The 62013-nt window shown below is 45.6% G+C and overlaps 3 protein-coding genes and 1 long non-coding RNA gene across 6 annotated transcripts; 3 read left to right on the forward strand and 1 right to left on the reverse strand.

Moving 5' to 3' along the window:
* The first annotated feature begins 18521 nt into the window (after positions 1-18521).
* On the forward strand, positions 18522-20287 carry LOC107281550 (myricetin 3-O-rhamnoside 1,2-glucosyltransferase UGT709G2). Its single transcript, XM_015790325.3, has one exon. It carries the CDS (start codon positions 18673-18675, stop codon positions 20131-20133), a length of 1461 nt encoding a protein of 486 aa, XP_015645811.1. The 5' UTR covers positions 18522-18672; the 3' UTR covers positions 20134-20287.
* A 1126-nt stretch (positions 20288-21413) lies between these two features.
* Positions 21414-24870, forward strand: LOC112939593 (uncharacterized). 3 transcript variants are annotated; one of them, XM_026026847.2, is made up of 4 exons: positions 21414-21671; positions 21792-22715; positions 22792-24353; positions 24450-24870. In XM_026026847.2, exons 3-4 carry the CDS (start codon positions 22849-22851, stop codon positions 24637-24639), a joined length of 1695 nt encoding a protein of 564 aa, XP_025882632.1. In that variant the 5' UTR covers positions 21414-21671; positions 21792-22715; positions 22792-22848; the 3' UTR covers positions 24640-24870. The 3 variants fall into 3 exon arrangements, with proteins under 3 accessions (XP_025882632.1, XP_025882633.1, XP_066168917.1); XM_026026848.2 differs by having other exon boundaries at positions 22655-22715; XM_066312820.1 differs by having other exon boundaries at positions 21414-22715.
* Positions 24871-32527: 7657 nt separating this feature from the next.
* Positions 32528-36732, reverse strand: LOC107275913 (cysteine-rich receptor-like protein kinase 10). The gene is made up of 7 exons (XM_015790695.3): positions 35815-36732; positions 34904-35002; positions 34609-34787; positions 34302-34512; positions 33968-34205; positions 33214-33364; positions 32528-32946 (listed from the first exon to the last, which is right to left on the reverse strand). The coding sequence occupies exons 1-7, from the start codon at positions 36698-36700 to the stop codon at positions 32647-32649; spliced, it is 2064 nt and encodes a 687-aa protein (XP_015646181.1). The 5' UTR covers positions 36701-36732; the 3' UTR covers positions 32528-32646.
* A 20246-nt stretch (positions 36733-56978) lies between these two features.
* On the forward strand, positions 56979-57735 carry LOC136357182 (uncharacterized). Its single transcript, XR_010742357.1, has 3 exons — positions 56979-57057; positions 57137-57416; positions 57501-57735. It is a non-coding gene; the product is annotated as an uncharacterized lncRNA (long non-coding RNA).
* The last annotated feature ends 4278 nt before the right edge of the window (positions 57736-62013 follow it).

Consider the following 62013-nt stretch of genomic DNA (forward strand, 5'->3'; position numbering starts at 1 on the left):
TGGGAACACATCAGGAAATCGCTGCACTACGGGCATTCCCTTTAGGGGTAGCATGGTAAATATACCTCCGGCACGTTCGGTTAGCCTAGGATCTTGATCCATGGTTGCTCTCATATCCGATCCCCAGGGTGTGGTCAGGGTAACTTCTCTACGTCTACAGTCAATTATCCCTCTATGCTTTGCTAACCAATCCATACCCAGAATGACATCAAGAGTTTGGGGTATTAGCACCATAAGATTGGAGGGAAATACCACATCCCGAAGGCGGATGGGTACGTCAATGCAAGCTGTATCCACTGCTATCTCACCCCCAGGTGAATGTACTAACATTGGTTGTCTTAGTTTAACTCTGATTAAATTGTGTTGTTGACTTGCTTTCAAAGATATAAATGAATGCGATGCTCCTGAATCGAAGAGAACTTTAACTGGAGTGGAGTTGAGTCAAAACATACCCATCAGTACGCCTTGGTCTTCCTGGGCCTCTTCAGCTCGAACGTGGTTCACTTGCCCGCGTCCAAATTCGGTAGCGGTCCTGTTAGTCTGCGGAGTCCTGAATAGACCTCGTCCAGCAGCAGGGGTAGCAGTCCCGTGAATAGCCGTTGCATTAGCTCCGGTGCGAATGGGTGTCTTGTTCGGATGAGGACATTTATTGGCGAAATGCCCATACTCTCCACAGTTGAAACAACTTCCTGGCCTTACTGATCCAGTGGCGGCCTGATTCGGTGCAGGAGCGCGGTTCTGAATGGTAACCGGCCTGTGGAAATTACTGGAGGCGGCAGGTCGACTGGTTGTCACCACTGTTGGTCTCCATGCCGAGGAGGTTGTCCCTTTAGGACGCTGGGGTGCGGTCTGAGGCGGGCGGTTCATGGCAAGCCTCCTTTTACGATTGTGCTCCACGACCTTCCGGTCGTTCTCCAACCTAACGACCTTATTGATTAAACTCTGGAAACTATCGTGGTCTTGTCCAATCATGGGCCCGCGTAACTCGTCATTCAAGCCTTCAATGAATTTGTCGATCTTTTCCTCCTCGTTGGCAAGATCTCTAGTCGCGTAGCGCGCCAGCTGAGTGAAATGGTTCAGGTACTCTTGTACTGTGGTATTCCCTTGCCGTAGTCTCCTGAACTCATTCTTCTTCATCCGCATCACTGCGGCAGGCACGAAGTTGTCACGGAAGGCTGTGGTAAATTCCTCCCAGTTTGGTTCTCCAGCATCTTCTTCTCGGGATTCTTTGTACGTGTCCCACCAGTCTCCGGCTGGTCCTTCCAATTGGTTTGCCGCAAAGATCACTTTATCGGCCTCACGTACTCGAATAAGAGTTAGCTTCTTCTCAATGATCCTTAACCAATCTTCAGCATCCATAGGTTCTTCAGCTGTGGCGAATGTGGGTGGCTTGGTCCTCATAAACTCTCCAAAGCTTGGCCCTCCGCGGTTGCCTTGGTTGTTCGCGATAGCTTGCAGAAGTTGAGTTTGGGTGGCCATAACTCCGGCCAGAGTGGCTAAGTCGGGTGTCTGAGTTTCGTCATTGCTGGTTGTTGCCCGACGTCGGCTTGCCATCTGTGCAGGTTGATTGATTGAGTAAGTATCCTAATTCTCTAGCTATCTTTTACGGCTTTATCCCATTAGGGGAGATTGTTTTGATGTGAACTTTGTTTTGCAAGCATGGTGGAATAAACTCATTTATAACACAGCAACAATAGATATCATAAATAACATCACAGAGTTTCACAAATGGCACATAAATCATGATGCAATCGACTGCATACATACGCAGTCCAAATAAGGTTCATCCAAAAGATACATCAAACTAATCATCAATCTACTCGTCAATCTAGGTAAGGGAGGGGGGTGTCTCGCATACTATCCAAAAACCATCTGATACGAGATCGAAGCTGCAAGGAGTCCGTCAGTCTAGTCCTCCAGCCATCCGCAGGATCCTGGGGCAGGTAGAGGGTGGTCGCTGGCACGCGCAAACCGGAGTCCCCACGGCTCAGAAGTAGTGGCCTCTGGATCTGGCTTGGGCCTCTTGCCCGGAGGTCGTGTGCTCTTGCGAGTAGTGCTGAGGGTGCGAGGACCTCCAAGGAAGGTGATGCGGGGAACAGGGGTCTCATCCTCTGAAGGATCAGTGATGTCTGGCTTGATCTCTGGCTCGGTGTCGGTCCCCTCTGTCTCGGAGTCGACCTAGATCGGAGTCTCCAAACTGGAACCCAGCTGCGGAGAAGGTGTAGGGATCAGTGGAGTGTGCACCATCTCCGGGACAGGTGGCTGTGCTGCTGTCGGGTCCACTATGTAAGGTGCTGACTCGGTAGCTAGCATACTAGCCTCTCCCAGAAGAGCGTGGAACGCCGGTGGGTACGGCGGGGTGAGGAAGAAGTAGCGGTCACGGCCTACTGCTGTGGAAGTAGAAGCCCCTGTGGTGCTGATCTTGGCTACTCGAAGCTGCTCCTCCAGCTGGCTGACGTGCTCCTGACTCTCTCTCAGCTGCTCCTCAAGAGTATCCATCATCCCGCGGCGATCGTTGTACTGGTCAGATAACTGCTGGAACTGGTCGCCGTGGACCTGGAGCTGTGCCTTCAGTAAGTCTATCTCACTGCCCCAAGCCTGGTGCTCCTCCTCCAACTGAAGCTGCTGCACTGAGAGGTCAGTCAACTCAGTCTCCAGCTCTCCCATACGTCTCTGGTGGTCGTCAATCTCCAACAGAGCCTCCTCGTAGTAGTCATCTACTGCCTCAGCCCATCGTGACAACCGAGTCACCATCGGGTTGTAGCAGCAGGGCGTGTCCTGAACTGTGCAAACTGAGTTGCTCTCCTCCCGGAACGGGTGATGAGCAAACTCGGTACTCACTAACTCAGCTCGGTGGATAGAGCTGAGTCGGAGGAAGGCCTCCCGGGCTGCATCCTGCATCGCGGTATCTGGCAGGTCTCGGTGGTGACGTGTCTGAAAGCTGTAGTCCAACTCGGAAGGGACTCGGGGGTGAACCTCGACCCGAGCCTCCCAAAGTGAGCCACACTGTCTCACTCGGTATGACGGGAACCCAGAGTATCGCAGACGCCTCAACATACGATGCAGCTCAATGACATACCCCTCTGATTGAGGTAAGCTCAACTCTCAGGTAGCGGGTGAATCCGAATCTGCCATCTAATTTTAAGAAAAACCCAAAGTCAATTGAGAGTAAAACTTGTTTTGTGAAGAAAATAGTTAAGAGTAAGATGAAAATTGTACCGAGTTTTGTAAATATAGCGTTTTTATTTTTGAAAGTATTACTAAATGGGAATTTCTCCCTTGGCCAACTTAGAAAAGGGGTGGGGCGCCTTTTGGTCTTTTCCTACAGTCATATGGCTCTGATACCAGCTCTGTGGACCCCCGTTTTTATAACAGGAATCAATCGTGTAAACAGTACCATTTCCCTGGATCACGTAGTCTGGTACACACGAATTCATAGCTGAAATACCAAGTGCACATACACGAGTGTCTAATACGAATTATTACATCATAAGCCCGCAGGCGTAGTCTTAAATCATCGGACCGAGCGGTCCGGAATACATCCCAAAAGCAGAAATAGATAAGGCAGCGGAATTCAGGCAGCGGCATGCCATTGCCACAGGCAACGACCGTACTAAGACCTACTGAGCGCCATCGTCTTCATCTCCCTCCTGGTAGTAGGCATAGGGATCCTCCGAGGCTTCATCTCCTGCTTCTGATTAATTTTATATTTGCAAGGGTGAGTACCAACCGTACTCAGCAAGCCACCACAGCAATGATGCACATGACAGAGGAATTCAAAGGATGGCTATGGTTCTTTTGCGCAAAGCAAGTTTTGTAATTCTTTTCTCAAGCCTAAGACCTAGCATAGACTGTTCAAGTTTTAATACCAGTGTTCATATTAAACAATGACGGTTCTATCCACCATCCATTGTGATCCCAAGGATAGCTTCCCGCCATTGAATCGTCATGGTTTTCTGAGGATGTCCACCTTCCCTCCTCTCGGGAAGTGACTCCCTCAGCATAAAATTCATCATGCAATATCCCATCCCCCACAAGTTAAGAATTTAGAGTCTAGCCAAGTGTAATACATGTCCCGGTGCTCAATAACCGCGAGCACGGCTATTCGAATAGATTTGGTTTACTCACACTGCAGTGGATGTACACTTTACCCGCACTCCGCGACTGCCCAACACATGAGCCTCGTCCCAACACATGAGACGCGTCACGGCAAAGCTTTTCGATAACCTCGCATTGGTAGTACCCGCTCCATGAACTTAAATCCTCATGCACTCTAGGCGTCCATGTTTCTAACAGTGAGAGGAGTTCTGGCGCTCCCGGGAAAGAGAAGTCTCACACACATATTAAATTATGGTTCAAGTTAAGTTCTCTCTCTCACACACTCATGGCAGTCCTACCAATGGCGACACCGATGTAGGGCACGCCTCTCGGCCCTACCTCAACGGCTGTCCCACCGTAGCGCACCTGCCTCACTCAGGGGTGAACCATCTATGCAGGGATACTGCCTCCGTTCGGCTATCTAATCCGCTAGGTCTATACCCATATGAGAAGTGCGGTTGTACGGGGGTCGTTTCATGCTTAACTTTATGGCTCGGTCCTTAATTGACCGGGGACGGTACTAGCCTTTCCCAGATACCACCCAAATCCTCCGTCCGCCCCAGTCGAAAACAATTGTTTAATTTTATTTCTCCTTTCACAAATCATGTCATCAACATCATGGCAATGTGGCGCTCATGTCTCCACATGCCGCATCTCAATTACCTTCCAGGTAATTGACCAAGCATATAGCATTTGATAAATATGAGTATGCATGATTCTAGAATGGCATTTCTAAGCAATTGTCATAATTGACTAGGGACTCATACGTAATTATGGTTACAAGGATTTTAAGGGTAAACAATAATCAAGGCATGGCATAATCATTGCATGCAATTTTATTTGTAAACAAAACAATTTTGCAATTGGGATCAACATGTTCAAGGAATAGTGATGACTTGCCTTGCTCAAAGTCTTGCGGGTCTTGGCCTTCGCTTGGATCCGCAACTCCCTCGGGCTCTATGGTTACGTGCAAAAATTGATTTGAATTCGGTTAGAATTCAAATAAAAATCCAAATAAATCCAAATGAAAGTCAAATGCGAAAGTCGATTCCTTTTTATTAACTTTACTATCTGTCAACTACGGCAAACCCAATTTCGATTTAAACTATTTTGCGGGTATAATTATTTTGTTGTCATAAGTTTTAATTTACTCTTCCCGAGCATTATATCCATATAATAGGTTAGAAATTTCTATTACGAGCTAAATATCGGACGAAATCCTAGAAATATTATACAATTTAATTCAGTCTATGACTAAACGATTAAATATAATACACGGCTAAGATTCCTAGTAATTAAATCCGAATTTCTACCGTGAACCGATGACTTATAGAGATTACCAAAAATAATCTATAATAATCTATAAGAATTCATCTAATTGTTTAGTTATTAATTATATCTAAATTACTACCAATTTTAATCTAATCTGTTTAAGAAACATATTTTTATAATTAACTCGGAATTTCGACCGAAATACTATTACGCTCGAGGAATTTCCGAAAATAATCTATGATTAACCCCGACCATTTTTATTTCCTAAATCCTCCTAATTTCTCCCCCAATTTCCCTTCTATTTTCTCCTTTTCTTCTTTTCTATTTTCCCTCTTTTTCTCTCCTCCCTTTCTTTTTCTCTCTTTTCTCTCCCTCTCTTTCTTTTTCTCTCCTTTTTCTCTCCTCTCTTTCTCTTTTCTGCCGGCCTCTCTTTTCTTTTTCTTTTTTCCTTCTCTTTTCTCCTCCCGGCTCCTTTCTTTCTTCCCTTCTCTTCCTCTATTCTCTTTCGGCTCCTTCTCCTCCTCTCTCTCGTGCTGCCTACCGCGACCGGCTGAGGAAAGGAAAAAGGCGGCGGCGGCACGGCTTACCGGCGGCGACGGCAATGGCGGCGGCGCACGGTGGCTGCGACGGCGGCGGCGCACGGCGACTGCGACGGCGGCGGGGAATGCGGCACGGCCAAGGCGCGGCGCGGCGCGGTGGCGTCGTGGCGGCGGCGCGGCAGCTCTATGCGACGACGCGGCGGCGTCGAGGCGGCGGCGTGGTGGAGTGGGTAGAGGAGAGGAGGTGAGGATGGAGGGGAAGAGTGGGAGTAGGGGGAGGATTATATAAGGGAAGGGGGGGAAGAGATAATGGGGAAGAGGGAAGAGGGGCGGCGGCCTCATGGCATCAGCGGGGTGGCGCGGCGCGGGGCTCGACGCGGCGATGTGACGACGACGCGGCGCGGCAGGGCGCGGGGCGCGAGGAGCGGCAGCGGCGACGCGACGGCCGAACGGCGACGGCGCGAGGCGATGGAACGGGCGGCGCGGCGCGGTAGCAGCGGCGGCAGCGGCGATGGGACGCGCGCGGCGACGGGACATCGATGGCGACGGCGACAGCGGTGGCGCGCGGCTCGGGGCGGGATGCGATGGGCGGCGACACGACGGCACGGCGTGACAGCAACGATGGGACGGCGCGGCGCGGGCTCGCGGCGCGGCAGCGGCAGCGGCACGGCTCGAGGCGGTGATGGAACGCGCACGCGGCGACGGGATGGCGACAGAGAGAGGGGGAAAAAAGAAGGAGCTGGGTTAGGGGACCCCGTCGAACACCTTAGGTGCAATGAACAGTGCCGATTTCTAATTAACCCGATTTTAGTGTATTTTCCATATAAATTTGATTCCACAATTCCTAATTTTGCGTATATGCATTTTACTCAATATTTGTGTTATCTTAACTAATGAATTCACCCTAGATTAATATTACTCATATTTTATTTTTATATAATTTATTTGAGTTTTAATTAGGGTTAATTCTTATTCCATCGTATTTAAATTTAATTGATCCAAATATGGTTGTGATAATATTTTATTTATTTCTATCCCCACCTAATCTTTATTTTAATTTGTATTTATTTTACCAATTTGTTTTTAAGGTTTATTCCTAATTAACTATTCTTTACTCACGATTAATAATCTTCGAGATCAAATCCAGATAAAATAGACGAATAAGATCGGCATGATGCAATTAGTTTAAAAAGTTTTTGAAAATCCGTATTTTTATAGTTTTGATTTTGTCGATCGAATTTTCAGGGTGTTACATATTCTTAACGAACAAATATGGAATTTTTGTCCCGATATGCTTTAGTCTTCACCCTTCATACATATTGATAATCAAGGGTGCCATATTCCCTTTTATTTAGGATAATATAATTAGAGCAGTTGATAGGTTGAATTTATTTAATTGCATGGTTCAGAATAACTATAAAATTAAGTTAAAATTTACCAGTATGTAATCATCAATCAAAAACCAAATATTTTTATCTATATGATGCCTTCCCACTGAATGCAAAATTATTCATAGGCACTGATTGGAAATATGAATGAAACATTGATCGATATTTTCTTCGTCACAATTCAGAGACATCTTTAATTTATTATTTACTAGAAAAAATGCCCGTAGGTTGCAATGGATAGAGCCAATTTAATTTGTACATATGTGTCGGTGGATAAATAATCATAGCCCATTGTTTCGTTTATTCATATGCTTATCCGAATTACTTATTTCTGAATAAAAGACTATTTTTGTGTAAATATTTTATATACATGTTCTTAGCGACCTAAAAGCAAATGTTGTAAAATAAAGTATGATAAAAAAAATCAAAAAAACGAATTCAAAATTAAGTTCTAAAATTTAAATTTTGGCTTATAGGAATAACATAAGCCAAAAAAATGAGGCCTTCAAACATGAGCTCGATTTGTCCTCCAGCTTTATCTCAAGTCGGATAGAAATTGAAGACGGATGGAATCAACGATTTTGAGCATCCTTTATTTCGGTTGTATGTTCTTTTCGAAAGTAAAACTGATTCTTATGGATTATTGTAGCGGTATCACTGGTAGTATGTACGAGCATGTGTAAAGACTAACTTGAAATCATGCTAACATGTCCCAGGAATTGTGTCGTGTAATACAAATAGAATCAGATGATCTGGGCAACAATGTACATCATATCCACATGGACTCTGCGAGTTTCATTCGCTTGGTATCCACATCACACAGACTCTCTATCGTAGTTCACTCGTGAGTCGTAACTTCGCAATGAATGTTATGCGTGATGGGAATTGGATACAGATAGTATACCATAGTATTGACAAAACCATCTTTAATTTTTAAATCGCAGACGAGGGCGACGCAGTCCCAATCAGGCATGCGGCAAGGGCAAATCGCATGCGCAAGGGTGTCGTGACCCAATCAGGCATGTGAAAAATTGCATGCACGAGGGCGTTGCGGGCCCAATCGCAGCGGCGCACAAAGGCATGTGTGGAAAACAAGCTCAGGGGCGGGCCCGATTGCTGCATGCAACAAGAGGCGTGTGAAAAGGTGCGGGCCCAATTAATTTGCACGCGTCTCGGATAAGAGGGACACTCTGGTGTAAGAAAAAAAAGGAAAGGATTTGACAAAAACATAAAATTAAAACCGATTCAAACACGGATAACGTACCAAAATTATAACAGAAACATCTTCTATTTTTTTAACAATCGGTAGCAATATGAACTAGGAAAGGGCACATGTGTAATAAAAAAAGCTAATAAGCGTGCTTCTCGGACGAATACTTCGGACGTGGAGCATACGAGCTGCACGGTTTCCAATTCTCATTGGATCATTCTATAGGCCCATTTTTAAAAATCTAAGCACATGCAAGCTTTTAATTATGAATATTTTTTTAACAACTCGCACCAGACAATGCAAAGTTCACATTGATAAATCAGGAAAAAAAATACATGATTACAAGTGTGGAATGTCGTAATCAGGAGAACAAAGAAAACATTACCACTACCCACACACCGACAACACCAACACAGACCCCGGAGAAGGCTAGCACCAGGCCGGCCGGCGCTAGGCCAACAAAGGACGTATAGCCGGGATCTCCCAAAACCCAACCCTTACAACCGACACAGAACCCTACTCTATCTATGTCTTTGGGATTGAGGGAGAGAAGGTGATAAAGAAGAGTGGAACCGCTTTCCCCCTAGGTCATGCAACGTGGCCTAGTAGCGTAAGCTAGGCACCGACACAAGGGGTCAAGAATCTAGAGTAAGCTTGCACCGGTTGTTTCAGAGGTTTCGGCAAGGGGGCTGCCTAGACAACGCCTCCAAGGAGATAAATGACGAAAGCACCGCCGCCGCTGTCTGTCAAGGTCTCAAAGAGAACCGAGACTGGTTTTTCACCCGGCAGCCTCACTAAAGGGCATGGGATGGCACGACAATGCCCAAAAAAAGGAGTGATGCTCTGAAAGCCATCGTTGCCGGCCTGGCTAAGGCCGGGCTAGGTTTTTACCTGCCGTTCGCAGCCTGCTTATCCATCGCTAACGCACCAATGCTCCAACCGCCGTCTAACCTCCGCCGGCGGATGGGCACCCGCGCCTCCTCGCACACACCACACCGGCCTCCGCCGCCGCCCCGCACTTCCTCGCGTGCCGTTCTCTGCCTCGGCAGTGCCGCCGCTGACCTCGACGCTGCCATTGTCGTAGCCATGAGCTCTGCCGCTGTCCGGCTCGACGGTGGCCATCTCCGCTACCGGCCACAGCTATCGTGCCTTCATTGGGCCGCCATCGCCACGGGCTTGCCGCTGTCCTCCTCAGCGTTGGCACCTCCGCCCGCTGGTCTTGCCCGTCGCTTGCCTCCTCGCACTCTTCCCCGCTGCCAAAGCTTCCTTTGACGTCATCACCGAGGGGATCCGACATCCCTTGCCGGAGATGGAAGAGGGCACCGGATCAGGCCAGTGGAGCGCCGGAGCGCTAGATCTGCCGAGGGCCGCCGCCTGCTGTCCCACGTACCATCGTCCTCTCTTGCCACCGCCTTTCCTCTACTTCTGTCACCGCCATCATCTGTCCACACCTCCACCGCCGCTAGCCACCCCGCTAGCACCTCCACGGACGCTTGCCAGTCTCTCCCTGTCCGGATCCAGCCATGCAGGCTCGGATCAATACGGCGTGGCGACTCTCCACCTCCAAAGCGCGTCTTGGTCCCTAGCCGTGCAGCGGCACCGAGGGGGGAAGAAACCCCGCCGCTGCCATCCTAGCAGGCAGCCGGCTTTGCTGACGGCCACTCAGGCAACGATAGGCGCGGGGAAGAGGAGGGAGGAAGGTGGCGGCAGCTGGTGCTAAGTGCCATATGTGTCACCCCGGGGAGAGCAACGTGGACGCGATTTTGCTCCCTTCTTTATTTATGAACTAGCTGGGTGGCCCGCACAATTTCACAGCTATCATCCATATAAAATTATCTATTTTTCATATGATTTTACTTAAATTTATTAAATAGTTATCTCGATATCTTAAGACTTTGAAAGATCAAATATTATCATCCCTGTGTTTAACTTTATTGTTTTCAAAAGTTACCTCTTATTTATTTGCTTGCTCGATCTACCACTATTTATATTCATTCTCTATGGAATCTTTAAAAATTAGATCTTATAGCTTTTAGAGTTTATTGTCTCATTGGGTTTCGTTTTTATAGTTTTTAGAAGTCTCATCAAACGCTGCCACTGTACTCCTCTATGACTCGATCGCTGCCTTATCTCTTTATTGTCGTTGGGATTTGAAAAATCGAACATAATTGTTGTTGTGGTTCATTTTTTTTACTTTCTATTAGTCCTGCCAAACAGTTAGCGGCTTTTCCACAATACTCTTCTACAGCTCGCCACTGTCTCCCCTCTTTATTGTCATTGTGATTTTAAAATCGAACATTATTATCATTGGGTTTATTTTTTATATTTTTTTAATTCCCGAACCTTTAAAAATTAGACCTTTGTAGTGTTTAGAGTTTAATATCTCGTTGTGATTCATTTTTATAATATTTTTAAAAGTCTCGTCAAGCGCTACCACTATACTCTACGGCCCGTCTGCTGCCTCCGTCTACTGCCTCCTCTCTTTATTGTCATTGGGATGGCTCGTCTGGTGGCTCCTCTCTTTATTGTCATTGGAATTTCAAAAATCAAAAATAATTATTGTTTAGGTTCATTTTTACTTTCTAGAAGTCCCGCCAAACCGTTAGCGGCTTTGCTGCTGTACTCTTCTACGGCTAGCCCGCTGCCTACCCTTTTTAGTTTATTGTCATTGAGATTTCAAAATCAAACATGGGCAAGCCTTTCTTCAAAGGCGCCCGGTGGGGTCTGGGCTCGCGTGGACGCGAGCCGTGAGAGTTCGTCGGCAATCATGTTATCCCATCTGGGCACATGCCGAAGCTCAATCCCGTCAAAATGGCGCTCCATACGCCGTACTTGGCGCACGTAGGCGTCCATCTGTGGGTCAGAGCACCGGTACTCCTTACAGACTTGGTTAACGACCAGCTGGGAGTCGCCTAACACCAGGAGGCGGCTGATCCCCAGTCCAGCTGCCACTCTGAGTCCGGCAAGGAGTCCCTCATACTCTGCCATATTATTGGTCGCTCGAAAGTCGAGGCGGACCAAATATCTGAGGACGTCTCCGCTCGGAGAGGTCAACGTGACCCCCGCACCGGCGCCCTGAAGAGACAGGGAGCCGTCGAACTGCATTACCAAGTGGGCGGTGTGAGGCAGCTGCGAGGGGTCCGTGCTGGCCTCGGGGATTGAGACGGGCTTGGGAGCCGGGGTCCACTCTGCCACAAAATCGACGAGGGCCTGGCTCTTGATAGCATGGCGTGGTTCAAAGTGCAAATCGAACTCAGAAAGTTCGATTGCCCATTTCACCACCCGTCCTGTACCCTCTCGATTATGCAAGATTTGACCGAGGGGGTAAGACGTAACCACAGTGACCCGATGCGCCTGGAAATAATGGCGCAGTTTCCTCGAGGCCATCAGAATAGCGTAAAGCATCTTCTGGGCCTGAGGGTATCGGGTTTTGGCGTCCCGGAGGGCCTCACTAACAAAGTAGACGGGCCGCTGCACCTTTCGGTGGGGCCGATCCTCTTCGCTAGGGGCCGCATCCCTGGGGCACTCTTCGTCCAAGCAGCCTCGCGGGGCGCACTTGTCTTCTGTGCTGATGACCTCGGGGTCGGAGGATAACAGGGGCGGCCTTCCCACAGTGGCTTTGGGGCCGTCCTGGGGGTCGGGGGCTCCTGGCGTCGTCAGACAAGCGGGCAAAGGGCCAACTCCGGTCGTCTGGGGCCTTAGGCCTCCGTTCGGCTCGGGGGCCTCTTCTCCCTTCTCTTTCCCGGGTCGAGTCAGCACAGGGTTAGCCTCGGGGTCAAAGGGCGATAGGTGCGGCCTTCCCACAGTGGCCTCAGGGCCTTCCTGGGGGTCGGGGGCTCCTAGCACGGTCTGACAAGCGGGCAGAGGGCCAACTCCAATCGTCGGGGGCCTTGGGCCACCGTTCGGCTCGGGGGCCTCTCCTCCCTGCTCTCTCCCGGGCCAAGTCGGCACAGGGTGGGGAAGCGCGAAATGAGAATTGTCCTCATCGCGCTCCACAACCAATGCCACACTAACTACTTGCGGGGTCGCCGCTAAGTAGAGTAGCAAGGGCTCGTCTGGCTCCGGGGCGACCAGAACTGGGGGAGAGCTTAGATACGCCTTCAACTGGGTGAGGGCATTTTCAGCTTCCTCCGTCCAGGTAAACGGTCCGGAGCGTTTGAGAAGCTTAAATAAGGGTAACGCCTTCTCTCCCAGCCTCGATATGAACCGACTTAGGGCGGCCATGCAACCGGTGACGCATTGCACATCCCTAAGTTTGCTGGGGGGGCGCATCCGCTCTATAGCCCGTATCTTCTCGGGGTTGGCCTCAATGCCTCGGGCAGAGACCAAGAACCCGAGAAGCTTGCCCGCAGGTACACCGAACACACACTTATCGGGGTTTAGTTTTATGCGGGCGGAGCGGAGACTCTCAAAAGTTTCCGCTAGATCTGTGAGTAACGTTTCCTGGTTGTGCGTCTTTACAACCAAGTCATCGACATAAGCCTCAACATTACGTCCTAATTGGCTACCCAAAGAAATTCGAGTAGTACGTTGAAAAGTAGGACCTGCATTCTTTAACCCGAAGGGCATTGTTGTATAACAATAGGTTCCTATGGGGGTAATGAACGCAGTTTTTTCCTCATCCTCCCTAGCCATGCGAATCTGATGGTAACCAGAGTATGCATCTAGAAAACACAAAAGGTCGCACCCCGCAGTGGAGTCGACAATCTGATCTATGCGAGGCAGGGGGTAAGGATCCTTAGGACATGCCTTGTTAAGGTCGGTGTAGTCGATGCACATCCGAAGCTTGCCGTTCGCCTTGGGAACGACCACCGGGTTCGCCAGCCACTCCGGATGGATGACCTCACGGATGAATCCGGCCTCCAGAAGTCGCGCCACCTCCTCGCGGATGAAGGCTTGACGTTCCGGGGCCTGCCGTCGCACTTTCTGCCGGACCGGCCTTGCGCCCGACCGCATGGCGAGACGGTGCTCAATCACCTCCCTGGGGACCCCGGGCATATCCGCCGGTCTCCATGCGAAGACGTCAGCATTTGCCCGCAGGAAGGAGACGAGCGCGTCTTCCTATTTGCCGTCCAGAAGACCACCGATCCGTGTGGTCTTGGACGGGCCGTCGCCCAGGGCGACCTCCTTGACCGGGACCTCATCGCATGTGATCATCTGCTGCCTCGGGGTGGCGGGGGCGGAGGCGCCAAGCCTCTCATCGCCACCCTCGGGCTTGGACGCGGCGGCGAGATGGTCTGCGCGCTGCTCCATGCAAGCAAGCGCGACTTTGAGGTCACCATGGACAGAGATGGGGCAACCGGGGCCCGGCATCTTCATCTGTAGGTAGGCGTAGTGGACCGCCGCCATGAACTTCACCAACGCAGGCCTCCCCAGGACCGCGTTGTAGGGCAGACTGAGGTCCGCCACATCGAAGTTCACCCGCTCCGTGCGGAAATTGGCGGATCCACCGAAGGTGACCGGCAGGTCGATGTGACCTAACGGCCATGTGTGCCCCGGCATCACACCGATAATCGGTTGAGACGGCCGGAGCACCATCCCCGGGGCCTTGATGGCGTCATAGGCCGCGGGGGAAAGGATGTTGAGGGCCGCTCCCCCATCAATGAGGACACGCCCCAACTTCACGTTGCAAACGGTGGGGGAAACCACCATCGCAATCTGCCCTCCCCGGGCAACGCACGGTGGGTGGTCGGTCTGGTCGAAGGTGAGGGCAACCTCCGACCACCGCGCCCGACGCGTCGCCTCATGAGTAGGGGCCGCGGCCAGAAGCTCTCGCTTCATAGCCTTGAAGCTCCGGCGAGAAACGTGAGCACACGCTCCCCCATCGACGGTGGCAATGGTGGCCCCAGGCTCTTGGAAACCTAGGTCCTCATCGCCATCATCGATGTCCTCGGCGGGGGCCTTCTGCTTGGCCTCACTTCGCCGATTACCGGAGGGAACCGCCGGGGACCTGCCCTCACGGCGCTCCTGCCTCCTCTCCTCCTCCCACTTCCTCGTTCGCTCTGCCAAACTTTTGACTGCGCGACAGTCCACGAGGTCGTGGAGGGAGGTGTTGTGGACGGTGCACCACTTGCCGGCTGGGCGCTCCCTGCTGGGAGCGCCGGCCTTTTTCTTTTTGTCGCTCGCAGGCCTGTCCTTTTGGGTGGCCCGCGAAGCGCCCTCGACGGCGAGGACATGACCCTCGTCGTCGAAATGGACTGACCTCTTCTTCCTCCTCCTGTCACGCCGCCCTGTCTGAGCGGCGGATCCGGGGGCGGCCGAAGCTGCCACACCGGAACCGGAGGGGTTCCAAGTCCAGGCCTCCTCCTTGCGAGCCACTCGGTCCGCGAGCTGAAAAAGCTCCGCGGTAGTCTGGGGCTCCTTGGAGGCGATCTTTTCGAGCATGCGGTTGTGCCGCACGCCCCCCCTGAACGCGTAGATTACCGCGTGTGCAGGGATGCATGGTATGGTGTTGCGGATTTGACAGAACCGCTGAATGTACGAGCGAAGTGACTCATCATCCCTTCGCTGTACTGCGTGTAAGTCCGCTTCTTCACCTGGGCGCGGATATGTGCCCTGAAAGTTCATGGTGAACTGTTGGCACAAATCCTCCCAGGAGTGGACTGACGCGGGTGGCAAGTTCATTAGCCAACCCCGCGCCTGCCCCTTCAGGGCCATGGGAAAGAAATTCGCCATGACCCTGTCGTCACCCCCGGCGGCCTCAATCCCGGTCGTGTAGACCTGGAGAAACTCGGCGGGGTTGACGCTGCCATCATATTTTTCGGCGATGGTGGGCCGGAACCTTGGGGGCCAACGGACATTCCGAAGACTCGCCACAAAGGCTCTACAGCCGACACCACCAACCGGGGGCACGGAGGGCTGATTCCCGCGTCCGTGTTGAGGTGACACTCTGGACGAGGAAGCGCCCTCCGTTGCGTGGGCAGCACTTCGGTCATTACGCCGGCGCTCGATGCTGGTGCGGGCGTCCGGCCCCCCACGCAGATCTTCCCGGATCGAAGGAGTCGACGAAGGAGTGGCGGCCGAATGGCGAACAGCGGCTGCCGCTCGTCGTGCCCTCCGTCTTGACGACGCGGAGCCGGTGGTAGCAGCACCAGAGGCCTTGGTGGCGGAGGACCGCCCACCAGCATCTAGGCGCTGCCGTGCCGTCATGACTAATTTGGCCACGTCGTCCAGCCATCGTTGGGCTGGAGACTCCGGGTCAGGACGACAGGCGGGTGACGTAAGAGCGCGCCCGCAGCTTGGAGCGCGCCCTGGGGCGTGCTGCCGTCGCCGTAGACGAGGAGGCGACGCTCCCCATCTCGCCGTTCTTCTCCATCGCCCGCGATCGGTGAAGTCGCGGATCTTTCGACCCTCTCAAGCGCCTCCCCCCGCTTAGGACTTTGGCGTGGAGGGGGCGGTGGAGTACGAGCTCGACGGCGTGGGTTCGGCTCCCCGTCGTCGCCACTCACACTCGGAGAGAGGTCATGCGCCTTTGCTTGCTCGGCCATCAGGCTGAACAGGAAAAGCTTGGCGCACACGGAAGAGTGCGAGAGCTCAGAAGACACACGCTGAGCCCCCTACCTGGCGCGCCAGATGACGGAGCTTGTGGCTCCTCACCGGGAGACCGCGCAGGCCCCCCTTTGCCGGTTCGGCCGGGGACTCTGGGTGAAATTCTAAGCTCTTGATGTGTGGAAGGATTGCGACAATCGAAAGAGCACAAGACACGGGCGATGTATACAGGTTCGGGCCGCTGAGAAGCGTAATACCCTACTCCTGTGTTTTTGGTGGATCTGTGTCTGAAGGAGCTACAAAGTATGAGCCAGCCTCTCCCTTGTTCTGGGTTCCGAATCCCGGAAAGTCCAGTCCAGTCCAGTCCAGTCCCCCCTCTAAGTGGGCAAGGTCCTCCTTTTATATCTTAAGGGGATACCACATGCACCATCTCCCTCTTTTCTGTGGGGACTTACCCTCCCTTTTCATAAATGGACGGAGATTTGTATAGTTGCCGTCCGAATGACCTTCTGATAAGACGGCCCATACCTACCTCCACTTCCGCCGGAAGCAGGTGCGACGTGGGATTATGGCTGTCTGCTGACGACATGACCAGTGTCAGACTGGTCACAAATCGCTCATTCTTGTCCACCACGTGTCAGTTTAGCAATCTACATGTTGGCCCTTCTTCACACAACATCTTGCCTGTAATGGTTAGGATGAAGCCTGGCATATATCTAACCAGGACTAACGTGCCATCTCTGGGAGGTAACACGCTAGCTCCAGCTGGGGACGAGCGCCTAGAAGCCCTCGTCCTGACGGGATGGGGCGAGGCGTGCGTCAGATCGCCTGTCGCCACCTAACCCGCGATCTGACCGGTCTGTGACTGGTCACAGACCGGATAAACGAGTGCACTGCACTGCGTTACATGCGGCGTGACACGCTCAGCCAAACCGCAATAAATGTGGTTAGGTGAGCCCCGCTGTGCTCACCTAACCCATACACGCGGAGAAAAAACCCACGAGGGGTCGGGGCGCCTCGGCCCTCGGGGCCGAGGCGGGTGCGGTCCGACCCCCTCGGGGGGACTAAGAGGAGGTCGAACACATCACCCTCGGGCCCGACGTCCCCCGAGGGTGCCAGGCCACGTGGGCGATTGCGTCTGCCTCAAACCTCTAGTCATGATACTCCTGATCCCATGTCACCGACAGCTACAGTAACCCATATGTGCTAATCACGAATTAATTAGGCTTAATAAATTCGTCTCACGGTTTTCAGGTGAGTTATGAAATTAATTTTTTCATTCGTGTCCGAAAACCCCTTCCGATATATGGTCAAATGTCCGATGTGACACTCAAAAATTTTCTTTTCGTGAACTAAACACACCCTAACTATTTTCGCTTAAATTGGGTGTCATGCATCCACTGACACAAAAGCTTTCAAAATCAACTAGCTATGCTACTGCTAGATTAACCCAGTTACAAAAATTTTCATGATCCAAAAGTAGATCATCGTCTGCTTCCAAAATCAGCACGATGCCTTCTAAGTTCTATTGACCTCTTCAAATGAACTTTTAAGATAAGATGACATCTTCAACATTAATAGAACCCTAGGGAAAAAAAGATAATATCCAAATTAATTGCGTGTGATGTGCGGCAGTAGGAGGTAAAGTATGCTTCCCATGGTAGAATTGGCGCCAATTCTTACTTCCCTCTCAGACTTTTCCCTCCAAAACACATCTGCTCGAGTCAGAGAGTAGTTGAATAGCTGGGGGGAAATTAAACAACGAATCTAAACCATCCCTTGTGTGCTGGATGGTTGGATGATGGATACTGCTAAAGTTACAGTCACAGTAGTGACTGCACCTGATCCGAATCCCATATAAATATACACAATAGACATAAAAAAGATAAGAATACCCTTACTGTCCTTCACAGTCTCGGGATCACCGTCTTGATGTGAAATTGAGAGTGTGGGAAGAAGAGAGGGTAAGGGAAGGCGAGATGGACCTATTGCCGCCAGTTGGCAAATGGCAGCAACCGCAAGTTACATTTGTATTGTGAGCACCTGCCACAGAATCTGAAGTCTGAACTCGATCTACGTAGGGAGAAATAAAATAAACAAATTAAAGTCAGTTATAAATAGTACCAACACCTTCTCTAGATCACACAATAAATTAAACTTCTAGACTTTGAATCACTCAGAAAGGTTACGGCAGTTTTTAATAGAATCTTGCTATACGTATGACCGAGCCATTCGACTCACTGAGCTTGTTTCTTGTCATCTGGACCCAAACAAGTAGTATTTATGCCTATATATACACTAACCGGATATAAGTTATAGTATGAGTTGGACCGACGCAGATTTAGTGACATTCCCCCGTGACATTCTCGGTGACAGGAGTCCCACACGTTAGTGACTCAATGTCACGGGAATGTCACCGGAGCAATGTCACCGAATCCCAATCCAAGTTGGAAGCATAGCAATTTCGTTTTTAATACGCCCAGTGAAATTTGCTGTCTAGAGACTCGTCCAAAATTTTCTACTAATACCATTTTTTTTCAGCAACTTGTCCGTAGAACCAACCATTGGCCAAATGGCCATAGATGAGATCGCCTAGGCGCCTACAAGGAAACGACGGGTCAGGTTGGACGAGAGCGCAGTGCCGTGAGTGAGACGCCCGCCGCGCGAGCGGACGAACATGGCGGCGGCAGCGGCGGCGGCGCACGTGCTCGTCTTCCCGGCGCCCGGGCAGGGCCACATCAACTGCATGATGCACTTCGCCACCGGCCTCGTCGGCGCCGGTCTTCACGTCACCTTCCTCCACACCGACCACAGCCTCCGCCGCCTCGGTGGCGCCGCGGCCGCCGGCGGCGCCGACTCGCCGCGGCTCCGGTTCATGTCCATCCCCGACGGCCTCCCCGACGACCACCCGCGCGCCGTCGGCGACATCGTGGAGCTCCTCGAGTCGCTGCGGACCAACGGCAGCGTCCCGTACCGCTCCTTGCTCGCTTCGCTCGTACGCGCAGGGGACGACGGCGCCTCCTCCGGCGGCTTCCCTCCGGTGACCTGCGTCGTCGCCGACGGCAGCATGCCGTTCGCCGCCGACGTCGCCGAGGAGATCGGCGTCCCGTCGCTGGTCTTCCGCACGGCCAGCGCGTGCAGCGTACTGGCCTACTTGTCAGTCGACAGGCTGTTCGAGCTCGGTGAGGTCGTCCTGTTCCCGGCCGACGGCGACCTCGACGAGCCGGTGCGCGGCGTTCCGGGCATGGAGAGCTTCCTGCGCCGGCGAGATCTTCCTGGCAACTTCCGGAACTGCACCGAGGACCAGAACGACCCCATCGTGCAGATGCTCATCGAGGTCACCGCGCACAGCCGCGGGGCGCGGGCGGTCGTGCTCAACACGGCCGCGTCCATGGAGGGGCCAGCGCTCGCGCACGTCGCGCCGCGCATGCGCGACGTCTTCGCCATCGGCCCTCTCCACGCCATGTTCCCGGTGCCGGCGGCCGCGGGCAGCCTGTGGCGCGCGGACGACGGCTGCGTGGCGTGGCTCGACGGGCAGCCGGACCGATCAGTCGTGTACGTGAGCCTAGGCAGCTTCGCCGTCATCTCGCTGGAGCAGTTCACGGAGTTCCTCCACGGGCTCGTCGCCGCCGGCTACCCATTCCTCTGGGTGCTCCGGCCGGACATGGTCGGGGCGAGTCAGAGCGCCGGCGCCCTCCGCGAAGCCGTCGCGGCGGCGGAGAAGAACAACAAGGCGCGCGTCGTGGGGTGGGCGCCGCAGCGGGACGTGCTGCGCCACCGCGCCGTGGGGTGCTTCCTGACGCACGCCGGGTGGAACTCGACGCTGGAGGCCGCCGGCGAGGGCGTGCCGACGGTGTGCTGGCCGTTCTTCGCCGACCAGCAGATCAACAGCCGGTTCGTCGGCGCCGTGTGGGGGACGGGGCTGGACATGAAGGACGTGTGCGACGCCGCCGTCGTGGAGAGGATGGTGAGGGAGGCGATGGAGTCCGGCGAGATCAGGGCGTCGGCGCAGGCGCTGGCGCGCGAGGTGAGGCAGGACGTCGCCGATGGCGGCTCGTCGGCGGCGGAGTTCGAGCGGCTCGTCGGGTTCATCAAGGAGCTCAGCAATCAGCATGATGGACAGTTCATACAAGCTTAACTCGAGCTATTCAATCTCCGAGTGATGATATTTTAAAGAAAAACACTTTCCCAACTATAGTATTGTTGTTGTGGCACTGACATGCCACCGTGTGCAGTCAATTGGTCATAGTTCCCTCTTTTCTCTAACAAAATTTACAAATTCAATTCTTTCATTGTTTGCGTTTCACCTCAATTTTCCTTTTGTCCCATTTTCATCCCTCACTTGTTGTATCGTCGATAATGGGCCAACTCGACTCGTTTGAGCTCACAATCGTCTTAGCAAGAAAACCAGGAAAAAACAAGTTGTTCGTGTTATACTTTGCGAATTATGAACTGATGAGAATGTAAATCATTTCCAACTGTCTTCAATGGGTGCTAGGCTTCTAAAAAAATTATGAATATACTTATTTTTTAATAATTTATGTTTATATACCTGCACGGGAAGAATTTTCATAAATATACCCGTCCCACGGGGTAAGGACGAGAGACTAAATGTTAGTTGCAGCAAAAAACACGGGACCGACGATCACACGGGATGGTCACGCGGTACTGTAGAATTGTCGCGCGACACCGCGGCGGTCCCCCGGCTCAAAAACGCGCCACCGTGGTGGCCAACGGTAGCGCACGGCACCGAGACGGTCCCGTGGCTCAAAAACGTGACACCAACACGGTCCCGCAATTCCATTGCACGGAACCAGCTCTGTGAACAGTAGCAAAGTCGGTGTCTCTATTGTGCTAAACAGTGTCAAACAGCATTATATATGCCCACCCTACGCATGCCACGGCCGGTGCCGCGCGACCATCCCGCGAGACCGTTGGTTCCGCGATTTTGCGTTGCGGCATACATTCGGTCTCGTGTTTTCACCCTGTGGGATAGATATATTTATGCAAAGTCTTACCGTGCAAGTATATACGTAAAGTTATTAAAAATAATAAGTATATTCGCAATTCTTTTTCCTAGGCTGCTAGCTACCCTTCATCCTTCATTCCTGCAACTGCCTTTCCGCTTGTCGTCGTGCCAAGTTCCTGGATTAACCGGTTTAACCCTATATATGATTAATGGCAAATAAAGAAGGGTTAATTGGATCCATGCCATTACAATTGTGTCAAATTAGAGAAATTCCATTACAAATCACCTATTTCGAAGCGTGCCATCCGTATTGATGTGAATCTTGATCCATGCCATAATTTGGTCGTCTCCCGTGTTTGGACGCGTAGTATCGGATACGTATATCCGTATGGACAGAAATGCCCCTTTCAGACACGCTCTAAATCTGGCCTGTTTCAGCTCGACCCGTTGGCTTGCTCACTCTATTCCCAGTCGAAACCCTAGCCCCATCCATTCCCCACTCCATTCCTCCCTATTCGCGCTCCAGATCTGGCTGGCGGCGGCATTTGTGGCGGCGGTGAAGGCGAGGATTCAAGCGGGAGAGATGCGCCGCTAGTAGGCCTTGGCAGAGGAAGTGTGATGGCGACAACCACCCCCCCGCGGACCCCTGGGCGAGATGGCGAGGAGATGGATGTAGGCAAATCCAATCCAACAATCTGTTCGAGGCCGTGAGTATCCCTAACCCTAAATCAATTGAAAGCTGTAATGTTGGGAGGCAAAGCATCTTTTTTCTGCATCATGCATCTTTGGCTTGCATTATTCTTCATGTGTGGTGATTTGTTTGGTAGGAACTGGTTTTCGGTAGACGTTAGGGTTCAAGGCTATGTGACAATAGATGCTGCTGGTAGGAAAATTTACACAAAAGGGTCAACTCATCAATGGGTTGTGGAATCAGATAGCTTTAACATTGAGTTTGTGTTGAGTAGCCTAAGTGTTGAGTTAACTTGTTGCCCAAATTAGTCTCCTGCCATATGGTATTTTCATAAGTTAATTGGTGAGGATGTGAGACTGTTGGAGGATGGCCAGATTCCAGAGTTGTTTGAAATGTATGTAGAAGAGAGCCACTTTGAGCTTATTGTATCCATCCTGGATGCTGCAAAGGGTGTGCCATTTGCTATAAATGCTTTAAATCCTATATGTGTGGTGCCTCCTGAAATCCCTGCTGAAATCCATCCTGAAATCCCTCCTCAATTCCCTGCTGACATCCCTCATGAAATCCCTGCTGACATCCCTACTGTTGGAGGTTCTGACCATCCTACAACAGAGGAAGCAGAAGTTAGAGAGGCAGATATCTTTGACAATGAAGAGGAGTATATTGGTGTTGATGATGAGCACATATATGTTCCTGCATCTAAACAGCAAGGTCAACCTGGATCTGAACCTCAGGGGGCTGCAGCTACTGCTCAGAGTGGAGAGAATGGTGCTAGTGCTAGTGCTATGGCAGCTCCTGAGGCACAGATTACAGATCATGATCCTCAGATTTATAACATCATTCATGACCCTGAGAATCCAAACATTGTCAAAGATGCTTTGTTCCCTGACATGATAGCTCTCAGAAAAGCTGTAAGGCATTATGCCATCGTGAAAGGTTTTGAATTTGCTAAAGGTTCGGTGAAGCCAGATCCTACAAGGTTTATTGCAAAATGTGCAGCTGATGGTTGCCCTTGGCATATATACATGCATCTCTGATTGAGGATAAGAAGACTGCAAAGGTGAATTCTTCACAAATTTCCTTTGTTTTCTTGTTCAGATGATGTTTACTTATGTGTTGCACTACTTGTCATGCAGATTAAGGTTCTTCCATTTGAGCACACTTGTTCTTCTACAAAGCTACATGAAGGGAAGATGGCTACTCAAGGCTGGTGTGCAAACAGGCTACATGATTGGCTCAAGACCAATCCTGGCAAGGGACCAACTGATTGTAGGAAGAAGCTTGAAGAAAAATACGAGATCAAGCTGAAATACTCCAAAGCATGGTCTGGTATGAAGAAGGCAATTGACCAGATCCATGGTACATATGAAGAAAGCTTCCAGCTTCTTTTCAACTGGAAGGCTGCACTGCAGAACAAGTCACCAGGTACAATTGTAGAGATTGAGTTGCAGAAAGTAGGCAAGAAGATGTGCTTTAAGAGAATTTTTGTTGCATTGAAACCTTGCATAGATGGATTTTTGGCTGGATGTAGACCTTACATAGGTGTAGATGCAACTAGATTAACTGGTAAATACACTGGACAGCTAGCTTCAGCCACTGCTGTAGATGGACATAACTGGTTGTATTATGTAGCATATGCTGTGTTTGACTCAGAAACAGATGATAATTGGCTTTGGTTTATGCAACAACTAAATAAGGCCATAGGAGACACAGAGGGTTTAGTTATTTCTACAGATGCATGTAAGGGTTTAGACAAAGCATGTAAGGCTTTCAAGAAGGTAGAGCATAGAGAATGCATGAGGCATCTCTATGCTAATTTCATGAAGAAGTACCAAGGGCCAGTGTTCACTGATCATCTGTATCCAGCTGCTAGATGCTATACTGAGGATAAGTTTCAGTGGCATTTGAAGCATATATGGGATGTCAGGCCTGATGCAATAGAGTTCCTAGAGAAACACCACTCAAGGATTTGGTATAGATGTGGATTTTCAGAACTTAGCAAGTGTGATTACCTGACAAATAATGTTTCAGAGAGTTTCAACAACCAGATCAAGGGCTTAAAAGGTTTGCTCTTACATGAGTTGGTTGATTCCATCAGAGAAATGATCATGGAGAAATTTGCACTTAGAAGAGATTGTGCCAGCAAGATGGATGATGAAATCCTGCCAAGTGTCATGAAGGAGCTAAACACTGCAACTAGTAATTTGAAGGTGGTTAAGGTGGCCAGAAGTGACCATGGGTTTGCTGAAGTCACAATGGTTGAGAGTGATAACAGCACCCAGAGGCACATTGTGGACTTGGACAACCAAAATTGTTCTTGTAGGGTATGGCAGGTCACTGGAAAACCTTGCAAGCATGCATTGGCTTGGATATGCAGCAACAGGGGCAAGATTCAGGACTTTGTGCATCCATATTACAGTGTCCAGTACTTTAGAGCAGCTTATGCAGGGAGGATTCAACCCATGACTGATAGGTCACAATGGCCTTCAGTTGATCTTGAGTTCAAAGTGCATCCTCCAAGACTAAGAAGAGGAGCTGGCAGGCCTAGAGTGCAAAGGATAAGGGGCTGTCTTGAGCCTGGGAGAAAGAAGGTGAAATGCAAGAGATGCAACCAGTTTGAGCACTTTGAGAAAACATGCAAACTGGCTGAACCACTATGTGAAGATGACATGGCTACTGAAGAAACACCCAGGAAAAGGTATGTACTGAACCCTTCCATTTTGATCTCTGATTTGATCCATGACTTCAGTACTTTTAACTATTGTTGAATCATGTTTCTTCTTTTCACTTGCAGGAGGAGGCCATCTAATGTGAATGCTGAAGCTAGCTCATCAGCACCAAATAAGAAGAAACATGAAACTCCAAAGAAGAAGCGAACACCACAAAAGAGGAGAGTTCTTGCTTCTTCCAGTGCTCCACCAAGAACTGCTCCTAGAAGGCTATCAGATTGGTTTGAAGGGTCTCAACCAACCAACCCAGCTTGATGTTCACCTAGCTGATTACTGGGATTTCTTTTGTAATATATGATGTCCCAAGAATTGCTGGTATTTGTGATGTGAATGCCTGTGTAAGTTAGCATCACAGAAGTGGGTTCCCTTTTGTAATATATTATGTGATGTAATGCCTAAGACACACCTATGTTGTGATGACTGGCAGACCTGTTTATTTTGTGATGTAGTACTGAAATGGCACTAAGACCTGCTTATTATGTATTCTGAGTTTGGCTGCAATGATGAATGTGAAGTTGGCTGCAATGATGAATGAATTTGCTCCATATATGTGACATTCTCAGATTTGTGTCGATTCGCTTGAAATACCAGATATGTAATGAATGAAATTGCTCCTTACATGTGCCATTAGATAAATTTGTGTTGGTCCATATATGACCTTATATTCATGAACTTGCTCGACATATGTGATTTGTGTTGGTCTGCTGGAAATTAGATAAATTTGTGTTTCTCTACTGGAAAACCCAGAAAATACCAGCAAATTTGTTGTTTTACTGCTAACATTCTCACATTGCCAAGTTTTGATAGTTTTTAGTTGAACTGAAATTTGGACATGAAAATCATGTTTGCTCACATATGCTGCTGAAAATCATGTATGAAAATCATGTCTCATAAGTCCCATTTTATCAGCTTTGCTCACATTTGCTAAAAATCTACAACTACAAATGCACGGGCCAATTACAAATGCACAATTACTCACATTTGCTCAAACTGAAACTAGGATTCATTACACAAGTCATTTACAATTACATATTGCACATTCACAGTAATTAACTATCCAAGATAGTTCTTCCCTACAACTACTGACACACAAAGAACACAGATAAACATTAGCATATACAGAACCCATTGGAGCATGGCCTTCTCTGATTCCATCTTGTGCTTCATCTCTGCAACCTCCCTCTTTGACTGATTCAACTCATCTCTATAGAGCTGCAATTGCGCCTCTTTTGCTTCCAAGATACTACACAACTCGATGTTGCGACCCTGCACATCTAACAACTGCCACCGCAACTCGTCACATGTCTCCCATAGGCTATCAAACTCGCCGGCGTGGCAGTATGCCACTATCTCCTCGACATACTCCCTGAGGAGATCCTCCCAGATCCATAAATAGCATCGTGCACCCTGCTGCTTGAAAGGGAAGGAAAGGGGATTGGGAAAGAAATCAAAGAAATGCAACTCAAAATTTGTCGTGGCCAAAGATTCACCTCTCCGCCGCATTGCAGCCATCGCCGGCCAGGATTCCTGACAGTCGTCGATGTGCCTGAAGCTGCCGGCCACCCGCAAGCACACTTCAGCTCGGGGATGTCGCACGCTGCTGCCCGGGACCGCTCCTCTCTACACCTGCTCGACCGAGAAAGGGTTCTCGATTGGGCGTCCATCGCAGTCACTCCCACGGTCGCCCAGAGATGCCGAGGGACTCACCGTCGCCGCCGCCGCCACCGCTGGCTAGGGTTTATGCCGCCGTCGATAGAATGGTTTGGGGACAGCGGAGGAGTGGTTTCTCGTGGTCGAGCCCAACCAAGTCGCCGATGTAACCATGTATGCAGGGGCATTTGCGACCATACGGAACTACACACCGGTCAAAATGAGTCAAAGCGAGCCTACGTCGTACGGCATGGCATGGAGACTATTCTGCGCGTATATGGATGGCACGCTTCGAAATAGGCGATTTGTAATGGCATTTCTCTAATTTGACACAATTGTAATGGCATGGATCCAATTAACCCAATAAAGAACCGCTTTCAACCCTGTTCAATTAAACTCAACTTCAACAAACGTTTTCCAGCCTCATTATTTGATTTCAATATAAGTTACCCCCTTGACAACTTTTGATCTATTTGGTTTTATCTAAAACGAGAAAAAAGGATGACCCCTAAAATGAAACATGTTTCTTCTATAATACTCTCTCCATTTCATCTGTTTTATATTATAAGTTGTTTTGATTTTTTTTAAACATATTTAAGTTGTCAAGTTTATAAAAAAAATTAGCAACATCTCTAACGTCAAATTAGTTATATTAAATCCAACATTGAATATATGTTGATAATATATTTATTTTGTGTTGTAAATACTATTGTGTTTTTTTGGGTGAAATACTATTGTGTTTTTACTATAAACTTAATTAAACTTAAAAAAATAATTAAAAAAAGTCGAAGTGACTTACGTTATGGCACACATAGAGTAATTGTCGATGCGCACCGGCGCAGCGAACAGGTTGGTGGCCTTGTGGGATCTTGGTGCCCCTCCTAGGTTGGCAGTGGATTTGTTCGACCGAGCGGCTGCGCTTCCGGTGTACTCGTGTTTCCACTCTGGGCTTGGCTCAATCTCAGGTGCAGCGAAGTACAGTGCGCGGCACACTGTTTAACAGTTTAAAAAGAGTGAGTGTGGAAAATGCGAGAGGGAAGTTGGGAAGAGGCTCTTCCGAGCACAGCCTTAGCTAGCTGGTGATGGAGCGGACGCGACGGTGGCCGGGGCTCGTGAGCTAGGTCGCCGGGCAGGTGCGCGCGACACGAGGTCGAGCAGGTAAAACGCAAAAGGCTGTAGGCTTGGGCGGCTCGGTTTGGTGGGCTGGCGGGAAATTGGGGGAAAGACGGCCTGACCTGCTTGGTCGGTTGGGCAGGCTGGCTCTGGTGGCTGGGCCATAATGGCTTGGTTGCCGAGCTGGTATCTCCGTATCTTGTGGATGGGCCAACGGCGGCGTGGTGGAGGAGCTGGCCGGGACCGTGTGACGACGACGAGGATGACCTGGAGCCGTCAGCGGCGCTGTGGAGGGGCCGTCGGTAGCACGGCGGAGGAGGTGGTGGGATGGGGGGATGCGGGAGGGGCGGTGGAGTTGAGTTTGCAAGTGGGCAATGCGCGTGGCGGGTGGGTGAAGGAGTAGATGTCGGTGGTGAGGAGTAGTAGGAATCGGCTCAGTGGGGGGATCTAGAGTGGAGTGCGCGGCGGGGGACGATGGTGGTGGTTGCGGGTGGCGGCGACGAGTGGGCGGAGGTAGGGCCAGCCCTGGGCCTAGGTCGGTTGTGCGACCGCCTAGGGTTAAGGCTGACAGGGCGTGATTACCACCCCTTCCCCCCTCCCCCTGCGGGCAGCCTAGCCCAGTGAGCAAGCGCAGCCTAGGAAGGAGGGAGGCGCGGTTGCGTTGCTAGGCCAGGAGTGAGGGCGCTGCCAGGCCGCGACGCGCGTCTCCTCCGCTTTGTTTCTCCTTTTTTTTCGTGAGTCTTGCGCGACTCCTGACTGCACAACCTAACCGCGACACGACACGTCTACTCCTCTCTGATATTCCCTCCGCGCAGAGCAGACCGGGGAGGCACAAGCACTTCGCCGCCTCACCGAGTTGTCAGGCGGCGGGCGCCTGGCCGGCTGGCTGCCGGCACGTCGGGCCGGCCTCTAATCGCTGACGCCTCACGCCTCTTCCCATCTCCACTCTCCATTCTCTTTTAGCCCTAAGTCCTAGGAAAACTAAGGTGTTTTTTGTTCTTGTGTTATTTCTTCGATTTTTCTAAGAAATTTAGGTTAGCAACTTATTACTTATGGACTTAGGATTTTCTTGCTTTGCATCATTGCATGATTTTCCCACTCCAAAAGTTAGATTATTTAGGCTATAATTTTTATGGTTATTGTTGTATAATTTACTTTGCAATTTTACTATTTCTGGTGTTACAATGTTAAAATTTTATTTTCGGGTGCTCAGAACGGCTTGGCTATGTGCAGCATTGAGAAGAATATCTTAGAGAGCATTGATCTCCAAACTTTCATTAATGATTTCGCTTCGAGAAATGCGCGAAGAAACTCTTTTTATAAGGGATATAGGATATCTGTGGTCTCCTATTAAGCTATTCATACTACTTTGTTTCTATGGTGTTATTTTTGTTGTCAATTATACCATCGATATTATTTATCGAGAATAAATTGCTATATCAAACTGCTTGATTTATTGTTTACCATGTTAGAAATATTTATTTGTGTCACTATATGGTATATGCGTTTTATAGAACTCCTTATGGGCCTATAGTGTCAAGTTCGCCTAGGGCCTCCCAAATCTCCGGACCGGCCCTAGGCGGAGGAGTCATTTACGGAGGATGAAACCGTCCGCGCAATGCGCGATCTCTGTGGAGATGGTGATGGGTGCATTACGCGATGGGTTTGTGGTCCAGTCCGTTGGATATTACGCGTGCCTGTCATATACGTTTGTTGTGCCAGAAAACAAGAGCACCATTACTGATTTTTTTAAGGACTTGTTTAGTTGGGGAAAAATTTTAGGTTTGGTTATCACATCGGATATACAGACACACATTTGAAGTATTAAATGTAGTCTAATAACAAAACAAATTACAGATTCTGCCATGAAACCGCGAGACGAATTTAGTAAGCCTAATTAATCCATCATTAGCAAATGTTTACTATAGGACCAAATTGTCAAATCATGGTGTAATTAGGCTTAAAAGATTCATCTCGCAATTTACACGCAAACTGTATAATTGGTTTTTTTATTCCACATTTAATACTCCATGCATATGTCAAAACATTAGATGTGATGGGTGAAAAGTTTTTATTTTGGGAACTAAACAACGCCTAAGTAGCAGAGATTTATATGATAGCGTGCGAGAGGGTAAAAAAAGGCAATTTTTGTTACAAGACATCGCAGGAAGGCACTTTTGGGGTAAGACACTCTATAAATGTGGTTATTTGCCAGAAGACACTCCAATTCTTAATCTTAAAGATTGTAAGATGGCTGTTAGAATTGCTTGGTCTTGTCTTTCCTTTTTTTGACTGAACACTCAGAAGCCTATGCTATCCACTCTCTTCCTCTCCTCTCTCCTTGTCTAGGGTTCATCCCCACACGGTCGTCCTCTCTCCTCCCTTCCCCAAATATTCCCAAATCCACCCCAAGATTTCGTGGGCATTGCATTGGGCATCAATTTGTAAGGTAAACCCCCTCGAAAAACCCAAATTTGCTCAACCGGGCTTTCATTTCTCTTGTGTATTTTGGTTGAAACCATGGATTGATAAATTTGGCTCGAGATGCGGTGTGAATTAAGGAATGTGGGTAAGAATGTAATATTGTAGTTCAATCTTCATGTTGGTATGGACGATTCATATACGGTGTTGAGAATTTAGTTATAAGGTTGACCTCCTTCAAAAACCCTAATTTCCCTAATGTTTTACTTTGTATTTTGGTTGATTTGGTTCTAACCGTGATTTGGGGAATATGGCTCGGGATGTATTATCAATCGAGGAGTATATAATATGTACCTATATATTATATGGAGGAGAGACCAATTCGGTTGCATGATAGATTAGTTCTAGGATATGTTCTAGTATATATGTGATAATGCTTATTTGTAGTTTGGAGTTGAATAGATGGTTTGATGAAAAAACCGACTTATGTTAAATTTGTAGGTATAGTTGTTGGTTAATTGCAATTGATATAGCGATAAACATTTTTGCAATTTTAGGATATTAAGGAAGGGTGTTGTTAGCTATTCCCCTGAGCAGCTGCCAGCACCAGGTGTAAAGCGCCCTATGTGTTGGTGTGGGGATGAGTGTTGTTTTCAGCATAGTCATGACTAGGATACCTATGGCCAGAGGTACTGAATGTGCCGCAACTATGCATATAGCCCAGAGAAACCTAAGCATGTGCCTAAGGGAAAGGAGGGAAAGACAAAGATGGCAGTGAAGGTAAATTTGTTAATTTTCTATTGTTTCATCTTGAATATATGCAACTTTGTCGTGAAGATATAATTTGTGATGTAATGTATATGCACCTAAATCCCTCCTCCTCTTTGTGACTTTGTGGAGTGGATTGACAAGGAGATGGATGAGTTCCATACGAGTATGATTTGGCAATGGCGCGAGTGGAATGAAGAACGTGAGAAACGCCAATGCCAGCATGGGCAATGGAGAAGACTGAGAGGGAGAGGAGAGAAGAGTTGGAGCTAAGGGTGTTGGCAAGACACAAGAAGGAAGAACGCGCCGAATATCAGGCAAGAAAGTTGGCTAGGGCGCAGCGTGCAAAGGATGCGGGGTCGGAAGCGGCAAGGAAGGGCAAGTACCCTTGGTGCACCCAGTAGTGCAATGGAAGTTGTTACCGAAATTTCAATTCCTTAAGACATGTAATAGTGATACTTTGAGACGTTATCGCGTTGAACTATACGCGTGTAATAATGATACTTAATAGCCTTTTGCGTTGACAGTGTTGCGATTCATCGGAATCTTTACTCTAAGACATTGTATTCGGTTTGAATTCCCTAAGGCTTGTGATAGTGAAACTTTAGAACATTTCCCGTTGAAATATTCCGGTGATTCATAAGAGTATCCTATTTGACATAGTGGACAAGATCTTTTAATTAGAGATTTTTAGTGCTAGCTAGTAATATCATGTCTTTGTGTATATAGATAGGGTATTGTCACGCCCAGAAATTCCCGAATAGAATTCCAACCAGAATGTGCATTAAAACCCCTGTCCAGGACAGGCCAGACCAGGGTACACAAACGACAATATTGACATACAGATCCACGTCTTACAAACAAAAAGTTTTACATAAATACATCGGAAATTAAAGGGATGACTGAAACTAAGTCTTACTTGGATAGCAGCGGGCAACACCACTCCACAGGCATCCTCGACGGCACGGACGAAGTCTACTCCTCCGAGTAGCCACCATCTGACGCATACTCGAACTCTGGGGTTGGGAGATAGAGCAAGACTGAGTACTACCCACTGTACTCAGCAAGTCATACCGGAACGGAGGGTATGATGCAGAATATAACCAAAGACCCGTGTCCATTGCGCCAGGACCGATGACTAGCATATCTATAGACCTAGACTAGGTCCACATATACCCTTGTAACCATACTCTTTCGGTATCAATAAAACCAACAACTTGCTTGATAACTTAGGGTCATTATTCTAAGGAGTGAAGAGGGCCTAAACCTGCAGAAATATCTCTCTTCGTCTGATTGACATCTCCCTATAAAGAGACAACACACAAACAAGAGCCAGGAATACGTTTCTTATACTCCCTCCATTTCAGGTTATAAGACGTTTTGACTTTGGTCAAAGTCAAAGTACCTTAAGTTTGACTAAGTTTATAGAAAAAAGTAGTAACATTTTCAACCTAAGACAAATTTATTATGAAAATATAAATTTATTATTATAAATATTACTATATTTGTCTATAAACTTAGTCAAACTTGAAACAGTTTGACTTTGACCAAAGTCAAAACGTCTTACTCCCTCCATCTACTTTTGATAGTCATATTTTATCTTGGCACACAGACCAAGGATAAGTAATTATATTTATCATTCATTTAAATATGCTACTAGTTATTCGTCGTAAACAAGCGATTCATTAATATTTACATTTCTCGATACTCATGTAGCCAATCTTGTATGGAAGAATGGAGAGTCACGCATTAAATCTAATTAAGTCATTAAGAGGATAGGTTGTTGGATTGAAATATGACTATCAAAAATAAATTTTTTAGATTTAGAAATATGCCTATCAAAAGTAGATGGAGGGAGTATAACCTAAAACGGAGAGAGTAGCTTATTGTCAAATATTTATGGATGATGGCACTGTCCATATGAAAAATCATTAATTGGCTCAATCAGCTTTCCACATAAATCTATGTCCTAATACCAACGAACTGATCTTTTATGTGATGAGTTTGCTTCAGTTTCTTTGTTCTTGAATGCAGTAAAGTTTGGCCTTTTATCTTTCGGCAGAGCGAATTGAAAGTCATGCACAGCCAAAGATAATTTTGAATTTTGGCAAAGGTTAGGACAAGGAAAAACTGTATTATTTAATTTGAATTGTACACTTCGTCAAAAGTAATTCAACTATATATATCTGCCGTTCCAATAATGTTACAGAACTACGTAACATAACTGCAGTTTAATAATTACATTCTGTACAAGGTATATAGTCCTGTGGGTTTTTACCATTTTAATTAAAGTCCCTATATATATTGGCATTACCTGCCGTTCACAATTGTTATGGTTACATCGTTTATGCTACTAGGTGCAGTATTAGACAGCTCTCCATGTTTCACCCTTACATTAAAGAATGCTGGTTGTTTGGGCTCAGGTAGAATTTTCAACTCGCTTGAAAGCATCTTAACAACTGCGGACATGGTGGGACGATCAACCGCATTCTCTTGAACACATAAAAGTGCAACTTTCATACATTTCTTTATTTCCATCATTTGACCTTCACTTACTAATGATGGATCTACAAGTTCATGCCAACTTCCATCCTTCCATAGCTGCCATGCCTGCAACAAGTTTGATGTGATGAGCTATTGTGTGCAATTTCAGTGAATGAGAATTTTGAGCCATGAGCCAAGTTAAGGCGGGTTTCATAAAGCATATGCTATAATTTTTCAAAATGAAGACCGACTATCATAAAATTTTAACTATTATTGCACTCATGCATGCACAAACCGTGTAGTTCATACATATTCCCAGCAGTGTGCTCGATTATTGTGTATCTTTAAAATGAATATATTAGTCTCTTATACTAAATTTTTAAAAAAACTTACATAGCCAAGGAGGTTGAAGAAGTCCCCATATTGGTGAAACCCAGCGTTTCTTTTCCCACTAATAATCTCAAGAACCAGAACTCCAAAGCTAAAGACATCCGATTTCAGCGAGAAGCAACCCTCAGATGCATACTCAGGAGCCATATACCCACTGAAATCAAAACAAAATGCATGCACATGTTAAAACACCTCAGTCTGGATCCACCAAAATCATAATAAGAGATAAGTCTGTAGTACAACCCTCAAACGTTGGAATTGTCTTAAAAGACACCCCTTAACTATGTAACCGGATATTTTACACCCCTCGACATACTATCAAAACCAACCAAAATACCATGTGGGTTCAACACACAGCTTGGTTTTAATAATGGTTTTCATGATTTTGATATCGAAAAATATATGTTTTTTTTTCACTCACATTCAAATACTATTCACATATCATCCAAACTAGGAGACATAAGTAAAAAAAATTGTAATAATTAGCTGTAGCTTTTTGAGCAAAGGCCAGAATGTTATTCCATTATTAAAAAATACAAGTAAAAAAAAGAATTTGGATTTCAAAATCATGGAAACCACCATTAGAACTGGGTTATATTGCCCTTAGGTTGTACGTTGAGGGGTGTATGTGTTCGGTTTGGTAGAGTTAAGTAGTGTTTTTTAAGACAAACCAGATAGTTGAGGGAGTAAAATGAGCTTATCCCTAAATCACTTGGACTAGCTAAATAACAAATTTGAAAGGTGAATTAACTCTTACTAAGTGCCCACCACCCTTTTTGTATTTCTTTGGACATCATTTGAGTCAAATATCTTAGCTAACCCAAAGTCAGAGATTTTAGGATTCATGTCACGGTCTAGTAGAATATTGCTTGCTTTTAAGTCTCTATGTATGATGCATAACCGGGAGTGTTTGTGGAGATACAAAAGCCCTTGTGTTATTCCTTCTATTATGTTCAGGCGTGTTTTCCAGTTGAGCAATGCTGCTCTTTTCAGATCTGCATAGTGAAGTATAAGGATATATGTTACTATTTATTTGATGCTATATATATAGAAAATAACCACATTTTTTGAAAAACAATGTATAAGCATACCAAAGATGAAGAAGTCTAAACTCTTGTTTGGCATGTATTCATATATTAGTAAGTTCTCTTCTCCTTGAATGCAACATCCTCGAAGGTTTACTAAATTGGTATGTTGTAGCTTTGCAATAAGTTGAATTTCATTTTTGAACTCAACCAGGCCTTGACTTGAATGTGCAGCAAGTCGCTTAACTGCTACCTCAAGCCCATTGGGCAATTGGCCCTGCATTTTTTTTCAAACAAAGTTCAAGTAGTTCATACTTCAAGTAAACATGTATTGAAGATTTTTATGTGTGTGTATATATCTAATTTATTTTACCTTGTATACGGAGCCAAAACCTCCTTCTCCAAGTTTCTTATCTTCCGAGAAGTTGCTAGTAGCATCTTCTATCTGAGAGAAATCAAATAGCATAAACTCTGAATCGCTTTCTTCTAGTCTCCAAAGCTTTAATACTTCTTCTCTGGCCATTGTATCCTTTTTTCGCAACATTGATTTGTCTAAAGCAACAAATACGTTATTAAAAGGCTAATAACACAAGAGTAGTCTGTCAGAACTCAGAAACAATAATTATATTACAATTTAAAGATTTGATAAGTTGATTTCTATAACTCACGGTTTCTTAATCTCCTTATCCATGCAAAACAGAATATGACGACAGGGCAAAGTGCTATCAGTGGCACAAGCAAAGCAACTGTCAACACCTTCTTTCTCCCTGCAAGGAAATCTCATCTCCAAAAATAATTATACATTGCTCATAATTTTATTTTATATTCTCATTACACATGATGAAATAACTTCAATACCCCATTTGGTTGTGAGCGAGGGGAGTGGATACGGGCAGCGGCGTAATTTTTATCGTGTGGTGGGGCGTTGGCTTGGTTCGGCTCGGCTCGTGGCTGTCTGATTTTTTTAAACCGGCATCTATAGATTATCTAAAACTAGCACCTATAACACATGTTACTTTTACTTATCGTTATCGTAGTATACTTCTACAGCAACGCACGGGGTTTCACCTATAGTTGGCCATAAGGCCCGACAGCCCGGCCCAGGCACGGCATGGCCTGATCGCTGTCGGGCCCGTGCCGGCACGGCCCGGTTGTTGGGCCATGCCTGGGCCTATGCCTTGGCACGGTGGGCCGGACTGGCACGGCACAAACTTTAGGGAGGTGAAATAAACTTATTTTAAACCACCTATAAGACAAGGCACAAAGAATAGGGAGGATAAATAGACGTATTATTTGGCACGGCCCAAAGTGTAGGGACATTAAATAGACTTGTTTTAGTTATATATATGTCACAACCTAAAGAGGAGGGAGGGGAAACAAACTTATTTCAAAGAAAGCACAATGGACTATCCGTGCCTTCGGGCTGGTCCGGCACGGCCCGACCCTTATTGGGCCGTGCCTGGTCCACAGGTGGAGCACATGGGCCGGCCCGGCAAATCTTGGCCCGGGCAAGACCGGGACCAACTATAGTTTCACCTAGTATATATAGTATATATAAAAGGTGACTGTCCAAACATACCGGAACGTGTCTCCGTCACCGGCGGAGGCGGCGGTGGGCTCGATGGCGCCGTTGAGTTGATCTCCGACAGTGACCCGATCTTCAGCTTGGGCTCCCCGCCGTAGAACTTGTACGTGTCGTACCTGTAACCGCAACGGGCGCCGATGTTGCGCACGCCGGAGACCGAGCCGTTGAAGGTGGTGTTGCCGACGAGGTCCTGCAGGCACTGCCGGCAGTCGCCGCCGGACATGTCCGGCGTGCACTGCATCAGCGAGAACAGCGGCGGCGTGACGACGTCCATCCGCACCGTGGTGTACCACCTCACGGCGGCGGCCCCGCCGCCCGTGGAATTGTACGGCACGGCCCACTGCATCGTGTAGCTCAGGAGCGCCCTCACGAGGGTGACGAAGTCGGCGCCGCCGCCGCCACGCCGGGTGGAGCGATCGACGTCGTAGAGCCTCACCTGGGCCGGGTTGGCCGGAGAGGAGAGGAAGTCGTCGCCGGAGAAGTAGAGGAGGCAGGGGTCGTAGTAGACGGCCACCTCCTTGCTGTAGGGGCACACGCTCTGCGCGTCGCGGAAGGCGCGGGAGGCGCAGTCGGCGCACGACGACGACGAGGCGTTGGCGGAGGCGGTGTCGCCTCTGCAGAGGGTCAGGGCGAACACCCTGTCGGGCTCGGCGTCGCCGCCGCCGGCGGCGTCCTTGGCGAAGAGTGCGGGGGAGGAAGACGACGCGGTCGACGGGAGGGTCGCGGCGAGGGCCTGCAGGTTGGCCTGGTATTTGCTCCCGGCCGTGTAGTTGCCGCTGCTTCCGCAGTAGTGCTGCCATGGTGGGTCGCCGGATGCAATTGCAGCCAACGGAAGCAGCAGCATCACCAAGACCAGCGGCAGAACGGTCAAAATGGCCATTGCACAGTGACCGACACACTATATTACTCTAGTTTGGCACACATCGCGGCTGATATATAATACAGTTAGCCCATATTTATAGTGTGTCCACTGAAAATTATAGACCGCGTCAGCTACTTTGATCCATAATAAAAAAGAGGGAAGATGTGTGCCGGTGCTCTGTCGTCCAAACGGCGGTGAGGAAGGTGATACGTGTCCTACGATGTGACTTGTCCATAGATGGTAGAGGTTGGCAACGAAGAAAACCAGAACATCAAGAATAGGCCTGCAACAACGTGTCCCGATAGAGAGAGAAACGACAATGGCAAGCACTGTTGATGAACATGACCGGAGGAGTATACATCAAAACGCGTTACCGGATGAGGGGATTCCTTTTTCCTTGAACACGCAGGAAGAATGAAAGAGAGAGAAACAACGACTAACATAGTTTATTGTCTTCCCTACCCGAAACAAAAAAAACATATGAGGAGGGAAGGTGGGCGACGGTGCTCCAGTAATCAAACGGCGGTGAGTAAGGTAGCTAGACATGTCCCACAATGTGACTTATCCATAGATGGTGATCGGCAACGAAGAAAACCAGAACAACGGGAACACGACCAGCAACGGCATGGTCCCATAGAGAGAGAAACGGCAACGATGATCTCTTGTGGTGAACACAGCCGGGTGAGTACATCAAAACGTGTTCACGGACATAAGTTTTTTGTTTTCCTTGAACGCTCAAGAGGAAGGGAACATAGGGGAGAGGAGGGGCTCCAGGGAGTAGAGGGGCCATGGGAAAGCGGGAGCGAGTGCAATGAGAGGGAGGGAGGCAGGAGAGAAGGGGTGCCAAGGAGAAGAGGGGCTGTGGGAGAGGGGGAGCGCATGCAGCGAGGAAGAGATTTGGGGGGGGGGGAGAAGGAAGGGAGGCAAGAGAGGAGGGGCGCCAAGGAGAATAGGAGCCATGGGGGAGCAGGAGCATGTGCAGCAAGGGAGAGATGGGAGGTGCCGGTAGGGGGGGAGGCGAAGGCAGAAGTAGAGGCGCTTGGGAGGGAGGGGATCGGACGGACGAAAGAGAAGACGGAAGCTTTACGTACATAGATTAATTAGCGGAAAAAATCCGAATTACTCCCAAACTATCACAGTCAACCGAATTACCCCTAACTTAAATACCAAACATTTTACAGTCAACTATTCGAGCCAGACAAATAACCATTTGACTCCATCCATTCTTATTTTGGTCCTACGAGGCAGCAAGTAGTCAACAACTTTTTTAAAAAAGAATCGGTGGGACCAACCTATCAGATTCCCACCCCTCTCACTTCTCTCTATCCTAGCTTCCTCATTCCCCACCTTCTCTCTCCCTCTTCTCCCCTAGCTCAAGAGTGCGGTGGTGGCTGGCCCGTCAAGCTCGCCGGTTGTGCCTCCATCTCGTTAGCACAATAAGCACACTGCCATTGTGACACTCTCCCACACGAGCTCGCCCGATGCCTGACGGTGGAGCTTGCGCAGAGGTGGAGCCCAACCTCGCGTGTAGGTGGCGACAAGACTGGCGATGTCTCAAGCTTTCTTGCTCTCAAGGAGGCTGGTGAGCTTGGCTCCTCCTCGGCCTTCGATGTGATGAAACTCGCAGTCACCGCAGCTCCTCCTCGATCTTCGCGGGCACGCGGCTCCTCCTCAGCCTCTGTTGGCGTTCACGTGTTGAGGCTCTAGTAATATAGAACATCACCAATGGGACAAATTATAGGTGCCGAAAATTGTAAAATCAACATCTATAGACATTTTCCCACCTCCACAGGATGGAAAAATATAAACCGATACCTTTAACCAACTATGTATACCAGTTCTAGAGAAAACTGGACCAATACTTTATGTGCTTATTTTGTAAAAATACCAACAACTTTAATATATTATAGGTGTCGGTTAAACCAGAATATATAATATATTTTAGGTGCCGGTCTGTTAAAAATCCAGCACCCTTAAAATTCGAGTCACGCCAATGGTTGGGAGCGAGCTAAATCAGCTCCTTTCGCATCCTTATCCTCTCACGCCCCTCGCTTCCTTGTCCTCTCATGCCCGCGCACCTCGTCTCATCGCTCTCTCACCGCTCATTCTCTCGTCGCCTCCTCCCCTTGCCCTCCCCTTCCCCCTCTTGGTATTTGTTACGCACACAGATAAATTCACAAGAGTATTCCAAGCGTATCGAACACAAGGAACGTGTGTATCTCAGAACAGGATTTAACCAAGGACAACAACTAAATGATAGGCTTAGGATAGAGAATATTCCTATGGATTCAACTAGCTAATTTATGTTAAAGGTAAAACTCTATCGAATGCTTTGGGCACCGGCCCTTCCCTAGTCTACTGACAGGCTGAGTTCGGCCTTGAACTCTATTATGACTGTCACCACCTGCTGCCTACCTCACTTTCTGTGAAGCACACAATAAACGAAGCTAACCTCTACCCTAAACACTACGTCTAAGCTAAGCAAAGAAGCAACCTTTTCATTTGGTTTTTGTTTAAGTCATAAGTCACTCATACACTATTAATCCAAAGGCTAGGTTGGAGAAGTTTTTTTTATCTTATGTGCGGTACATGTATAACCACACCATTAAACTTAATACTTTATATCCATTGGCTTATAAGTTATATAAACCAAAAAAACTGACTTAAAAACCGAAGCCAATAATAAGTCTAAGCCTAAACAAAGAGACTCTTAAAAAAACCAAGTTAATATGGATTTACTTTTTTTATTTATTAGTGATTTCATAATGACTTTATCACTTTTTTGACTAACTAGACTTCACCACCCAGCTGCCACATTATCAAAACTTGACTGGTGTAGTCTAAAGATAAAGTACGGATCATGTTGAGAGTTTGCAAAGTATTACTAAATGATTTCACAAGTGAATTTCAAACCAAGATCACGTAGTTTCATTACAACGGAACCCCTCATATATGATGGGCGGTAACCCACATCTGTAACGGGTATATGTCCCATCTATTCTCATTTGTCAGTGACAAAGAAAACCTTATCTATGATGGATTCCATAAGTCATCTATACGTATAAGTTATGTACCGTCACTACTAGTCATGATTTTTTTAATTTTAAAGACACCAAAAATCCCTAAAAGAATTTTAAATTTTACTAGGTATCTAGTCGTGGTCACGCATCACTAACCATAAATCTACGATCTTTCCCGATTGAGCTTTGAGCCTACTTGGTGTAATTCCAAAACTTCCTCTTGTATAAAAGATATCAATACAAACTATCGGTAGTCAAAACTAAATTGGTGCCTTTTGTCTTGAATGAAGCCTGCAGCTTCTCTCATAAATTCATGGTTTTAAAACGTTGAAATTAAAAAAAGCTAGCTACTACATGTCTACATCTACTAGGAATAGTAGTACTATTACTAGCAGCCAGATAATAGCTTTATTGAAAAGCATTGATAAGGTCTTGAGACTTGAGTAGGTCAAGCACGATGACAAGTATATATTGACCCATAAAAATATCTTTCTATATGCAATGCATCCTGTGCTAATCAAACCCTACCAAGCTATTCGAGCTCGAGCTCACTAGGCTTGCGAACCTCAACCTATGCTTAAGTTTGGCTTGTCTGTAGCATTCGAGTCGTGCTCAAATTAAGCTGTAACAAATCAAACTCAAACAGATTGACAGCCCTATCTGTAGCTACCACACTTGTTAGAAATGTCCTGTCATCTTTGATGACGGGTCACAACTAACACCCATTATAGATGGATTCACTTCTAATCTTCTATGACTGGTATCCACATATGCATATATCAAACGTACGGGCTACTTTTAGATCCGTCCGTTAGATATTAGCCATTCGAAATCGGTAATATTGATCCATCACAAATGACCTGCTGTGCGTTCACGAATATGTGAGTGTTTAGGAACAAATATGGAATTTTTGTCCCGATATGTACTTAATTTAGTCTTTCACCTTTGATACATATTGATAATCAGGGGTGCTATTCCCTTTTATTTAGGATAAACAAATTAGAGCACAGTTGATAATTGGAAATATGAATGAAACATTGATCGGTATTTTCTTTGTCACAATTCAGCGACAACTTTATTTTATTATTTATAACAATTGGTAGCAATATGTGAACTATATTTAGAAAAGAGCACCTGTTGTAATAAAAAAGCTAATAAGCGCGCTTCTCGGATGAATACTTCTTCGGATTTTACATTAAAGAGCACATGAGCTGTGGTTTTCAATTCTCATTGGATCATCCTATATCCAGGTTTCTATAGGCTATTGTGTGGGTGATGCTATAACGTGAAAAACAATACGGGAATTCCTGATCATAGCGCGCGGTTTCCGATTTTCAATCTGAAGTTTCAATTCCTATAGCGTACGTTTCTAATTGTCCCGTACTGTTTCCACTAGAAATTCATCCCAATACACTATAAAAACGATTATTTTTTTACAAGAAGAAGCCCTTTAGATTGCAAAGAGACCGTACGTAACTGGCGGCATCTGCAAAAACTGATCTTCATTTTCGCATATACTTCTTCCGTTTCATATTATAATTAAGGCTTTCTAGCATTGTCCGTACAAATAAATATATTAATGAATCTAGACGTATATATGTGTTTAGATTCATTAACATCTATATGAATGTAGGCAATATTACAAATTCTTATAATATGAAATGGAGGGAGTAGCTCTTTATAAGACCTGCATGCCAAAATCAATTTTCTCTTTGCATGCGGGTCTATTAAGGAGCCTCATGCAAAAATAATCCTATTTTCTCATGCGGTCCTCTTAAGAGACCATATGCGAAAAGGGGACATCTTAAGTGATCCGCATGAAAAATATCATCCCTTTACATATTTTTTTTATCTCCCTCCACTCTCTTTTCCCTCTCATCATTTATTTATTTTTTGAACTCCTCTCCTCTCCTCTCCTAATTATTTACTTTCCTCTCTCTCGTCTGCTCTCTCTCTTCTCTCTCTCTATCCGAGTAGGAGCCAACGGCCGAGAGGGGTAGGAGTAGGTGCGGCTACGATGACAGCGGGCACCAGGAGTGGCTGCGGCGACGCGCCGTCGCCGGGCGGCAGCGGCAGATTTGGCAACGCCACCCTCGGGAGGGCCGGATCTGCTGCCCTAGGTAGCAGCTCGGTGCGAGGCGGCGGGGGGTTTGGCGCTCGGCGGCAGGCGGTGCGCGTGGATCCAACGATGACAGTGGGCAACCGGGAGCAGGCGGCCGAAAGCGGCGAGCAGCATCGACAAGGCGGCTGGGAGTGGGGCCACCCCACATGGATTCGGCAACAGCGTCAGGTGCCGGCAACCAGGAGCTGGCGGCAGCGGCTCGTCCCCTCGCGGATCTGGCACCGACGACGACGGCGGCGACCGGGAACGGGCGGCGATGGCCCGTTCTCGGCCGCGTGGATCTAGCACCGGGGGTCTCCCTCGTGTGGATCTAGTGCTGGTGACAATAGAGGGAGGTGGGACCATCGGATCCGATGGCACTAACGACGATGGCGGCGGGCGGCGGATCCGAATGACGATGGTGGCGGGCCTAGGTTCACCCGGTTTCTATTTTTATTTTTATTTTTTCTCGCCGAATTTATTTTTGTATGCAGCCGGTATAGGAAACCGCGTGAAAAAAATAGAATTTTGGCATGCGGTTGGCCACATGAAAAAAAATATATTTTCGCAGACCTTTTGGTTGGTTGGGATGGCCGTATGCAAAGATCGCTTTTGACCGTTTGTAGAAATGGTTTATGTACTACTGATATATTCATCACAAATTTGTATTGACAGTTATGAAAATTTTGTTTTACAGTTGTCACAAATATTAAAATTTTGTTTCCTAACTCTGTGGAGTTGTAAAACGTAACACGACTGGAAAACGAAGCTGGCATGGCACACGTGTGAAATAATTAGTGTACGTAAAGCTCACGACGAGTCGATCAAGAATTGAATTGACTTTGACTTTAGTACTCCCTCCCAAAATATAGCAATCTAAAACCGGATGGAACGTATTCTAGTACTACGAATCTGGACATGTCTCATGTCTAAATTTATAGTATTAGGATATGTCTAATCCGGTCCTAGGTTGCTATATTCTGAGACGGAGGGAGTACAGTACAGTAGTACGTTACTCCAGGTCTGTTGTCGTGTCTTCTAACTGACTTTGACTTGATTTCTAACTGACTTTGACTTGATTTCTCTTAGAGAAACAGTACGTTCCATCTGGGGCTTGAAAAGTAGAGTGCTTTAATACAACTAGGTGGCCCCCGCAATTACACGGCTAGCACACATACAAAATTATATATTTTTTATATTTTTACTTATAATTTGTTAAATAGCTAACTCGTTATCTTAAGACATCGAAAGAACAAATCTTATAATGCTCATGTTTGTAAAATTAATTTACAGTTTTTAAATGCCATGCTGGTTGCTATTCTTTGCTTCTTTGTGACCCCTTGTTTTATTTGCTTGCTCGGTCTACCACTGCTTCTATTCATTTTTCTTATAACCTTTAAAAATTGAACATCGTAGTTTTTGAGTTTATTTTGTCATTGGGTTTCGTTTTCATTATTTCTAGAAGTCTCGCCAAATGCTGTCACTATACTCCTCTACAGCCCATCCGCTTCCTTCTCTTTGTTATCATTGGGATTTTAAGAATCAAACATAATAATAGTTTGGGTTCATTTTTTATTTTTCTAGAAATCTCGCCAAACCGTCAGCGTCTTTGCCACTTTACTCCTTTACGACTTACCTGCCTCCCCTCTTTATTGCCATTGAGATTTTAAAAATCAAACATGATATTTGTTGGGGTTTATTTTTTACATTTCAGAAGTCCCGCAATCGCCATGACTGTACTGCTTAACGACATATCTGCCGTCTCTCCTTTTAATCATTATTGGAATTCTATTTGAGGTTTTGCTAATAATTTTCAGATAACCCATTAACCGCCACCACTCTACTCCTCTACAGGCATGATGCTTCTCTCCTCTTTATTGTCATTTGTCATCGTTGTGTTCCATATGATTATTTTTTGAAAATTCCATATTTTTATTCCAATATTTTTATTTATAAATTATATTATTTTTTTCTTGAACTCTTATATTTATTTTTCTATTTTGGAATTTATTTTATTTGTTATTTTAAATTTTAATTAATCTCATCATGGGTTCTAGATTGTCTTTTTTTGACAATCTTTATTTTTATTACAAAATTTAGTTATTTATAAATTATATTTCTAGTTGAACTTTTATAATCATTTTTCTAATGGATTTTATTTTATTTTTTATTTTAAATTTTAATTAATCTCGTATTGGGTTCTTATATGGATTCTTCTTTAAATATTGCTTATTTTTATTTCTGATATTCAATTATTTTTAAATTATATTTCTACTTAAACTCTTCTTCTATTTTTCTTTTTCTCCAATTAATGTGGGAATTTCTAACACCCACTGCGAGCGTGTTGCTTCTCCCCTCTTTATTGTGATTTGTCATCGTTGTGTTCTAGATGAACTTGTTTTCTTAAAATTTCATATTCTCATTCCAATATTTTTTATTTAAAAATAATATTCCTACTTGAACTCTTATATTATTTTTATATTTTTGGAAACTATTTTATTCGTTATTCCCAATTTTAATAATCTCGTCATGTGTTACAGATGGTATCTTCTCTTTATTACGAATGTCAGTATTTATAAACTGTATTTCTATTTTCCTTTTTTAATTATTTTTTTTTCAAATTTTAATTAATCTTGTATTGTGCTGTATATGGAGTATTCTTTCAAAATTCCTAATTTTTTATTTTTCAATTTCAGTTGTTTCAAAACTATATTCTTACTTGAACTCTCTTAGTTTTTAATTTCAGATCTTATTTTATTTTTTATTTTGAATTTTAATTAATATTGTATTGGGTTCTTATATGGACTCTTTATTTGATAATTGCATATTTTTAATTTCGAATTTCAGTTATTTTTAAATTTTATTCCTACTTAAAATCTTCTATTTTTTTTTATCTCCAATTAATGTGGGAATTTGTAGCCCCAATAACTATCGTGATACCTACTTTTATAATTTTCTTAATAGTATACTACATAGAGATAATAGTATCAACAAGCATGAGAGTCGTCATCTGGAGTAGTGTTTAAGGCAAAATATCTTTTGAACAAACATAGTACGGGTCTAGGGCAAAATATCTAACTGAAATCAGTATTCATAATAAAACTCTAGTGAAAACCATCGTCGTCCTCCACTCCTCCCCAGTCCACACTATATATAGAACAGTCATACATATATATATCACAAATTTGGCTTCTACCTTTCGTTTGGTCGATATGCAGGTCATCCAAGTAGATCCAAGCGGTGTTTGGACAGGGTCTGAGCTGTTTAATTGTCATCCTAACAGATCGATCATCAGCTGTTTAATCAACGCCTCAGCTGCTATCTGATCGATTAATTTGTATATTTTTGTCGTCATACAGATCGACGGCTTGCATGGGGTGCAGCTGTTGCCGATCGAGCTAGCTCTGCTGCATGCGGTCCGCCCACGCCTAGAATTAATGTGCAGCGAGAAGTTAGCTCTACTCTTCCTTTTTTTTTTTAAGAACAAGTTCTAGTAGTGATATGCATCTCCATCCGTCTCATAGAAAACTAATTAATATCAGATGTAACACATACTTCTATATGTACAGATTCGTAATACTAAAATATGTCACATCCAATCTTAGATTTGTTTTTATGAGACGGGGGAGTTACTTCGTAGCGTACTCCTACATGAACATCCAATTCTAGCCTAACCTCCGCAATATGGTCAACTCTCTCCGTCCCAAAATAAGTGCAGTTTTATATCGATAATGTCCAACATTTGACCGTTTGTCTTATTTAAAATTTTTTTATGATTAATATTTTTATTGTTACTAGATAATAAAATATGAACAATACTTTGTGTGACTAATTATTTTAAATTTTTTCATAAATTTTTCAAATAATACAGATAGTCAAACGTTGGATACGGATACCAACGGCTGTACTTATTTTGGAATTGGAGGTAGTAAGTCATTTCCAGCTAAGCTAGCTAGGGCCAACGAAAGTAGGAGATCTTACTTACCCTACACGTGACCAAATTAGTGAAGTGGATGGCCTCTTGGAGTGTATCCGATATACTCCTTACCCTACACGTGACCAAATTAAGCTAGCTAGCTACTTTCTCCGTTCCTTTGAAACGCTGGATTGTCAAAACACAGAAATAGAAAAAATGTAGGAATAAAATGTAATGTTCATTGGATTCCTATGGGATTTGAAAACATATGAAAGTTTCAAAACTACCATTTGATAGTTACGCGGAAAAATGAGGAATTCAAGACACATGAAGAAGAAGATATGAGGTAAGACGTCGTACTAATTTTCCTCCAAAATTCCATAGGAATCTTGAATTGATAAGAATCAATATTTTGTTTCCAAGGGTCTTATAGTATTATTTTCCATAGGATATAAATCCATTGGAAATACTATATTTTTTCTTTGTTTCAAAGCGCGCCATATTTTTAGGCTCCTCTCATTTATCCAAAATAAATTTATTTTAAAATAATTATGGTATCGGAGTTTGTGAAAGTAAAGAATAATTGTATCAGAAGAAGATAAAGTAAAAAATAGTTGTATTACGATTTGATAAAATAGTGGTATTTCAGACTTGTATTGGTTTCGTATTGTCACGTGTGAGATTAGTGCATGAAAAGTAAACTTGACGGACGGAGTACTGACTTGTCCGTCGCTCGCTTTGACGGGCCGACGTATCTCGAGTCTCGACCTGCATAATCCTTCTGGAATGTTTAATACAAGTCGGCACAGCGAATGTTTATTTTGAATTTTAATTAATTTTATTTTAGATTTTTATATGGACTCTTTCTTTCAATATTGCTTATTTTTAATTTCTGGTTTCAGTTATTTTTAAATTATATTTCTACTTAAAATCTTTTTTTATATTTAATTAATGTGAGAATTATTAACCCAACTATCCTAATAATATAATAGATATATAGATAATAGTATCAATAAGCATGAGAGTCGCCATCCAGTTTCTAAGGCAAAATGTCATTTGAACAAACATAGTACGGGTCTAGGACAAAATATCTCCTGCAAATTAAATATCTAACGGAAATCAGTATTCATAATAAAACTCTAGTGAAAACCATCTTCGTCCTCCCCAGTCCACACTATATATAGGACGGTCATACATCACTACGCCAGATCCTCACACCTCTGACGGGATACCTGTGACGGGCAAACGAATTGGTCAGTAGTGACCATTACCTTTGACGGGTTATACGGGATGCCGTCACCGGTGAGGCATCTGGCCGCGGCCCGTCACAGGTATCCCCTTACCTGTGACGGGCCGAAAGGAAAACCCGTCAGAGGTATACCAGTGACGAGTTTTTCTTCCAACCCGTCACTGGTATCCCCTCACCTGTGACGGGCCGATACATTAGAAGCCGTCAGAGGTGATGGGCCGCCACCTGTGACGGCTTTCATTTCTGGCCCGTCACAGGTGAGCGGATACCAGTGACGGGCCGTTGAATAGAAGCCCGTCAAAGGTATGAGCAATACCTTTGACGGGCTTTTTTTATCTAACCCGTTTGAGGTGTGTTGGGTCTATAAATACCCCCAAACTGCCAACTGCTTTCCATCCCGACCATTGTACTGTTCACAAATCGGTTGGGAGGGCAAGGGGGGCGATTTTTTGCTAAAATTCAAGGTAAAAAACACATTATTCTCCATTCATTCTCAACATATCGATCATCATTTATTTTTCTTCGTATGTTGTTGATTTCAGATGGATCGTAGATGGATGTACTATGCGCATCGTTCGTCTACCGAGTATAGAGAGGGGGTCACTGAATTTGTCACATTTGCGGATAATGACAGAAAAAGTAGGATGAGCATGCACATGTTGTGCCCATGTAGGGACTGTAAGAATGAACAGATGATCGAAGACAAGGATGAAGTGCATGCTCATTTGATAATGAATGGATTCATGAAGAAATATACCTGCTGGACCAAGCATGGAGAGCAAGAGGCGCCTGATGTCGCAGCTGAAGAAGTGTTGGATCAGGATGTAGAGAACACCGCCGCAGCTCGAGAAGGCATGTTCGTACCTTCTCCTTTAGGTGGAGAGACCATAGATTTGGACACTCAATGTCTATCTACAATGTTGCATGACATTGAAGACGCAGAGGACAACGACAGAGATTATGAGAAGTTTAGTAAGTTGGTGGAAGATTGCCAGATGCCGTTGTATGATGGATGCAAGTCGAAGCACAGCAAGTTGTCATGCGTGTTGGAACTCATGAAGCTTAAGGCTAGTAATGGCTGGTCGGACAAGAGTTTTACAGAACTCCTTGAGCTGTTAAAGGATCTGTTGCCAGAGGGGAACAATTTACCTCAGACGACATATGAAGCGAAGCAAGTATTATGTCCGTTGGGCCTGGAGGTCAGAAGAATTCATGCATGTCCGAACGACTGCATTTTGTATTACAAGGAATACGCTGACTTGGATGTCTGCCCTATCTGTGGGGCATCAAGATACAAACGAGCAAAGAGTGAAGGTGAAGGAAGTAAGTCAAAGAGGGGAGGCCCAGCAAAGGTGGTGTGGTATCTCCCAATTGCGGAGCGCATGAAGAGAATGTTTGCGAACAAGGAACAAGCTAAGCTTGTGCGCTGGCATGCCGAAGAACGGAAAGTCGATACTATGCTGAGGCACCCAGCAGATTCAGTACAGTGGAGGAAAATCGATAGGATTTACCAGGAATTCTCAAATGACCCAAGAAACATGCGTTTCGCAATGTGTACGGACGGCATTAATCCTTTTGGTGATTTGAGCAGTCGTCACAGTACATGGCCAGTTCTGCTTGTTAACTATAACCTTCCTCCCTGGTTGTGTTTCAAAAGAAAGTACATTATGCTTGCCATGCTCATTCAAGGACCGAGACAACCTGGCAACGATATCGATGTGTTCCTTGAACCGATAATCGATGACTTCGAAAGGCTATGGAATGAGGGCACACGAACATGGGACGCATATGCACAAGAGTATTTCAACCTCCATGCGATGCTGTTTTGTACCATCAACCATTATCCGGCCCTTGGCAACCTTTCTGGCCAAACTGTGAAAGGGAAATGGGCGTGTTCGGAGTGTATGGAGGAAACAAGAAGCAAATGGTTGAAGCATTCACACAAGACGGTCTACATGGGTCATAGGAGATTTCTCCCAAGGTATCACCCGTATAGGAATATGAGAAAGAATTTCAATGGACACAGAGATACAGTCGGACCCCCGACAGAGCTAACAGGGACAGAGGTGCACAACTTAGTGATGGGAATAACCAACGAGTTTGGAAAAAAGAGGAAAGTTGGAAAGCGAAAAGAGAAGAGCACATCGAAGGAAAAAACAGAGGAGCATGTGGAAAAACAAAAGACAAAAGAGAGGAGCATGTGGAAAAAGAAGTCAATATTCTGGAGACTACCATACTGGAAGGATCTTGAAGTTCGCCACTGCATAGATTTGATGCATGTCGAGAAGAATGTATGCGAGAGTTTAATGGGATTACTACTTAACCCAGGTACTACAAAGGATGGTCTCAACGCCCGACGAGATCTGGAAGATATGGGTGTTCGGTCGGAGCTACATCCCATAACCACGGAATCCGGCAGGGTTTACCTTCCTCCAGCCTGCTACACTCTCTCGAAAGAAGAGAAGATTGATTTGCTAACATGTTTGAGTGGTATAAAGGTTCCATCTGGTTACTCATCAAGAATCAGTAGGCTCGTTTCACTGCAAGATCTTAAGTTGGTTGGAATGAAGTCGCATGATTGCCACGTTCTTATCACACAGCTGTTGCCCGTTGCAACAAGGAATATTTTGCCTCCTAAGGTGCGACACACGATCCAGCGGTTTTGTTCCTTCTTCCATGCAATCGGCCAGAAGATCATTGATCCCGAGGGACTAGATGAACTACAGGCAGAACTTGTGAGAACCCTATGTCATCTTGAGATGTACTTTCCTCCAACTTTCTTTGACATAATGGAACATCTTCCGGTGCACCTTGTGAGGCAAACAAAGTGCTGTGGTCCAGCATTCATGACGCAGATGTATCCTTGCGAAAGGTACCTGGGGATCCTTAAGGGTTATGTACGGAACCGTTCACACCCCGAGGGGAGTATCATCGAGAGTTACACCACCGAAGAGGCCATCGAATTTTGTGTGGACTACATGTCAGAAACATCTTCAATTGGATTACCACGATCTCATCACGAAGGGAGGCTTGACGGTGTTGGTACTGTTGGAAGAAAGACTATTAGGTTGGATCGTAAGGTGTACGATAAAGCTCATTTCACGGTACTACAGCATATGACTGAGGTGGTGCCGTACGTTGACGAACACCTTGCAGTTATCCGACAAGAGAACCCAGGCCGATCAGAGAGTTGGGTCAGGAATAAGCACATGTCTTCTTTCAACGAGTGGCTGAAGAACCGAATTGCCAGGTTGCAGAACTTGCCTAGTGAAACACTTCAGTGGTTGTCACAGGGTCCTGAATGGAGTGCCACCACCTGGCAAGGATATGACATAAATGGATACACCTTTCACACGGTCAAGCAAGACAGCAAATGCACAGTGCAGAACAGTGGGTTACGCATCGAGGCTGCTAGTGACGGTGGTCGTCGTGATCAATACTATGGTAGAGTTGAGCAAATATTGGAGCTAGATTACTTGAAGTTCAAAGTCCCGTTGTTTCGTTGTCGATGGGTCGATCTTCGCAATGTAAAAGTTGACAATGAAGCTTTCACCACTGTCAACTTGGCTAACAACGCGTACAAGGATGAACCGTTCGTTCTCGCCAAACAAGTTGTTCAAGTGTTCTACATAGTTGACCCGTGTAACAAGAAACTACATGTTGTTCGTGAAGGGAAAAGGAGAATTGTTGGATTGGACAATATTGCAGACGAGGATGATTACAACCAGCACGTCCATGGCATAGGTCAAGAAATACCTCTAGAAGAGGAGGAGGAAGAAGATGAAGTTCAATATGCACGTGTCGACCATGAGGAAGGATTATTTTTGTAATTTATGTACGTAGTTTATGTCTACATGTCTGTTATCTGTATGACTCTAATATGTTCGGAATGATCAATAGTATATTGCTTATGAAATAGTCAAATAAAATAATTAAGTGAAACACCCACTAGAAGTGAAATAAAATAATTAAGCAAGTATTAGCATTGGAAATAATATAATTAAAGTAGTATAATAATGAAGTGCAATTACTACTGTTAGTGAAATAAAATAATTAAGTATAAAAAAATATGTAGTGTATGTGAAAATATGTTAAGGAAAATAAAAGAACTAAGTGAAATAAAATAAAATAAAATTGCTCTAGGCAAACTCACCTGTGACGGGCTCTATCTGTAGGGCCGTCACAGGTGACCTCACCTGTGACGGCCCAGAGTGCTGGGCCCATCACAGGTGGTCTTACCTGTGACGGCTCCACGGTTGGCGCCCGTCACAGGTGAGGCCACCTGTGACGGCCACATAGTTGGAGCCCGTCACAGGTGAGTTTGACTAGGGTTGACCTAGGGTTGGACATCTTCTAGATCGATCCAGATCCGGCGCCCACTCTCACTCACTCACTCTCTCGACCGCCGCCTCGCCTCTCTCGACCTCTCTGCCGCCCTCCTCTCCACCGCCGCCTCGACCTCTCCACCGACGCCGGCCTGCACCACCGCCGCCGCACTCACTCTCTCGACCGCCGCCATCCATATCCACCGCCATCTCCGCCGCCATCCAGACCCTCCTCGCCGCCGCCCTCTCTGCCGCCATCTCCGCCCTCTCCGCCGCCCTCGCCGCCTCCTTCTCCACCGCCGCCTCCTCACTCACTCTCTCGACCGCCGCCGTCCTCTCCACCGCCATCTCCACCGTCGCCGCCTCAACCTCTCCTCCGCCCTCTCCGCCGCCATCTCTGCCGTCCTCTCCACCGCCATCTCCGCCGCCGCCTCCACCGCCGCCCTCGCCGCCGGTCGTCCTCTCCGCCGTCCGTCCATCGACTTCCCCGACCTCCCCGACCCTGACCTCCCCGACGCCGGGATCCCCGACCACCGCCGACCGCCTCGACCTCTTCGCCACTGCCTCTCCGCCGCCGCCACCAGGATCCAGGACGACTACGGCCTGCGCCGCCGTCTCCAAGTACGCCGCTTCTCCAAGTATGCCGCCACCCTCCCCCATTCCTCCTTTTTTCCGATGGATGAATTGCATTGTTTAGATGAATGAAATGTGATTTGTTGTTTCGATTATTGGTGCTGCTGTATAGATGAATTAAATGTGATTTGTTGTCTGTGGATGTTTTGGATGAATGTAGGGGCTAGATTTTATATACATGATTTTGGTGCAGTGAATCTTAGCATCAATAGAGGATCTTAGCATGAATTTTTAATGCATTTTGTTTTCTATAATTCTTTGATAATTAAGGACCTTTATTAGGTGTAGGGTTTGAAATCTAGTTACAAGGGAAGAATTGATAGATTGGCCGCAGATTTAATGTAGTTCCGAGGTTATCAAACCATCACAGAATACAAAATGCATGGGGAATTTTGGTGGATAGGCCAGTGTAGTCCATGGACGGAACCGACCTAGACACCAAAATTCTCCATGCATTTTGTTTTCTGTCATAATTTGATGATTAAGGAGGCTTTGCAGATTATCTAAACTTGTTGATTTATATACCCTTTTTGTCTATGAATAGGTCAATTGTATGAATTGTTGTTTATATACATGATTTATATACCCTTGCTGCTGCTGCCCCTACACCTGTTCACTTGTTCCTTATTAAATGGCCAGTGTAGAGTAGTTATATACCTCTACACTTGTTCTTTTTTTATGCATAAGAACAGATTTTGTGCACTTGCTCTTTTTTTATGCATAAGAACAGATTTTCTGCACTTGCTCTTTTCTTCTGGATTGATAAATGGCCAGTGATGAATTGCTCAATAAGAACAGATTATCTACACTTGTTCATTTTTTTATCTATTCTTCTTTTTGCCCCTGTTGTGGCTCAATAAGTAATGAATTGCTCAATAAGAATAGTTTATCTGTACCCTTATTGTGGGCTGTTTTTAAAATTTGCATGATTGACTCAGTGGTTATATACCTCTACACTTGTTCTTTATGGATAAGAACAGAGTATCTACACTTGTTCTTTTTTTATGCATAAGAACAGATTTGCTCTTTTGATGTTATGATTTCCTCTTTTTATCCCTTCATGCAAATGAATATAATTGATGCATATTTCTGAGCAAAACTGAGGCCATATCTTTCATAGTATACCCCGTATTACATGATTTTGGTGCAGTGAATCTTGAATGTGGATTTAAGTGCAACTGCTGCTGTCTATGTTTGCACTTGCTGTCTATGTTTGCCCATGCTGCTGCCTATGGTTGCAACTGTTAGTTAAGTGCAACTTGAATGTGGTTTTAAGTGCCATTTGGACATATAACCATTCATGGAGTGTGTACTGCTATATATGTTGCTAGACCTATTGAATTTTGTGGACTTGCATTTATACTCCTCCTGCTGCTGTTTTATGTCAATCATGCAAATTCTGTACCCTTGCTGCTGCTGTTTTTTAAATTTTCATGATTGATTTAGTGGTTATATACCTCTACACTTGTTCTTTTTTTATGCATAAGAACAGATTTTGTGCACTCTCTCTTTTTTTATGCATAAGAACAGATTTTCTGCACTTGTTCATTTTTTTATCTACAATAATATATGCATGATTTATATACCACTGCTGTTGTTGCCCCTGTACTTCTTGTTAAATGGCCAAGGATGAATTGCTTAATAACATTCTATCTATACCTGTTCTTTTCTTTATGGATAAGAACAGATTATCTACACTTGTTGATTTATATACCCTTGCTGTCTATGTGAATTTCCCTCTGCTGTTGCTGTTTATGTGAATTTCCACCCTGCTGTTGCTATTTATGTGAATTTCCACCCTGCTGTTGCTGTTTATGTGAATCTCCCCTTGCTGTTGCTGCCCCTGTGGCATATATACCCCTACTGCTGTTATATGGCCCTGCTACTGCTCTTATTGCTGCTATTATATGGCCATGCTGTTGCTACTACTCTAATTTCCTGCACTTGCTCTTTTCCTTATGGATAAGAACAGATGAACTACACTTGTTCTATTTTATTGATAAGAACAGATGAACTACACTTGTTCTATTTTATTTTCTATTTCCTCTTTTTTCTGCACTTGCTCTTTTCTTCTGGATTGATAAGAGGAGTATATCTAGACATGTTGTTTTAGTTAATTTGCCCCTGCTGTTGCTACCCCTGTGGCATATATACTCCTCCTGCTGCTGTTTTATGTCAATCATGCAAATTATGTACCCTTGCTGCTGCTGTTTTTTAAATTTGCATGATTGATTCAGTGGTTATATACCTCTACACTTGTTCTTTTTTTATGCATAAGAACAGATTTCCTGCACTTGCTCTTTTCCTTATGATTTTCTCTTTTTATCCCTTCATGCAAATGATTGTAATTGATGCATATTTCTCAGCAAAACTGAGGCCATATCTTTCATAGTATACCCCGTATTACATTGGATCTAATGCTATTTAGTCTAATGGTAGGAAATTTATAATCTTTTTCGCGAAAGTTAAACCATGTCAACGCCCGGCGCAAACCCGCCCTCCCCAACACCTGCGAGGATCCAGGAAGAAGCAAACCCAGCCACAGAGGCAGTTGCCGAAGGTCATCCCGCGACAACGGCGGTCCAACAACCCGAAATTCATGGTAATTTATAGGATAAATTTTCACCACATGACCACATAAATTTTAGCTAGCACCCCTTAGCAAATATTGCCTTCTGTTTGTGCTGCAGAATTGCCGCAGGAACAACATACGTCGATGTCGGGCGAGACAAGTGCAAGTAGGTCTAGTAGAAATCCGCGGTCACAAAATATATGGCCGACCACAGTGCAAGTTATAAGAGAGGTTGACGCTAGTGGTAGGCCCACGGCGCCCAGGACTGTCATTGGAAGATGGTCTAACTGCTGCGGGATAGCGGCACGTGAGAACTTCGGGATCCTCCATAAAGATATCGGGAAGGTCACAGAAGCCGAGAAAGAGCGAGCTTGGACGGCAATGGAGAAATGGTTCACATTTCCAGCCGAAGCAAAGGATAGGCTCAAGCGGAAGGCATTACAAAAGATGGGCAAAGCTTGGAAGAATTGGAAGTCGAAGCTCTTCACCGAGTATGTCAACCCGCCCGGCAATCATACGCCGTTCGATGAATACCCTCAAATAACCGAAGCGGTGTGGGAGGAATTCTGCTCTCTCAAGACCACCCAAGAGTTTAGGGAATCCAGCGAGGCACATCGCGTACTGCAACAGCGGAATGAGCACCCGCATCGGCTGGGCACCGCAGGGTACATCGGCAAGGAGGCAATATGGGCCCAAGAAGATGCAGCCGCTGCAGCAGCGAATGTACCTGCCCCGTTTTCAGACATCCCTGAACAAAGAGCTCGCAACTGGGCGCGGGCAAGGGGTAAGGTCAACCCGGACGGCTCTGTCACATTTGAGAACAAAAGTGATGCCGTCGTCTATCAGGAACTGGTGAGTTCACTACTTAACCTAACTAATTTCCGTTCGTATAAAGTACAAGTTCGTATAAACGACTATCTTCTTTTCTAGTTGGGCTTGGTTGCTGAACAAGCTTCACAAAGCGAGGTTGAGTCCGCGCCGAAGAGGCGCGAAGATGACATCCTCACAAAGGCGCTCGGAACCAAAGAACATCCTGGCCGAACTCGGGGAATTGGTAGCGATGTGCCCTGGAAGCATGGACTCCCTCAGTACAGCTCCCAATACAGGAAACGGAAAGTCTCCAAGGAAGAGAGGGACGCTCGTTTGAAGGCCGAACTTAAGGTTGAGGTCATTCAAGAACTAGAAGCTAGCATGAATGCAAGGGTGGAAGAAAGGGTTAACAAGGTGCTCGCCGACATGAATATACCCCGAGTCACAACACCTGCTGTGCAACCAACTCCTCGTATACAACACGACGCGAGTCCGTCACAGCATAGGAGTAGTTGTGCATCCACAGAGGTGCCGGCCCCTGGTCTCCCGATCGCACCACTAGCTGCAGTGGACCACATCGAGGTAATTATTGTTATCCGATCCATATCTAATAAAAGACATTTACACATTCCAATATTAAATTCAAACTTTCACCTTATGCAGGGCGCAGCACAGTGTGTCCTACTAGCGAGAGTCCACCCAACTTTCGCTCCTGAAGTCGCTGAGGGCATGGCTTTCAAGCCCTCGGTTACAGACAAGGTCCACGGCGCAGACCTGCTAGCTGGGTATGCCAAGGTGTCCATCGATACAGTAAAGGACACCTGGTCAGGCTATCCGCTGCCCGTGCCCCCAAATGATGAAATCATGACTTTGGGCGATGCGCGCAAGACATTCATACAATGGCCCAAAGAAGACATAGTTGTGAAGATGACTCCTCGTCCAAGTCGACCGACGGAGCTTACACCTCCCAAGTCTAAGCTATCAATTGAGGCTCCCCGTGGACCGGCATTGTCAGTACCTCATTCTCCCGGTGGAGCTGATATGGACTTGGCAGATATAGCTCAAAGCTTGGCTCCAATAAAGACCACAAGAAAGGCCGATAGCTCCCCACCACTTGTCAAGGGCCAGAAGCGTGAACGAGGCAAGGGGAAGGTCGGGGAGTTGGCGCCGGAGCCAAAAAGGGGCAAGGCTGCGACGTCGATGCCGGTGAGCAAATCGGGGAAGGTCGTGAGGGCGCCAGCCCAATTTGAGCTAGGCATGCCATTGGTGGAGGACAATGTGTTAGCTGTGATGGGTATTGCTTGCCGAGAGCTACATAAGCAATACATGGAGCTAAGCAATGCCAAGCGGAAAATGAGGGAGTCATCCATAGTTGGACATCACGACCACCAGCCGTTCCTATCGTCGCCTGCCTATATAACTATAGGCTTTGATGACCTCTTCGACCTTTTCAGGATCCGGAAGTTGGACACTGGTCTTCTAAAATGCTACTCCTTGTAAGTGCATACCTTCTATACTTGTGATATGACTGGACTATATCTCCTAATTAAATTAGTTCTAATACGTAAATATTTTAAGGTTGTGTTGGATCGAGAGTCGTCGCCATGGTAATCAGGTTGGGTTCCTTGATCCATCCATGGTGAATGAGGTTAATTTACAACAGAGCTCCACTGAGGTGGTTGACTATGTCAACCGGTGTTTATGGGCCCATCAAGACAAGGAGTACATCATGTGCGCACACAACCAAGAGTAAGAGGACAATACCCTTCGTGTATATTGTTTTTGAAGTTAAGGTTCTTAGTACTAACGCTACATAACCACTGCGCAGGCGACATTGGATTCTCCTAGTCATCGTACCTAAGTGGAGTAGGGTTACCTACCTTAACTCCAATAAGTCCAAAGATTATGATTTCAGTGAAATCACCAAGGCCTTAAATATGGCTTGGGGTCCATATGTGGAAAAGGGTGGTAGGCACAAGGAGGGCAAGAATGAACTTTATCATGACACCAAGTTTGCATGCGCACAACAGATCGGAGACCAATGTGGTTTCCACGTGTGCCACAACATGTCAACACTTCTAAGAGAGGTGAAAGATTTCGACCCTGAGGTTGTTGCTAATGGCGAATAAGCTCATTTCAATATCTACATTGCTATTCAAAACGTGCTAATTAACATGTTATTTATTAAACAGAAAGGTAGAGCTGGCTTCAAGATCTCACCCATCAACCCCCCCGCTATCAGAGGCGAATTGTGCGCCTTTATTCTTGCAGAAATAATGAACAAGAAAGGACGTTTTCATGCCAAATAGACTCATGAACTTGGCTAGATAATTTATTGTGATGTAAAAAAGATGTTTTTATAATTTCTGGCGATGTAAAAAATTATGTTTTTATAGAGTGCAATGTAATTTACTTTCATATGTGCAATATTTATGGTACTTTACTAAATTGTCATCACATTTGATCAACTACGATTTATGTTGTACTATTCATCTGTTTTCTCCTTTTTTTTTCCCTTATTGACAGGTTGTGGAGGTTCACAACGAACAGAATACAAGAAATTTTGGTAATCATTTGAGGACTTTCATGGGGTATGAATTGTGTGCTATAATAAATTAAATTGTTGCATATGTGATGTTGTAAATTGTTGCTTTGTGATGGATCTGTGATATGTGATGCATCTGTGATGTTGGGCAGTTGGGGAATATGTGATATGGAGGGGGGGTGACTGGCACCTGTGATGTTTCTGTGTTTCAGAGGGCATGGCTAGCAATTCCTGAGGCTAGCCAATATTTAGCATTTATTTTTTTTCTGGAATTAACTCATCAGTGACGGTTCGGAAGAAACATCCGTCACAGGTAACTTCACCTGTGACGGACTCGCAAACGTCGGACCGTCACAGGTGACCCACCTGTGACGGGCTTTTACTTTCGGGCCCGTCACAGGTGGGTCACCCTGTGACGGCTACTATATACCAGAGATCATCACCTCTGACGGGCCTTTATTTAGGGGCTCGTCAGAGATGAGACACCTGTGACGGGTCCTAACAAGCCCTAGTCTAGCTTAGACCAACACCTCTGACGGCCTTCTATTAACTTGCCCGTCAGAGGTGGATGTCACCACTGACGGCCGGCCACCCGTCAAAGGTGACTGGACTTACCAGTGACCACTTATCACTGACCAAGCCCAAAACCGTCAAAGGTGAGGGTTTGGGCCCGTCACAGGTGACCTTGACCAGTGTAGTGCATACAAATTTGACTTCTACCTTTCGTTTGGTCGATATGCAGGTCATCCAAGTAGATCCAACCGGTGTTTCGACAGGGTCTGAGCTGTTTAATTTTCATCCTAACAGATCGATGTTCAAAAAAAAAAAAAAACAGATCGATCATCAGCTGTTTAATCAACGCCCTCAGCTGTTATATCTGATCGATTTTGTATATTTTTGTCGTCATACAGATCGACGGCTTGGATGGGGTGCAGCTGTTGCCGATCGATCGAGCTAGCTCTGCTGCATGCGGTCCGCCCACGCCTAGAATTAGGGCCTGATTAGGGAGGTTTAGATTCTGAGAAGCAGCTGTTTAGTAGCTAGCTTTTAAGAATTTGGAAAAGCTTTGAAATCCAGCTTCTCCAGCTTCTAACTTCTTAGTTCATTTTTCAGAATTTATAACTACAGATTCTCAGAAGCTATGGACTGTTTAGGGCATCTTCTAGCAGAAGCAGCTTTAGAAAAAAGCTGCAGCTAGGACAAGTTCTCCCAAACAGGGCCTTATTGTGCAGCGAGAAGTTAGTTCTATTGCAAAAGTAGCGATATGCATATACTTACTATTCCGTCTTAAAAAAACGAATTTTTAACCATATATCTAAATTTATAGGTAGAATTTATCTTTTTTTTTAAGACAGAAGGTATACTCGTGGACTTCTAGAATACTCCTACATCAACATCGTATAATCCTAAAACCTCCGCAATATGGTCTAACATTTCCAGCTAAGCTAGCTAGGGCCAACGAAAGTAGGAGATCTCTTGTGAAGTGGATGTTCTCTTGGAAGTGTATTACCCTACACGTGACTAAATTAATTAAGCTAGCTAGCTACTTCCTCCGTCCCTTTCAAATATACGATTATCAAAACATGGGAATAGAAGAAATATAAGAATAGAATGCCATATTCATTAGATTCATATACGGGATTCAAAAACACGGGAAAGTTTCAAAACTACCGTTTGCATATAGTCACACAAGGAAAATATAGGAATTTAAGACATAGGAAGAAGAAAATATGAGGTAAGACCTCACTGCAGTAGAAGCAGCCCCTAGAGACGGTTTTTATGTGATGTAGAGACGGCCATGTCTAGGATTTATTTTTTCTCTCAGTCAACTTCAAAATTTACCAAATAGATTAATGTGATCATAGAGACGGTCTATTATCCTGTCTCTAATTAGTGTATCTACGTAAGAGGCAATGTAGGAGATGGGCTTTAATAGGGACGACTTGCTTAACCGTCTCTTACGGGATGTCTCTACATGTCCTTTTTGCAGTAGTGCCTCATGCTAATTTTTTTCCAAAATTCCTCTACAATAATCCATTCCATAGGAATTCCAAATGAATTGGTATGAATCAATACTTCGTTTCAAAAGGTCACGCAGGATTATATCCCATAGGATATAAAATCCTTTGGAATTCCTATGTTTTTTTCTTTGTTTTGAATGGGGCCATATTTTTAGGCTCCTCTCATTTATCCTAAATAATTTTTTTAAAGATAATTATTGTATCGGAGTTTGTAAAAGTAAATAATAATAATAATAATAGAAGTAGATAAAGTGAGAAATAGTTGTATTACGATTTGATAAAATAGTAGTATTGCAGTATTTTATTGGTTTCGTATTATTGTTACGTGTGAGATTAGTGCATGAAAAGTAAACTTGACGGAGGGAGTACTGACTTGTTCGTCGCTTGCTTTGATGGACCGACGTATCTCGACCTGCATAATCCCTCTGGAATGTTTCATAAAAGGCGGCACTGCGAATGTGGCAGCGACGTGTCATTCTAGGGGTGTATATATGTTGATTGGTACCGATAATGGTTTAGAATTGATTTATTGTAATTTATTTACTACTAGCAATTATACCTGTGCGTTTTAATTATTTTTCTTTTTTTTTTCTGTGTCGAGGCCTCGTTAGGCTGAACAGTGCAACAGACAGCTTGTGGCTGTGGGCAGTTTGTGGAGGCCTCATTAGTCAGTTTTATATTTTAGGGTATCGATCCGTGGAATTATCGGGCCACGGCCCATCAAGAGTTCACGGACTATATTTTCAGTTGTGTTCTGTCATGTACCTTTAGGGATTAAGCATTTTTGCTCTTGGCAATACATGCGTGCTCTAGTGTCTAATATATACCTTAAATCTTTTTATATATCTGATACACAACTTTTCAGTAGTTGGCACAATACAATTTAAAAGGTGGCAAAAGTAAAGCTTTACGTATGGTTGTTAAGACGATGTTTGCTTTTTATAAAGCAATTGATTGATGTTAGTTTATCATTGCTTTCGGCCACTTATGTGTGCATTTTTCTAAAAGACCAATATTATGGTTGTAGTCTAATAATATATCTTGGTCATTTTCAGGCAGTTGGTAAATCCATTCGTTAGTGTTATTTTACTTGGATTTTACACTACAAATGCCATATATTTTTGACTGCGGCGATGTTGTGTGTCTTATAGGGACATAAACATATTTGTCCTGGCAATATGCGCACAATGTGAACAACCATAGAAAATTCCTTTACTCACTGCATAAAGGCTTTTTATTAAATCATTTACTATGTGACTTTTAAAGATGCAGTTGGCTTTTGGCTATGCACATTATACTTTTTAATAAGTAGTAGGTGTATCACTCGGATCATGTTGTTTGAGGATTCATACTGCCTATGCTATATATAAGTATTAAGTCACTTGGTTGACTATAATTATCAAAAACCACTTGTTTGGTTAGATTATTTATTCCTTGACTATATGCTTAGTTTGTCCAACTAACCATATAGTCGGAGGGCTACACCTAATAAGGTGTATCTAGTCGATGTATCTGAGTATATATTCTTTATTATCTCATAAAATTTTTTCAGCCCTTCATAGCCTTATGATTTGGTAAAAGCACTTGGGAGAATGTGGTGAAGATGATCGAAGCACTCGGCTTTCCCAAGACTAGTCTTGATTTCTTTATATTTGGGAAAAAAACACCACTTGGTAAATATACTGGTCCTCTTGTCTTCTACTCAGCAATCGACCCATCAACCACTGAGTTGATCAAATTTGACAATGTGGTGACCAAGATTCCAGATTGGTTGATGAGAGCATGGTGCACAGCTAAATCAAGACGATCCTATAAAGTCATCAACTGATTTTTATTATTATCATCTTCTTTCTGCTCTCCTTTGGCACCAGATGATCCTTCTCCTTCTAACTTCGGCATTTGGCACTTGTACTTTTAAATAACTTTCCCTTGCCGAGTCATAGAAAAAGAATTAATATATGCCTTCTTCAGTTCTTGCATCTTCTGCTCCATCTCTGCCTTTTGCTCTTCAGACAGATCTTCAACCTTGGCAGGTATAACATTTTCTTTACCAATGTCAGACAGTGACGACATGGTTGAATAACGAAACTTTGTCCCACTAGATGTGCCAAAAGCTTGTTGATGTGAAAACACGGCGGC

Source organism: Oryza sativa, chromosome 7 (genome assembly GCF_034140825.1).
Source record: "Oryza sativa Japonica Group chromosome 7, ASM3414082v1".
Taxonomy (NCBI): domain Eukaryota; kingdom Viridiplantae; phylum Streptophyta; class Magnoliopsida; order Poales; family Poaceae; genus Oryza; species Oryza sativa.

Bases quoted from the DNA above. Each gene is read 5' to 3' on its own strand.
- LOC107281550 (XM_015790325.3), top strand. From the start codon at position 18,673: ATGGCGGCGGCAGCGGCGGCGGCGCACGTGCTCGTCTTCCCGGCGCCC.
- LOC112939593 (XM_066312820.1), top strand. From the start codon at position 22,849: ATGGCTACTCAAGGCTGGTGTGCAAACAGGCTACATGATTGGCTCAAG. The intron at 24,354-24,449 runs GTATGTACTGAA...TTTCACTTGCAG, and splicing joins GAAGAAACACCCAGGAAAAG to GAGGAGGCCATCTAATGTGA.
- LOC107275913 (XM_015790695.3), bottom strand. From the start codon at position 36,700: ATGGCCATTTTGACCGTTCTGCCGCTGGTCTTGGTGATGCTGCTGCTT. The intron at 35,003-35,814 runs GTATGTTTGGAC...ATTTCCTTGCAG, and splicing joins GGTGACGGAGACACGTTCCG to GGAGAAAGAAGGTGTTGACA. The intron at 34,206-34,301 runs GTATGCTTATAC...TTCACTATGCAG, and splicing joins TTTAGACTTCTTCATCTTTG to ATCTGAAAAGAGCAGCATTG.